The 72,089-nt window shown below is 41.5% G+C and overlaps 2 protein-coding genes across 2 annotated transcripts; one reads left to right on the plus strand and one right to left on the minus strand.

Annotated features, from left to right (window-relative positions):
* Window positions 1-44,007: 44,007 nt before the first annotated feature.
* Window positions 44,008-45,202, minus strand: LOC122041761 (probable carboxylesterase 15). The gene has a single exon (XM_042601548.1). The coding sequence runs from the start codon at window positions 45,104-45,106 to the stop codon at window positions 44,099-44,101; it is 1,008 nt and encodes a 335-aa protein (XP_042457482.1). The 5' UTR covers window positions 45,107-45,202; the 3' UTR covers window positions 44,008-44,098.
* A 1,782-nt stretch (window positions 45,203-46,984) lies between these two features.
* Window positions 46,985-48,306, plus strand: LOC122041760 (probable carboxylesterase 15). Its single transcript, XM_042601547.1, has one exon. It carries the CDS (start codon window positions 47,135-47,137, stop codon window positions 48,164-48,166), a length of 1,032 nt encoding a protein of 343 aa, XP_042457481.1. The 5' UTR covers window positions 46,985-47,134; the 3' UTR covers window positions 48,167-48,306.
* Window positions 48,307-72,089: the final 23,783 nt, after the last annotated feature.

Here is a 72,089-nt window from a genome sequence, read left to right on the forward strand (position 1 = left end):
CGGATGTACACTGCCTTCGACCTTGCTATGACCGCCACGACGACATATTTGAAGTCCAAGGGGCAACTTCCCGAGTCCGCCGTCATCCCGGCCGCAGATCAAGTGGCGCTCCTCGATAACATCCCGAAGGATCTTTACGATTATTTAGAGTAGAAGCTTAAATGTAATCTAGCCGCTCGGCGATAAACTATCACCTTTTGTAATTCGGCCGCTCGACCTTAGTTTCTTTAATATAATTTCCTTTTGCTTGCTTTGTCCTTTTGCTAATCAATATGTGTGTTGTCCGCTCGCCTCTTATCATACCTCTCGTGTTCGGAAGGAATTTTTACGAAGTATTTTGAGTAAGTATTCCGCTCGGCTGAATATGTCCTGCTATGCCAGAAGATGTTGTTCGCGGATAGTGAAGTACCTTTGGGTACTGGGCCGAGCGGAACATAGAGGCGGTCGAACGATTATCGATGGAGAATACCTTTGGGTATTTGTTCGCAAGTCTTTTTTATTGCCTTCTTCCGCTCGGAGGATTTATAGTCGCCGGCTCGACTCTCGCTAACGGCTATATTAGCCAGTCCTAATTTAGGTGCGTACATTGCTTCGAAGCCATTTTAGCGTACCCAAACGCTGATTGCTTTCTTGATGCCGGAATAACGAGGGGCCAATGTGAATGTTTTAGTGGGTAAGTTTATAATTAGGCGGTTAGTAACTCGGGAAACGAACGGAGAAGAGCGTTTCTGGGAGGGAAGACTGACGCCTCGTCCTCTCGATTTATGGGCCGGATCGGGCTTTTAAATAGACCCTCGAAGAAGTTACGCCGTCAACATGGATGGATGCAGTCGACACATATATTTTCTATTTTACAAAATCCTTTTTTATTATATTTAATTAATTAAATAGCAAAGTATATTTTATATAAGACAACTTATTCTAACAAATAATTAATAAAAAAGCAGTAACCAACCCAACACGCGATGGCTAACCATTGCTTACGTGTTTCTATCTTACGCATGTAATTAAGGACATGGACGACCAAAACATATATAAAATTACATTTAGCGCACCTCTCACCCAGCTCGATACGGCTGGAGATGATTCGCGCTCCATGGTCGATCCAGCCGCCGTCCGTCTTCATCCTCCAAATAATAAGCACCCGAGCGGAGCTTTTCGATGATTTTGAAGGGGCCTGCCCAGAGAGCCTCCAGCTTGCCGACGTCACCGACCGGCTTTACTTTCTTCCAGACAAGGTCGCCAACTTGGAATGCTCTAAGGATCACACGCCAGTTGTAATTCTGCTTCGTTCTCTGCCAGTACGCCATCAGCCGGACGGACGCCTTGGCTTGCTCCTCGTCAACCAAATCTAGCTCCATGTTCTCCGCTCGGCGTTGCCATCATCATAGTTCTGGATCCGGACGGACTCGACACCCACTTCAACTGGAATCACTGCTTCACCCCCATATACTAAGTGGAATGGCGTCACGCCCGTGCCCTCCTTCGGGGTCGTTCGGATGGCCCATAGGACGCCCGACACTTCATCCACCCAGCTTCCTCCCAAATGGTCGAGTCGAGCACGCAAAATGCGAAGAATTTCCCGGTTGGCTACTTCGGCTTGACCATTGCTTTGGGGATATGCCACGGACGTGAAGTGTTGCTCGATGCCATAGCTTTTGCACCAATCTTCGAGCAACTTTCCCGCGAATTGCCGCCCGTTGTCGGAAACAAGTCGACGGGGGATGCCGAATTGGCAGATGATATGTTGCCAGATAAATTTCTTGACCATTTGCTCGGTGATCTTTGCTAGCGGCTCGGCCTCCACCCATTTGGAAAAATAATCGACCGCTACTAGTAGAAATTTCCGATGCCCGGTCGCCATAGGAAACGGACCCACAATATCCATTCCCCATTGGTCGAACGGACAGGACACGGTAGCTGCTTTCATTTCCTCCGTCGGCCGGTGGGAGAAGTTATGGTACTTTTGGCAAGAAAGGCACGTCGCAACGGTCCGAGCGGCGTCTGCTTGCAGGGTTGGCCAAAAGTATCCAGCCAGCAGGATCTTCTTAGCCAGCGATCGTCCGCCCGGATGTCCTCCGCACAATCCTTGATGCACTTCTTGGAGGATGTACCGTCTTCTGAGCTCACACATTTCAACAGCGGGCGGGAGAAAGCCTTCTTGTAGAGTTGATCTCCAATAAGTGTGAACTGACCGACTCTCCTTCTTAACAGCTGGGCTTCATCCCGATCAGACGGCGTATACCCCGAGAGGAGAAACTCCATGATGGGTGTCCTCCAATCGCTCGAAAACGCGAGGCCTTCCATCCGGTCGACGTGCGCCACCAAAGATACTTGTTCAATTGGCTGCTGGATGACGACTGACGTTATTGAACTTGCGAGTTTGGCTAACTCATATGCCGCCTAATTTTCCGTGCGGGGCATCTTCTGGATAATAACTTCTCTGAAATTGGCTTTAAGCTTTTTGAAGGCTTCAGCGTAGAGTTTGAGCCGAGCGTTGTTAATCTCAAAAGTACCAGAGAGCTGCTGAGTGGCCAACTGAGAATCTGAATGCAGCGTCACCCGTCTGGCCCCCATATGTCGAGCGGCCTGTAAGCCGGCTATAAGGGCTTCATACTCTGCTTCGTTATTTGTAGCTCTATAATCCAGCCGGACGGATAGATGCATCTTTTCTTCTTGGGGAGAGAGCAATAATACACCAATCCCGCTCCCAAGCCGAGTGGACGATCCGTCCACAAATAATTTCCACATAGCTTCGGGCTCTGGCCTTTGCACTTCGGTGATAAAATCCGCCAAGGACTGCGCCTTTATTGCCGAACGGGGCTGGTATTGAATGTCAAATTCGCTCATCTCAGTTGTCCATTTGATGAGCCGCCCGGACGCTTTGGGATTCAACAGCACTCTTCCCAATGGGCTATTCGTCCGGACGATGATAGTATGAGCCAAGAAATAGGGACGTAGGCGCCGAGCGACGAGGACCAAAGCGAAAGCCAACTTCTCGAGCCCAGTGTAGCGAGATTCAGCATCTTTTAAAATATGGCTTAGAAAATATACAGGTTCTTCTCCGCTCGCCCTTACTAGTGCCGAGCCGACTGCTTGCTCAGTTGAAGATAAATAGATACAAAGTGGCTCACCCATAGCTGGCTTGGCTAGCACAGGCAGAGAGTTCAAGTATGTTTTCAGATCTTCAAACGCCCGATCGCATTCTTTGTCCCAGTGAAACTTAGTGGCTTTGTGCAAGATTTTGAAAAAAGGTAGGCTCCGGTCGGCAGTCTTGGAGATGAATCTGGACAAAGCAGTTATCCGACCGTTCAAGCGCTGCACTTCCCTCAGATTTCTTGGGGGCGGCATATCTTGCAGTGCTTTCACCTTACTGGGATTTGCCTCGATGCCCCGCTCGGTCACTATGTATCCCAAGAAACGCCCACCTTTTGCTCCGAACAGATACTTCTGAGGGTTCAGCTTAACTCCATACCTCCTCAGCGTTCGGAAGGTCTCCTCCATGTCTTTAAAAATATCGGTCGCTCGGAACGACTTGATGAGAATGTCATCCACATATACTTCCAGATTTCGCCCGATCTGCTCCTTGAACACTTTGTTCATCAAGCGCTAGTAAGTTGCTCCCGCATTCTTCAGTCCGAACGGCATCACATTGTAGCAGTAAGTGTCATCGGCTATAACGAAGCTGACCTTCTCTTGATCTTCTCGGGCGAGCGGCACTTGATGGAAGCCCTGATAAGCGTCGAGCATGCATATCAACTTGCAGCCGGCTGTGGAGTCCACCAGTTGATCGATCCGGGGCAGGGGATAAAAATCCTTTGGGCACGCCTTGTTAAGATCCCGGAAATCGATGCACACTCTCCACTTGTTGCCCGGCTTGGAGACTAGTACCACGTTCGCCAACCAGCTCAGGAACTGGACCTCGCGTATGTGGTCGGCCTCCAGGAGTTTCTCGACCTCCGCTCTTTGTTTGCTTCACCGGCCGAGCATCCGGTCGGACGTGGAGCTCGTGCTGTGCTATACTCGGTGAAATTCCGGGCAGCTCATGCGTCAACCAGACGAAGACATCACAGTTTCTCTGGAGGCATTTGACCACTTCCTCTTTTTGGCTTGCCTCCAGATCGGCCGCAATGAATGTGGTGGCCTCCGATCGGGTCGGATGGATCTGTACTTCCTCTTTTTCTTCATACACCAAAGAGGGAGGTTTTTCAGTTATGGCGTTTACCTCAATCCGGGGCGCCTTCCGAGCAGAATTGGCTTCTGCTCGTACCATCTCGACGTAGCATCGCCGAGCTGTCAGTTGATCTCCTCGTACTTCTCCCACTTTGTCTTCGACCGGGAACTTGATCTTCTGGTGGAAAGTGGAGACGGTCGCTCTGAATTCACTGAGAGCCGGTCGTCCCAATATTACGTTGTATGCCGACGGAGAGTCCACCACGATGAAGTTTGCAGTCCGCGTCCTTCTGAGCGGCTCCTCTCCCAGCGAAATGACCAGCCGGATCTGTCCGACCGGCAGAACTTCGTTGCCCGTAAACCCATAGAGGGGGGTTGTTATGGGCAGCAGCTCAGCTCGATCAATTTACAATTGGTCGAAGGCCTTTTTGAATATAATATTGACCGAGCTTCCTGTGTCAATGAAAATACGGTAAATAGTGTAGTTGGCTATTACCGCTTTGATGAGGAGAGCGTCGTCGTGTGGCACTTCGACTCCCTCCAAGTCCTTGGGCCCGAAATTGATTTCGGGTCCGCTCGCCCTTTCTTGGTTGCAGCCGACCACATGGATCTGGAGCTGCCTGACGCTACCCTTTCTTGCTCGGTTAGAGTCTCCTCCGGTCGGACCACCAGCTATAATGTTGATTTCGCCTCGGGAAGTGTTATTTCTATTTTCTTCTTCCCGAGCGGACGGTCTAGGCCGCTCCCTAGACATCCGGGGATTGTCTTCATGCCTCGGAGTATGATGCCGCTCGGGAGTCTGTCTTTGCCGCCTGTCGGGTATTGTCTGATCGGCTTCACGAGGTCTCTGTCGCCTGTCGGATGATGGCGATCGACGACCGCCACTCCGGGGAACGAGGTGGGCAATTAGAGGAAGACTCCGGCAATCTCTGGTGTTATGCGTGTCCGTCCGGTGGAATGAGCAGAACATTGGTGTCCATTTCTTCTTTGGCTTGGGCCGCTCGATAGCTACCTCTTGCACATGGGACCTCGCATGGGGACAGCGGATTACTTCGGCCCTCGGTCCTCTGGGCGGGTGATGAGCAGTGTGAGGCTTCCGCTCGGCAGGGGGAGCCCGCTCGGTTGGAATTTCCTTTCTTTGGGTCGCTTGGGCTTCCTCCACATTGATGTATTCATTGGCCCGGTGTAGCATATGATCGTAGTCTCGGGGTGGCTTCCGAACGAGTGAGCGGAAGAAGTCCCCGTCCATGAGGCCTTGCGTAAATGCGTTCATCATCGTCTCGGAGGTGGCCGTTGGAATTGTTAGGATCGACGGTCGCGGCTAGAGAGGGGGGGTGTGAATAGCCGACCCCAAATTCGCGTTTCTTTCTACAAATCAAGTTAGCGCAGCGGAAAAATAACAACAGAAACGTAAATGGAGAAATCAAACCTCAAGCACAGCTATGTAACGAGGTTCGGAGATGAAACTCCTACTCCTCGGCGTGTCCGTAAGGTGGACGAATCCTCTCAATCCGTCGGTGGATGAGACCCCGGAAAACCGGCTAATAGAAACTCCTTCTGGGTGGAGAAACCTCGCCACAAACCTCTTGCAACAGTAAGATAGGAGTACAAAGATACAGCACAATACAAAGGCAGTAAGAATGTAAAAACACAGCTTGCCTTCTCGTCGACTGGATGAAGCAGCAACACCTACAACAATAGGAACCAGCCGAAGGAAGCTTCCACGAAGCTTCGGAAAATGAGAGCTCGAAAGCTCGATTGCAGATGATCAGCAAGAAAGAGAGGCGACCGCCGGGCAGAGGCACTCGACCCCTTTATATCCCGAACCCGCGAACCTATAAAGAGGGCGAAGACAAGAGAAATCAGCTGGCGGACTCAATCGGCAGAGCTGACCGATCATGCTCCACCCCGATCGGTCAGGACTCCGATCGGTCTTGGGACCGATCAGATATACCGATCGGTCCCGCACCGATCAGACGCTCACGAGAGTTGCCCAACTCTCGACGGTCTCAGACCGATCAGACTCAGTGGATCGTCCATAGACCGATCCCTCTTCTTCTCCCAATCTTCTTCGCTCAGAGGATTACCGATCGGTCACCGCACCGATCACCAACAACAGCGTATCCTTGGATCGGTCACACGGACCGATCCGGTTAGAGCTCCCCTAAACCCTACCTAGTCCGGAGAACGAGCTCTGAGCCCTCTCCGACTTCTCGTCCGGGTCAGAGAACGAGCTACCGAGCCCTCTCGACCTAGTCCGAGAACGAGCTACCGAGCCCTCTCGACTCCATCCGGTCCGAGAACGAGCTACCGAGCCCTCTTTGACCTAGTCCGAGAACGAGCACCGAGCCCTCTCCGACTTAGTCAGGAGGAGCCACCGAGCCCTCTCCAACTTCATCCGTCCGAGAGCTACAGCCCTCTCGACCTAGTCCGGAGAACTCACCGAGCCCTTTCCGACTTCACATGCCAAGCTTCCATAATTGGACTTTTCCCGTGCCAAGCTCCCTGCTTGGACTTTTCACCAGATGTCTGGTCAATCTTGACCTATCTGGATTTCCCTTGCCTGGCTTCACTCACCAGGACTTTCCAACTGCCTGGCTTCACTCACCAGGACTTTCACCTGGCTTCACTCACCAGGATTTCCCGAATCAGGTCGACTCACCTCGGGTCAACCAGGTCAACCTTGACCAAAGATTGCACCCACAATCTTCCAAGTTTGTATTCTGTCAAACATCAGAATACAACTTTTCTACTCTCGTCAAACATCAGAATACAACTTTTCTATTATCGTCAAACATCAAAATACAACTCGAGTCAGGTCAACCAGGTCAACCTTGACCTAAGGTTGCACCAACAATCTCCCCCTTTTTGATGTTTGACAAAAACCATAATCAAGTTAGGTTAACCCGATAACCTAACTTAGGTTTTCCAATGTTCTTCCTTGAACATTCTCCCCACACTCTAATGTTCTTCCATGAACATTCTTTGGACATTCTCCCATTCTCCCCCTTTTTGATACACATCAAAAAGAGTGACTCAAGGTCAAGAGTTTCTTCCTAATGAAAGTCTCATACCTTTCATTGAAACCCTTAATTTCCCCCTTATACTAAGGTCAACAATTAACTTAGTGATAATCCCATATCACTCAAGTCTTTAGAAGTAAAAACTCCCCCTAAAGGTCAACTCCCCCTTGACCAATAGTAAAACCCCCCCCTAAAGGTCAACTCCCCCTTGACCATTGCACCAACAATGTCGTGGAGAGTTTCAAACCTTTAGAAATCTAAACCACCAACTTCCATAGCTGAAATTTCAGTCAACAGGCGAAAAATTAGCATTTGGCACGCTCTGATCGGTCACCAGACCGATCAGCCTTCACTGGATCGGTCACCAGACCGATCCACACTCTCTTGGATCGGTCCTAGTGACCGATCCACACTTTCCTGGACCGATCAGAATCCTCTCTGATCGGTCCACAAGACTGATATCAGAATTTCTGATTTTCCTCCCGAAATTCAGAAACTCCTAGAAAATTCCAGAAAATTCAAAAAATTGTAAAACTTTGAGGATACATTCCTCATAACATATACTATCAAGAAAAAATAGCTTTCTATGAAAATAACTTCCATTTTCAAATCTTGATACAAAGTTTAAAAGATTTTGAAATAACTCAAAGTTAATCAATCTTTGTATTAACTTACTCAATGATGAATGCTATCACTAGAAAAGCTTCATCAAGGCTTTTCAAATCAACTTTGAAATGATTTTAAACCATTTAATTTAGGACCACAATCTTAGGGCTAAATGTACATGACTTGTACACAAGCTTTCCCTATGATCCTCAATTTCGAATTATGCTCATCTAGGTACAAGAACTATGCACCTTGATCCTAACTCATGATCCTAATATCTCACACACATCTAAGGTGTATCAAACACATCCAAGTCAATTTTGATGTGAGATATGAGTTTAGGTCATCTTAGGCTAAGTTCTCATGCATTTTCTAAACAACAATTTGATCTCCATATCAAATTGTGTTTTTGTCCTTAAATCAAATTAATTGATTATAAATGCAAAAGATGATGACATGGCATATAATGATATCATAAGTAAAAACATGTGCCAAAGTCATGATGTCATGGCATAAAGTATGAAACTTAAATAGAGCATGACATTTAACTAACCTAAGCATTATCATGACATTTCAAATGATAATAAATTAAATATGATGTCATGACATGGCATATGGCAAACAATATATGGCAAATAACATGTAAAGGTATAGAAGATACCTAATTCTAGCCTTAATTGCCATTTTTGATAGTTTTGATCATTTTGCCATAGGTTCTATATTCCTAAGTGTAATAGACCTAGCATCTTATACCAAAGATTTTTAGATCACTATGTGCCAATTAGATTGACTCTAGACAACTCCTCAAATATGATTGGCACATCCTAATCACCTTAGGAATAACTTTTCATTTCATTTTCAAGGCTTGATTACACCTTGAAAATTCCTAAAGTGTCACCTTTTGCCATGATTAGGTTAACTACCTATTCAAGTAAGGTTGGCACACCCTAAACCATCTAGCGTGATGAAATCACGCTCCTAGGAACCCAAAACCTATTTGAGCTCATTGGGTTCACTAAATATTCACTAGGGATGACTTCCCTAGCAACCCTCCTAATGACCCTCCTAGGCTTTAAAGCCTTGGTCATTTGGGACTCATCAAGATCAACTCTAGGGGTGACTCCCCTTGTGACCTTGGTGATGGTCTTTCTAGCCCTAGGTCTTGTTCCATAATCAAATGGAACATTATGATAAGTGGGATTTGATTTTTGACCCTTAGACCCTTGAGTTGACTTCTCTAAATTCTTAAGGGCCTTTTCTAAATTGTCAAGTCTTAACCTCAAGACTTGATTTTCCTTTTCTAATACCTCAAGTTTTAATTTGTCATTTTTCTTTGAGGTATACCTAGGCATATGTCTAGTTGTTTTGGGATTCCTACCTAGGTTTTCCTTAACCTTAGATGAGTCAATTCTAGGGTTGGTTTTTCTAGTATTGTCCTTATCTAGACTAACATGTTTGGCACCTAAGCACGTGTATCGGTTACTATAGTTATCATACTTATCATCATTGGCAATTGCAATAAAGCTACTAGCATGTTTCTTATTAGAATTGCAATAATGTGCCTTAAAGGGTACCTTAGGGTTTGCCTTAGCTCCCCCTATAGACGTGCTCGGTCTCTTGTCCTTGTGAGATTGCCTCCCCCTCGGACATTGGCTCCTATAGTGTCCCCTTCACTTGCATTGGAAGCACACCACGTGCTCCTTACCCTTGCGTATCGGGACTCCGGCTCTCTTGACCTTTGGCGCCGGTGGAGTCTTCCTAATCCTCCTTGGACACTTACTCTTGTAATGTCCATATTCCCTACACTCAAAGCACATTATATGTAATTTACAAGAAATTAAATTGCTTGAGTTACCTAGTGTTGAGGGTGGATATGAGCTTTCTCCTTCATCCCTTCCGGAGATAGAAGCTTCTTCTTCTTGCTCCAATCTTGAAGAAGAACTCTCCTCCTCTTCTTCCTTAGATGTTGAGTAGCCCTCAACTTCTAATTCCTTACATCCATGAAGTGAGCTACTTGACTCACTTGATTCCTCTTCATGGCTTGAATTGGAGCTTCCCTCATGGAACTTGGCCAAGTTGTTCCACAATTTCTTGGCATTGTTGTAACCACCTATCTTACACAAGATATTGTTAGGTAATGAGAATTTAAAAATTTTCATTACCTCGTCGTTGATTACGGATTGGTGGATTTGTTCCTTCGCCCACCTCTTCTTCTCAAGAATTTCTCCTTCTTCATCTCTTAGAGGAACAAAACCTACTTGTACACAATTCCAATTAACTAAGTTAGTCATAAGAAAGTACTTCATTCTTACCTTCCAAAACGCGAAGTCGTCACGATCGTAGAAGGGTGGAATCGTGATGTCTTCTCCAAGTTGATCCATTCTCTAGCTTGTGCTCTCCCGGGTGTTAATCCGATGAAGAGCGACCTTGCTCTGATACCACTTGTTAGGATCGACGGTCGCGGCTAGAGAGGGGGGGTGTGAATAGCCGACCCCAAATTCGCGTTTCTTTCTACAAATCAAGTTAGCGCAGCGGAAAAATAACAACAGAAACATAAATGGAGAAATCAAACCTCAAGCACAGCGATGTAACGAGGTTCGGAGATGAAACTCCTACTCCTCGGCGTGTCCGTAAGGTGGACGAATCCTCTCAATCCATCGGTGGATGAGACCCCGGAAAATCGGCTAATAGAAACTCCTTCTGGGTGGAGAAACCTCGCCACAAACCTCTTGTAACAGCAAGATAGGAGTACAAAGATACAGCACAATACAAAGGCAGTAAGAATGTAAAAACACAGCTTGCCTTCTCGTCGACTGGATGAAGAAGCAACTTCACGAAACACCTACAACAGCAGGAACCAGCCGAAGGAAGCTTCCACGAAGCTTCAGGAAAATGAGGGCTCAGCAAAGCTCTGATTGCAGTAAGATCAGCAAGAAAAGAGAGGCGACCGCCAGACTATAGAGGCACTCGACCCCTTTATATCCCTGAACCTGCGAACCTGTGAAGAGGGCAGAAGACACAGCAGAAATCTAGCCGTTGTGACTCAACGGCTAGAGCTGGACCGATCAGGCTCCACCTTGATCGGTCCAGACCTTCTCTGATCGGTCTTGGGGACCGATCAGGACCTATACTGATCGGTCCCCAGACCAATCAGCACGCTTCACAAAGAGTTGCCCAACTCTCTGATCGGTCTGTAGACCGATCAGGACTCAGGTGGATCGGTCCACAGACCGATCCCCCTCTTTCTTCTCCCAATCTTCTTCGCTTCTGTATGATTACTGATCGGTCACCAGACCGATCAGGTAATTTACAGAAACACACTGTTTGGTTACTGATCGGTCACCAGACCAATCAGTCAACCAGCGTATCACTGGATCGGTCACCAGACCGATCCAGGTTTAGAGCTCCCAGCCCTAAACCCTACCTAGTCCGGAGAACGAGCTACCGAGCCCTCTCCGACTTCGTCCGGTCCAGAGAACGAGCTACCGAGCCCTCTCTGACCTAGTCCGGAGAACGAGCTACCGAGCCCTCTCCGACTCCATCCGGTCCAGAGAACGAGCTACCGAGCCCTCTCTAACCTAGTCCGGAGAACGAGCTACCGAGCCCTCTCCGACTTAGTTCGGAGAACGAGCTACCGAGCCCTCTCCGACTTCATCCGGACCAGAGAACGAGCTACCGAGCCCTCTCTGACCTAGTCCGAAGAATGAGCTACCGAGCCCTTCCCGACTTCACATGCCAAGCTTCCATAATTGGACTTTTCCCGTGCCAAGCTCCCTGCTTGGACTTTTCACCAGATGTCTGGTCAATCTTGACCTATCTGGATTTCCCTTGCCTGGCTTCACTCACCAGGACTTTCCAACTGCCTGGCTTCACTCACCAGGACTTTCCCTTGCCTGGCTTCACTCACCAGGACTTTCACCTGGCTTCACTCACCAGGATTTCCCGAATCAGGTCGACTCACCTCGGGTCAACCAGGTCAACCTTGACCAAAGATTGCACCCACAATCTTCCAAGTTTGTATTCTGTCAAACATCAGAATACAACTTTTCTACTCTTGTCAAACATCAGAATAGAACTTTTCTATTCTCGTCAAACATCAAAATACAACTCGAGTCAGGTCAACCAGGTAAACCTTGACCTAAGGTTGCACCAACAGGAATGTCCATGGCCACCCGGTTGAATCGCTGGATATAAGCTCTGAGCGGCTCTCTGGGATCTTGCTTGATAGCGAATAAGCTCAAACTAGTCTTCTGGTAGCGCCGACTGCTTGCAAAATGGTGGAGGAAGGCCGTGCGGAAGTCTTTAAAACTTGAGATAGATCCGTCCGGTAGTCTCCGAAACCACCGTTGAGCCGATCCAGAGAGGGTGGTTAGAAAAACTCGACACTTCACCCCATCTGTGTATTGATGAAGGGTAGCCGTGTTGTCGAACTTACCCAAATGATCATCCGGGTCGGTGGTTCCATTGTATTCACCGATCGCCGGGGGCACATAGTGCTTTGGTAGAGGGTCTCGTAGAATGGCATCTGAGAACTGCCGGTTGATCCGCTCGGGAGAAGCGTCCGCTCGGGGGGCTTTGCCTTTTCTGCTGTCTCATATTGGTACTTCGTCTGATGAAGACCCTCGATCACGATTAACTGCCGCGGCTTCCGGAGGCGTGCGGAATAGGGCCCGATGAAACGGAACCGTGGCCTGAGGTGCTTCCACTCGGCCCCCTGATACTGATGTCGCTTGCTGCTCAATCCGCTCGGCTTGTGCCTTCTGTTTTTGTTCCACAAGCTTAGCTGCCCTCGACTCGATCAGAGTGTCGAGTTCCTCCATGGAGAGCGTCACCGTATGCAGTCGTCCAGCTTCGTCCATTGCTTCCGATCGGATGCAGGAGCGTTTCCCACAGACGTCGCCAAATTGATCTCGTCCGAACGCTGAATCAACGGACGCTGGGCACGTGGCGCTCTCCGCGTTGCTGACGTAGATCCCCGACCGGTCGTATGGACCTCCGGCGAACCTGCAAAGAAATCGGGCCGAGAAGGGGTTCTCAGCGATGATCCTCTGACGCTCAAGTTAGGCAAGTGGACAACAAAGGGGTGGCTCCAAGTATTGTAGAATGCGTACCTCTGGTGATGTGTGAGGCCCTTTATATAGATCTGGAAAGGGGTTCACGCACACATATCGAGGTGAATACGTGTCCTCAGCCCATACCTCAATATGGGCTTGTCAGAAAAGCTTACTTGACCCCTTACTGCTATAGTCCGAGCACGTCTCTGATGGGACAGCGGAACCCTGTCATAAGATCCTGCGTATGGCTCGCTCGTTGGCCATATCCGCTGTCAGAGGATGTTTCCTTTTCCTGTTGTCTCTTCTTACTCCATGCCGAGTGTCTGGCCGGTCGGCACCCCTTGCGTCCGGCCGGTCATATGTGCTGGTCCACTTAGGATATTCCCGGTAGCGTGCTCTGTGGAGACTGTTCGCAGTATTGCTACCTTATGCCTTCGGTCGAGTGGGCTACCCGCTCGGCCGTACAATCCTGTTCAACGAGCGTCGGAACCCTGACTCCTCGCCGGGTGCCTTTGACTCCGATGAGACCCCGTTCGGCCGACTGGTCTCCCCCTTCTCCGGTCGGCCGTTCGGCCCTTTGACTTCCACGTGGCGTTGACTTCCCTCAAAGGGGGTCCCTGTTCTTACCGCCGGATCAGGGTCAATTAAGTTTATTTATAATTTAATGATTATTAATTAGATTAAGAATTAATTGTAATCGTTATGGTTATAGGTTGAATTTTTAGATTAGATCCAGTTAAACTTAATTTGTAATAATTCAAAGTTAGTTTCAATTGAGTTTAATTAAGGATTAAAAATTTGATTTATAATTGTTAGATTGATTATTACTTATTTCTATTAAGGTTGATTATAAGTTTCATAATTATAGATTAATTGATTATGAATTACTAATTAATTTCTTAGGAATTAATTAGGTAAAAATTTAGAATTAGTTTTAATTAATTTTGTTTAAGATTAAAGTACTTTATTTGATGATTAAAGTTAAGATTTCAGGTTGAAATTCATTAAAATCAATTAAGTGTATTAAGTTAAGTTATTGATTAATTTAATTAAGTTAAAGTTATTAATTATTAATTAATTAAAGTCATTAAAGATTAATTATGTGTATTAAGGTAAATAGTTATTGATTAATGATTAATTTAGTTTTAATTTAAAGTTGATTTAGTTTTTTTTTAAATTACACTTGAGTTAATTTAAGTGTAAGTTTAGTTTAATTTTAATTTAAATTAATTTGAGTTATAATGAAGTTTTAATTAATTTAAAGTTGCAATTAATTTTGGATTTAATGAAGTTTGAATTAAATTTTAATTAATTTAAAGTTGCAATTAATTTTAGTTTTAATGAAGTTTGAATTAAATTTTAATTAATTGCAATTAATTTTGCATTTTAACAAATTTTAGGTGTTTTTAATTTTACATTTAAATTTTATTAGGTTATTATAATTAGGTTTAATATTTGAATTAAATTTGAATTAGAGTTTTTTTTAAAAAATTATTAAGTTTTAAGTTAAATTTGAAAAAGGTTATTAAACCCATGTTAGATTCAAATTAGCTTTGGGTTAATCAAGCAGCCTTCCTATAGATAAGTTTTCAGTTCAGTGGCGAGGCATATGACCTTCTTGTATATCAACGGTTGACCACTTGCTGAACACTTTCCAAACTGTTTCCGCTCAAAAAACTTAATACTAAATTTTGGTCTAACTATCTCATGTTTGACTGGGATAGCTTCGGTCATATCCATTAAGTCTAGTGCACCAGGTAGAATACACAAGATTCAGTCTAGACATACCTTCGACAAAGTTTCCTTGACGTACTATCATCCCAATCCATTCCAATGCTATATTGTTAGGGTTTGGTAAACCTTTTTAACTAACCGTCCTAAATTAGTAGTATAAAGAAAGGATGCATGATATGATATATATCAGATAAGTATGCATGATAAGTCAAACAAGTCATATTATTATTATTGTTTTTATTTATTATTGTTTAGTATTGTTTTGTTATTATTATTTATTATTGTTATAGTTGTTTTATTTTATTGTTGTTATATTATTATTTATTATTATTGTTATTATAGTTGTTTTGTTATATTATTATTTATTAATTAGTTTTATAATTAAAGAGTACATGATTATAATTAGGTTTGTGGAAATTTGGTTTTAATTTATAGCTTAAATCTAGATTTTGTGAGTTAATAAAATTATTAATAATGTTTTCTAATTTATCAATTTTATTTTTTAAAACATTATTTAGTTTTTCTAGTTTTCTAAAATTTGATTTTGTATTTAATTTATGGTTTAGTTTCTTATTTTTACTTTCTAAATTTTTAGTTAACTTCTGTTTATTGTTAGCTAATTTTAGATTATTATTATTTTGATTTAAAATTAAATTATCTTGAATAAATGAATTTTGATTAACTAGATCTTGATTAAGGTTTGGGTTGATTTGATCCATTTTAGTTTTATTTTTGTTAAGTAATGTTAATGTAGGATTTTCATGCATTTTTAATTTCATAGTACAATTCAAACAAGAAGGATCTAAAGCATACAATTTTTCATGTAACATAAATTGTTTTACCTTAATTGCTCCCCCTGGATCCTTGAATCTTGTTTCTAGGCATTGAGATTTGTAGTGTCCCGTCTTTTTGCACTTGAAACATTCGATGTGGTCTTTCTTTTTCTGGACTTTAGACATCGATTCTTCCTTTGCCTCCGATTGTGCAGATCGATTCATCAGGCATTTACTTTTATATATAGTGTCCTTTTTCACTGCATTTAAAACATGTTATATGAACCTTAAATTTAGAATTGATAATTTTACCTTCTGAATCTTCATTAGGATTCTCCCCCTTGACCATTGTCATTTCAGATTCAAGCTTATGCATTTGGTCGAAACCAGGTTCGGGTTTGGACACTTGTTCTGACTTGAGTTCGGATCCATCAGCCTCCTCCTCGATCAGCGACTAGAGTGATGAAGTTGATTTGGTCTTGTTCTTCTAGATTTGGCTCTGAGGATAGCTCTTCGGATTCGGACTCGAATTCGAACTCACTTTCGTCTTGATCTTCTAGCCTCAACGAAGTCTCGTGAAGCTCGATCAATTTGGTCCACATCTCAAATGCATTCTTGTAACCTTCTAATTGACACAGGACTTCATTAGGCAAAATATTTATCAACATATTTATTACCTTTGTGTTCGACTCTGAGTTTCGAGAAGGTTGTCTTAGCGCAATCCAGTTGTTAAAATTGTTGCTTCCAACGAAGCATTTCATCACTTGCCTCCAATAATTGAAGTAGACTTGATCGTACGGTGGAGGATCGTAGATACTTCGCCCTTCTTGATATGGCATTGACATTCTTGCAATCAAAGAATTAAAAGAAAAATATTTCCAAGACTTTTATCTTGGGATTAGTAGTGCGGGAAAAAGGGAAAATAAATTCAAAAAAATAACTAAATAAATGAAAGAAAAGTTTTTAAAAGTGCTTTGAAAAACGGTTAAGTAATTTCAAAGCTAACGAGGCTCTAATACCAATTGATAGATCGAATGAGTGTGATAGGGGGAGGTGAATATCGCACAAACTTTTCTTTTCTTTTTGAAAGCAGAGTCATGCACAGCGGAAAGTAAAAAGACACAAATTCGTTTACTTCGTTCAGAGCCTAGATCGACTCCTACTCGAAGGCTCGCGATCCTTGATCACACCGATGGGCAAATCACTATAACTCTTCTTTCCGAGATCTTCGGAAAGAAGCCGATCATACAAATGAGCAAGATAGTAACAACCTACTATCTTGCTTAAGTGAATTACAATGCAAGCTTATATAAAAATATATCGACAAGTAAATGCAGTTGAAGCTTTGGTCGGCACTTCTGGATGGTATGGCTTGCTGAGCTAATGAAGACTTGTAGCACGGGTTGCTTGCAAAACAGTACTTGAGTTGATCAGAGAGTATATCCGAGCCTCAGTCCTCGAGCTCCTTTTTATAAGTGCTAGTATCATTCGGTCGACCGATCCCTCTGTTCGGTCAACCGAACCCGCTCCCTTCCTTCTTGGATGGAGTCTGACACTGGCTCGATCTTTTGTATTTACTGATAATTAAGGGTTCGGTCGACCGATCCCTCTTTTCAGTCGACCGAACAGGCTCCTTCCCTATTCGTCAAGATTTGCCGAGATCCACATTTACTGTGCATTAATCGTTGATTGGCTTGGTCGACCGATCCTACGGTTCAGTCGATCGATCAGCTCAATTTCCTTCTTCTTTTGATAAGTGCTGATTCTGTACTGAGCCAACTTGGTTCGGCAGACCGATCCTCCGGTTCGGTCGACTAATCCGGCCAAACCTACAAAACACTGTTAGACAGTAATTCTGCAAAACAGATGTTAGCACAATAATATAATAATGCATGAGTAATGTAAGACAGTAGAACTGTCTTGATCTCAACTTGGAAACCTTCCTGGTTTCTTCAGTTGGATCAGCGACCTTAGGTTGTTCCCTTCAGGAACCGACCTCACTGTCGCTCCTCCAGTTGCATACCTCAACTTACCTGCCAAACATTGATCCTCCATACCTGTTTAGACTTTGTCTGCTCAGTGTCTGATCACCTGATCCACTAAGGCCTTTCCTGCAATACTACATTAGCCAGCAACAATAATAGTAATACAAAAAATAATGGTAAACCTAATCCTAGATTTACTGAGATCCGCTAGTCCAGTCGACCGCGCGGCTTCCACGATATACCGAGATTTCTCTTGCCTAGCCTCCAACTAGGACTTCCCTTACCTAGCCTACAACTAGGACTTCCCTAGATCAAGCTCCATACTTAAACATATTTGTCTGACATTAAAACCTTGGAGGTCGATTGCACCAACAATTATCTCTCCCCTCGCTCCATGGGTATTCGGGAGTTGAGGGATCAAGACAGATCCTCAGCCGGTCGACACCACTTTGCGATCAGGTATGACAAAGGCTCTACTCCCTCATATTACTATAGGCACTGTTTCTATGGACTTTAGGGCTTAACCTCCCCCGTTCGAGGTCGAGCGGTCTTCACTGGTCTCAGATCAGCTTATCGGATCCCTTATCTCCCTCATTTGGGGTCGAGCGGTCTTCACTGGTCTCAGACCAACTTATCGGATCCCTTATCTCCCCCGTTCAGGGTCGAGCAATCTGCACTGGTCTCGGACCAACTTATCGGATTCCTTATCTCCCCCGTTCAGGGTCGGGCGATCTTCACTGGTCTCGGACTAGCTTATCGAATTTCTTATCCCCCCCGTTCGGGGTCGAGCAGTCTGCACTGTTCTCAATCAGCTTATCGGATCTCTTATCTCTCCCATTCGAGGTCGAGCTATCGCCGCCGGTCTCGGATCGGAGTATCGGCACTGGTCTCGGGCCAGAGTATCGCCACCGATCTCGGACCGAAGTATTGCCACTAGTCTCGGACCGGAGTATCGCCACTGGTCTCGGACCGGAGTATTGCCACTAATCTCAGTCAGAGTATCGCCACCGGTCTTGGACCGAAGTATCGCCACCGGTCTCGGACCGGAGTATCGCCACCGGTCTCGGATCGGAGTATCGCCACCGGTCTCGGACCGGAGTATCGCCACCGGTCTCAGACCGGAGTATTGCCACTAGTCTCAGACCAGAGTATTGCTACCGGTCTCGGACCGGAGTATCGCCACCGGTCTCGGACCGGAGTATCGCCACCGGTCTCGGACCGGAATATCACCAACGACCTCCCGGTCGGGCTCCAGACTCTCACTCCAGCGCGAGTTATAAGCAAGTATGCTCTTGCGAATAACGACCTCCCGGTCGAGCTCCAGACTCTCGCCCCAGTGTGAGTTATAAGCAAGCATGGTCTCGCGACCAACGACCTCCCGGTCGGGCTCCAGACTTTTTCCCCTGTGCGAGTTATAAGTGAGCATGCTCTCACGCCTCTAGACTCTCACCCCAGCACGAGTTATAAGTGAGCATGCTCTCACGCCTCCAGACTCTCACCTCAGTGCGAGTTATAAGTGAGCATTCTCTCACGCCCAACGACCTCTCAGTCGAGAATCTAGACTCTCGCCCCAACGTGAGTTATAAGTGAGCATGCTCTTATGACCAACAATCTCCCGGTCGGGATTAGAGACTTTCGCCCCAGCGCGAGTTAAAAGTGAGCATGTTCTCATGACCAATGATCTCCCGGTCGGGATTCCAGATTCTCGCCCTAGCACGAGTTATAAGTGAGCATGCTCTCACGACCAATGACCTACCGGTCGGTGTTTTAAACTCTTGCCCCAGTGCAAGTTATAAGAGAGCAGGGCTCTCATGCACAACTAGTCGGTCAAGTTTCCCTCCTAGTTGGTGTCAGGCACTCGCTTCACTCGCCGCTCTACTCGACACTCACCATTCACGTTTCGCTCACCGTTGTTGCTCGGTCAGCACTCATCGCTCACTCACCGCTCTTCCTGGCACTCATCACACTTGCTTCATTCATCACTCTGCCCAGCAATCACTATTCGCATTTCGATCACCGCTGTTGCTCGGTCGGCACTCACCGCTCACTCGCCACTCTGCCTGACACTCATCACATTCGCTTCACTCATTGCTCTGTCCAGCTCTTACCATTCACGTTTTGATCACCGTTGTTGCTCGGTCAACACTCACCGCTCACTCACCGCTCTGCCCAGCACTCATCACACTTGCTTCACTCGTTGTTCTGCCCCGACACTCACCATTTACATTTCGCTCATCGTTGTTGCTTGGTCGGCACTGATCTCACTCGCCGCATTGCTTAACACTCGCGGCTCACTTGGTTCTCAGCTCACGGACTTTGTGCCCACTCGGATCCCCCTCTTGCATTCACATTCAATGAGCTTCACGCCCACTTGGGATATCGACGTTGTGCCTTTTGATCTCTTGGGATCCGCTCCTGCTCAATTCACGAGCTCTGCACCTGCTCGGCTCTAGGGCTCTGCTCCTATTCGCCTTCTATTTCATAGGATTTATGCTCGCTCCACTCATTGGATCCGCTCCGCTCACGGGATCCGCTTCCGTTTGCCATCGACCTCTTGGCTCGACCTGCTCAGCATTCTATTCCCCTATCAACATTTTTTTATCGCTCGATAGCAGTTATTGTCGCTCGGTCGATATTTTCTCCGTCGCACTCTTGACACCACTCACCCATCGTCTTTCGACCCGCTCTGCATTCTCTCAATTAACCAGTCGACATTTTTTGATTGCCTAATCGTGATTACTATCGTTCGATCGAAATTTTCTCGGTCACGCGCTTAACACCACTAGCCCATTGACTTTCAACCCGCACGGCCCGGTCGACATTTTTCGGTCACCCGGTCATGATTATTGTCGCTCAATTGACATTTTCTTGGTCACGCGCTTGACATCGCCTGCCTGTCGTGTTTCAACCCGCTTGGCATTCTCCCGTGGGCTCGGTCATCATTTCTTCGATCTCTCTCTCGTCATCTTCATAGCCACTCGATCAATATCGCTCAACCATCCGTTCGGCCACTCATTTGTGTCTCTTGACATTCTTATGACTACCTGCTATGTGTTCTCCCGATTGCCTAGTCGGCATTTTCTCGGTCGCGCGCTCGACGCCGCTCCCATCGTCTCTCCACCTGCTCGGTATGCTCCCGTTTGCCCGGTTGACATTCTCTCGATCGCTTGCTTGGCAGTCACCCTATCGCCCTCTCAGCATTTGCTTGATCGCCTGCATGGCACTCGCTCAACATTGTTTTTGCCGCTCGGTTGGCACCCATTTTACATCTTGCTTAGCATTCGCATAATCGCCCGATCACTCTGCTTAACATCACTTGACCGTCTGCTCGATATCGCTCAATCTCCCGCACGACATTCGATCGATCGCTTGCTTAGCATGCGTTCGACATTATTTTTTTCGTTGCTCACTCGATATTATTTTAATCACTTGCTCGACATTGCCACAGCTACTCGTTCGACGTAATACGATAGGCACAATGTGTTGAAATCCCAAGGTTATTTTGGTGTGATCAACAAGTTAAGTTAGGTCCTGTGTTTTTCTAACCTTGTGTCTAAGTATGCAGGAGCTTAGGAGCACAGGTAGTCAAGCGGAAGACACAGCTAGCGAGAAGGATAAGACGTGGTGCGTCCGAGGGACGAGGCGCTGCGGAAGAGTACACCGGCGGACGAGAAGGAAGCGTGCGGTGGTTCTAAGGGACGAGAAGACGGAGCAAAAGACTGCTCGAGGAGCAAGAGACACAGCTAGCGAGAAGGTCGGTACCGGGTGCAACCGAAGGACGAAGACTGCAGATGAGTATGCTGGCAGACGAGAAGGAATCACACGGCGATTCTGAGGGGCGAGAAGCTGGAGCGGAATCCTGCTCGAGAAGACCGAAAGTTGGGTTCGGGTGAGCCCTATTCCGGATGGCAGAGATCACCCAAGCGAGCGGAAGACTCGGTTTGAGGCAAACGGAGCCGGAGCAAAAGACCCGGGTTGAAAAAAGTCAACGGGGTTGACTTTTCCCTCCAGGGCGCCCGGAGCAGTCCGGGGGGCCCGGAACCCTTCCGGGCGCCCAGAGTTGACTGTTTGATCGGATCAAGTTTTGACTCGATCTGAATGTTGAGGGATAAAGTTTATCCCCCCCCAGTGCACCCGAAACCCTCAGGGCGCCCCGACCAAGGCTATAAATATAGCCTTGGTCAAAAAGCTTTAGAACGAACTCAAGAATTGTAATTTCAACGCTTGTGTGCTTTAAGTTTAGAGTTGAGCTTCTGTTTTTGTGCTTAAATGTTGTAAGAGGCTTCTCCGCCTAAAGGAGATATTCTAGTGCGCTTCATCTTCTTTGGATTAACAACCTCCTCGGTTGTAACCAAGTAAATCTCTTTTGTCTCTTACTTTTAGTTTATTTATTTAATTTATTTATGCAAGTGTTCTGTTGAGAGTTCGAGAAGGGTTGGTTTTTGTTTTTGTGTTTGTAGGCTATCCAAACCCCCCCCTTCTAGTCGACCGCCAATGGTCCAACAAGTGGTATCAGAGCCGAGGCGCTTTAGAAGGACTAACCGCCGACTGAAGCAACAAAACGATGGTCGGAGCTAGCATCTACCCACCAGCATTCGAGGGGGAGTTTGCTTTATGGAAGCAACGCATGAAGGTATATCTAAACACAGATTTTGGTATTTCATTAATTATGAAATTTGGTTATGAAGCACCAAAGACAACGAATGGAGAAGAAATCAATAAATATCTCTGGAACGAGAAGCAACGTAATGAATCGATGGCAAATGGTCGGGCTGAATTTCATCTTCTAAGCATAATACCAGATGAAGATATCGACAGAGTCAGAGAATACAAAAGCGCAAAAGAACTTTGGGAAAAGTTCTTAAAGATCTACGAAGAACCAGCTGAAGTCGAATCCAACTCTTTGATGGACACCAAGTCACCATCAGAACAGTCCGAGAATGAGGAAACTACCAAGATAGCCGAACTCCATCCCGAGGATGCAGAAAGTTCATCTCAGATGAGCATCGATGAAGGGGGAGAGACTTCGGAAGAAAGCAACATAACAGGGGGAGAATCAACAATTGACAAGGTAAGTTAAGTATGGTCTCTACCTTCTAAACAATTGGTTAAATCAATTGAAAAGTTGATTGAAGATTTTTGCAAATTCGAAATTGAATCGTCGAAAGAGTTTTTCAGATTAAAAAATCTTTTGTTGAAAGACTTTAGCAAATTATAAGAATTGCTAAAAGATTTTTGTGAGTTACAAAATATTTTGTCGAACGAATCTTGCAAATCAGAAACATTGCCAAAAGATTCTTTTCCAATTATTTTGTTGAAATAATTTTGCAAAATAAAACCTAAAAAATTATTAACTAATAGTGAGTTAAAAGAAACTCAAGCAATAGATTGTCAACTAAAGAATCTTGACAAACTAAAAATAGCAAATAACATAATACAATTTTTTACATGTTTAATATTGTTTGCTTCAAATCTGAAAAATTATGATTTGAGAAATTATGATAAACCAAAATGGAAATTTAAATATCATAATGATATTAAAGAAATGACAATAACTTGAGAACGAATTCTTTTTAAAGTAAAAAAAAATATATTATTTTTTTGTCTAAGTTGAAAGGTTTTTTTGAAATTGGAAATTTTTGCAAAGTTGCCTAAGTCAGATTGTTTTAATTTCTCTTACTTAAAGCTTTACTTAGAAATTTTTTTTGGGACTGCATTTGCTGAAAATTATTCTAAATTCTCTAACTTAGAATTTATTCAACTTAAAATTTTTTTAAGAAAGTTAGAAATTTTTTTAAACCCTTAGATTTTTTTTGGAACCCCAATTTTTTTATGTGATCAAAAGGGGAGAAGGAAAAGTATAAATCTAGGGGGAGGTAGACAAATTTTTTTTATCTTTTTACACTTTATTGCAAAGTTAGTTAGTTTATTTTTATGTCTATTTTACCCTAACTTAACTTGGGTTGCTCACATCAAAAAGGGGGAGATTGTTGGAACCCCAAGGTTATTTTGTTGTGATCAACAAATTAAGTTAGGTCCTGTGTTTTTCTAACCTTGTGTCTAAGTGTGCAGGAGCATAGGTAGTCGAGTGGAAGATGCAGCTAGCAAGAAGGACGACATGCGGTGTGTCCGAGGGATGAGGCACTGCGGAAGAGTACACCGGCAGACAAGAAGGAAGCGTGCGGTGGTTCCGAGGGACGAGAAGACAGAGCGGAAGACTGCTCAAGGAGCAAGAGAGGCAGCTAGCGAGAAGGTCAGCACGGGGTGCGACCGAGGGACGAAGACTGCGGATGAGTACGCTGGCGGACGAGAAGGAAGCACGCGGCGATTCTGAGGGACGAGAAGCCGGAGCGGAAGCCTGCTCGAGTATTCCGGATGGTAGAGATCACCCAAGCGAGCGGAATACTCGGTCTGAGGCGAACGGAGCCAGAGCAGAAAACCCGGGCTGAAAAAAGTCAACGGGGTTGACTTTTCCCTTCGGGGCGCCCGGACCCCTCCGGGGCGCTTGGAACCCTTCCAGGCGCCCGGACCCCTCCGGGGCGCTCAGAACCCTTCCGGGCGCCCGAAGTTGACTTTTTGACCGGATCGAGTTTTGACTCGATCTGAACGTTGGAGGATAAAGTTTATCCCCCCCAGGGTGCTCGAAACCCTCAGGACCCCCGACCAAGGCTATAAATATAGCCTTGGTCCAGAAGCTTTAGAACGAACTCAAGAATTGTAATTCCAACGCTTGTGTGCTTTAAGTTTAGAGTTGAGCTTCTGTTTCTGTGCTTAAACGCTGTAAGAGGCTTCTCCGCCTGAAGGAGATATTCTAGTGCGCTTCATCTTCCTTGGATTAACAACCTCCCCGGTTGTAACCAAGTAAATCACTTTTGTCTCTTACTTTTAGTTTATTTATTTAATTTATTTATGCAAGTGTTCTGTTGAGAGTTTGAGAAGGGTTGGTTTTTGTTTTTGTGTTTGCAGGCTATCCAAACCCCCCTTCTAGCCGACCGCCAATGGTCCAATACAACGATTTGACTCTACATTTAGGAGTGATTTCGCTTTACGTTAGGCTTGGTCTAGTCAGTCGGACTTGTGCCTTTTTTGACTAGACTTGAAAGGGATGCTTGTGATATGGATATAACTTACGGGAACATAGGATGAATTAGGGAGAAAGGGAGGGGTAATTTGGTCATATCAATATTAGGGCTTTAAGGAGAGGGAGACAATGTTGTAAAGGGGGCGGCTTCGTGTTCGTGTCTTTTGTGCTTGGGATCGCCGCCACCACCAGGAAGAGAGAGGGGACGCCTCTCCCTCACACTCACTGTCGCTGCCTTTTCCCTCATCGTCGGTGAACCACCGATCCCCCATCTCTCTCTCGCTCCATCTTCTCTTCACGCAGCGTCGTGGCACTAGGAATGCATGCCTCTACCAGGACGCATGCCTCTTCTTCTTTACACCAGCGGCCTTGTCTCCTCTGGCTAGGCCTTCGCCGTCAGCCATGATGAACCATGGCAGCTCGTGCAGCCGCTCTCCTTCTTTCTCCACGTGCACGCACCGCCGCTACCACGAGATTCGGTTCTTCTTCTTCTCCGTCGTGCCGCTCACCACGTGGGCGCAGAAGGGGGCGCAGGCCGCCGGCCTTGCCTTCACTCATGTTGTAACCCGCATTGTCTCCCTCTCCACACCATCAATCCCCTCTTCCCTTACTTGAGACGCACAACAGCCCTCCCGCGATGGCAGCCACTACGTGCTGGTAGCCCACACGTGGGCAATCCATGCACCGACTCCACCCCTATTCCAACGTTACAGTCCGCTGCCACAGCCGCTCTTCCCCCTTCTTCGCACGCCTCCTTCATCTCTTCTCCATAGCCGCAGCTATCATCACCCGTCAGGCACGCCACCGGCCATCTCTTCGTCTTCCAGGGTCGTCATTCGCTCCACAGCCCACGGCGAGCAGTCCCCCGCCGTCGGCACCGCTGTCGGCATCTTAGAGCCAGTGATCTAGCACTCCGGCTCTCGATTCGTAGTGTCGTATGCCTCCAATGTTGATCGAGCCCTCGAGGCCTCGCTGTCATTATGTTCTGACCTGACTTGTGTGATGTTCTTATGTTCTGGCCGTCGTGCAGCCATTGTATCTAGGTCTACGTGCTGATGTCTTATCCCGGCCTGTGTGTCGAGTTCGCATCCAGTTTCATGCCATCGCGTCCGGCTCCACGTCGTTAGATCTAGCTCTCTAGCTTGTTCAGAGTCATCTATCCTTTTGGGTCAGGGCAACACGAGCAGTATCCCGACTAGCTCATCGATCCACCCGAGGGCGCCTCCCTAGGCCAGGGTATGTTCTCCGTACTCCCTCTACATTTATTTCATTATTATGTGTCTTAGTCTGTTACTTATATACTCGCTAGATCTGCCTCGAGCATCGAGGTACTAGAGACTGGGGTGACTCGGTCGCTGGTTGCAGGTAGTGTTGACCAGAGGACTTTTGACGACTTAGTCAATATAGAAGTCATCTCAGCATACCTCACCCCCCTCTCGGAACGTTGCGATTTGCTCAACATCCTATCCACCTCACCCGATGGTCCGTTTGACTCAGATTTCGAACATAATCATATATATATATATATATATATATATATATATAAATTCCTAAACCCTAAACGCCAAATTCTCTCGCCATATCTTTTTTACCATCCTGTTGTCACCTAATGCTCTGTTTACTTCGAAGAGCGGAAAATAAAACTAAGGAAAAGTTTCTGTAGTGGAAAAGTTTTCACCGTTTACTTCATTGAAATTTTCAGATGGAAGAGCAACGCAATCCATCCACAGATGATTTTGGAGCCAAAATCGATCACCTCAAAATCGGACGGAAAGCAGCGTATGGAAAAAAAATGACGCATGTATCCCTTTTTATTCACAAAATTATACCATATACCAAAAAATAATGATGCATGTACCCTTTTTAACTTACAAAATTACACCATGTACCAAAAAAATGACGTATGTACCCTTTTTATTTATAAAATTACGTCGCATGTATCTATCTTCCTCAATGAAGATAAATAAGAATACAAAGGAAGAAATTTCTTTACCCTTTCTCTTCTTTTCCTCCGAAAATAATTTTCCACCATAGATTCCTTTCCTTTGTTTATCCGCGCTTGAGAGTAAACATAGCATAAATATATGGACAAGAAAGACCTAAATGCTCAACATTAGAAGTAGATTATTAAGCATATATAGCATAAAGTGCTACGGGTAAAGAAGAAGCTTTTGCAGCAACAAGAAGTAAGTATCCTTTTACGACATTTTACTGAACTGCGTATTGTATTACCTAAATTAGGTACCTAAGTTTTTAAAACAAACTCAATTGGCTCGATTTGGGTCGTTTACCATCCTACCAAAACTGAGACTTGGCAACACTAGATCCTACAAAGTAAAAACATACCAGCAACAAACCGCGGTCGTTGTAGCGACGCTCCATAGATAGAAGGATCATAATTTGCAGGGTCATATTAGTATTTCAAGATTAACCCTTTCAAGAACTTGTAGTAGAGAGGCGACTACTCGAGGTCGTCCTCCACCACGAATGTGAACTCATCGTCGGAGCTAGGCCACCGGGCCTCTGCCTGAAGCTCAACTCGGTTCCGGTCCAATTTGCTCTACGTTCTGCAGCCGAAGATGATGTACTTCTCCTTCTCTTCGTAATCTCGCTCTCCATCGTCATCCTCCTCTTCTCCTACCACTCTGCCTCCTCTCCTCGTCCGCACAGGCGTTGCTGAGTTGATAAGTGACAAGTTGATTGGGTCTTAGGATCGAATCTCAGGATTGACGGGGCGTAAATCCTGCAATCCGTGTAAACTCTATTAGTGCTGGAGAGGACTGACAGGGCAGTGTATTCGCCACACTCTGCCTCCTCTCCTCTCGATCTACAATCCTCCTTTCCTCTACCCAGAATCCTAATCCCCGTTTCACCTTCATCATCAAGGTCCTCACCTACTAATCTATCGATCGAATTAACTCCCTCTGTCGCTGTCGCCGACCGCATCCACCTCCACGTCCTCGTCGATCACTTCCGCACGACCAATGTTTCCTCCGGGTCGCTTCGTCTATGCTAGGGAGTCACCTTCCATCTCGTCGCTACCTGTTTATCACTGCCACAGTCGCCTATCGCCGTTGCCATCGATTGCAGTCGCCTCCGCAGCTCGAAACAAAACTCCCTGCCAACTCTATCTCCCTCGTGCAGTATCTTAGCTAGCAGTGCCGAAGCCCCTAGAGACTAAAGAGCATAAAAGTGGCCTTTTCGTGCACATTAGATGTTCGGCGAATGTTATCACCGAACTACCAGGTAAATTTTTTATTCTTTACTTTGTCTTACTTAATCGATTTGGAATAGTTTATTCTGTTAGAGAAAATTAGGAGGAGGATAAGAGGACAAAGATGGACAAGTGGAACACAATAATCTCTCACGCTTTTTCATTAAATCATAAAATATGTAGTTTATTTATAAGCTACCTACATAACTCACTAACTCCACAATTCACCCCACTAACTCAACTACTCTACCCCACTACTACCACTACTACCACTCATTGTCATCACTAATTCAATTGTTAATTTTAAGTCATTTATCAACACTCCCCCTTGATTCAAAATTATAAACACTAAGACACGATCTAAAATAAATAAACTTCTCTCTTGGAAGTGACTTTGTTAAGATATCCACTACTTGTTCATGTGTGGTGCAGTGCTCCAACATAATTTCTTTATTTGCAACTAAGTCTCGAATGAAAAGGAGACGAATATCAATATGTTTAGTCCTCACATGGAAAGCTGGATTTTTTGTCATTGCAATTGTCGCCTTATTATCACAAAAAATAGTAGTTGCATCATTTTGTTGTTGGTGAAGATCTGCAAGTAATCTTCTAACCCAAATTGCTTGACATGCTGCTGAAGTTGCTGCTACATATTCTGCTTTTGAAGATGATAAGGCTGTAGTAGCTTGTTTCTTTAAACTCCATGAAATTGCTCCTGATCCAATATTAAAAACACTAGCTAAGGTGCTCTTCTGATCATCCACTGAACTTGCCCAATCACTACAGTGAACCCGCAAAGATCAAATTTTGAAACTTTAGCATAATAAATTCCATAATCCACGGTTCTAACAATATAGCGTAAAATCATTTTAGCTGCTCCAAGATGATGCTTCATAGGATTTTTCATAAACCTGGAGATTACACCAACAGAAAAAACAATATCGGGTCTAGTATTAGTTAGATAAATTAAACCTCCAGTCAAACTTCTGAAATTTCTTGCATTAGCTTTTTCTGAATCATATTCTAGTTGTAATTTCTCATTTATATTCATAGGTGTAGTAGCTAAATTGCAATTGAATAAGTTGAACTTTTTCAGAAGATCTGTCGCATATTTTTTTTTGTGAGATAAAAATCCCATCAACTCCTTGCTTTACTTCAAGACCAAGAAAATAATGTAGTATTCTCATATCTAACATCTCAAATCTCTTCATCATATTAGATTTAAAATCAGTCAATAGAGAATCAGAAGAACTCATAAAAATTATATCATCGACATAAAGGCACACAAGAATATTGTTGGTGCGGTTAGCACTAACGGTCTAACTCAGGTTTTGATGAGTGACAAATTAGGTTAAGTTAGGTTTGTCGTTATCTAACACTCTGATCGAGTGTGCAGGCGAAGTCCAGACAGGTCGACGGGTTGACCGGATGTCTGACACGAAGTCCAAGCGGGTTGACGGGCTGACCAGACGCTTAGCACGAAGTCCAAATGGGTCGACGGGCTGACCGGACATTTAGTACAAAGTCCAAGCGGGTCGACAGGCTGACTGGACGCTTGGCACGAAGTCCAGATAGGTCAACGGGCTAACCGGATAGCTGGCGAGAAGTCCAGACGGGTCGAAGGGCTGATCGGAAGTCTGGCAGGTGAGTAAAGGTAAGTCACTCGAAGGGAGTGACTGTGAAGACGCGTTCCCGGGAAGGGAACATTAGGTGTCGATCCGGCTTAGATCCATTTCGGATATCTAAGTCGAGATCATAACTAGATTCCGGTCTTGGAAAGACGGAATCTAAGTCATACTCTTTATGTTGAACTTATAAACTGTGCTAACACTTTGTTTTGCAGGATACACATTATATATTTGCCTCAGACTAACCATGTCTTGCAGGAGAAGGACTTTCTGGAGAAAGGAGGTCTGGGCGCCCGGAAGGGATCCGGGCGCCCGGAGGCAAATGTTATCCAGGACGCGGCGTCGACACGTGGAGCTCGCTGGTTGGGACTACCACGTCACACCAAGGTGCTCGGATGGGATCCAGGGCACCCCGAGCCTCCTATATAAGGAGGGTCAAAGGCGGAGCTCAAAAAGACAACTCTGAACTGAAAACCTGCTCTCTTGTGCTCTTGCAACGTTGCGAAAGATCTCCGACAAATCTCTATCCGCTTCTTCTTATTTTCTATTGTCGGTATTTCTTGTTCTAGCTTTTCTGTACTTAAACTTTGTAATTGAATATTTGAATTGCTAATGATTGCCCAACGAAAGTACTCAACGAGTACGAGCCTTGGAGTAGGAGTCGACACAGGCTCCGAACCAAGTAAAAAGGTTCTGTGTTAGCATTGTTTTACTTTTCCGCTGCGCTTACTCTCAACGAATTTTTGTAATCGATATTCACCCCCCCCTATCGAACGATCACGATCCAACAAGTGGTATCAGAGCAGGTACCGCTCTGATTTGGTGCAAAAGGGGTGTTTTTTTAAAAGAAAATTTGATATTGTTTGTCTTTAAAATAAAACCTTACGTCTTTCATTTTTTCCCTCCAAAACTGTTTTTGAAAAATACATCGCCATCTCTTCACCATTGTTTAGTATTGACAAAATATTACATTTTCAAAATTTTGAAATAATATTTTATTATTTTCGAAAATAGTGAAATATTATTTTTTTCCAGCACCGCTAATCCAAGACCAAGTCTTGGGTTTTTTGTTTGTTTCTCTGTGTGCAAGAATTATGCCTCTTCAAGAAGGATGGAACCGCAACGAACCACCACCGTACGATCAAGATTTCAACTACTAGAGGCGAAGAATGGAATGTTTCTTAGGAAGTCTAAACTTTGACTATTGGTTGATATTGAGAAAATCGTCTCAGAACTCAGAACTAAACACAAATGTAAGTAAAATTATTTGTAATGTTTTACCTCTGTTTTATGCAGACTAGAAAAGTACAAAGATGTACATGAGCTTTGGACCCAGTTGATCAAACTTTACGAGGAGCCGATGGAACTCGAGGATCAAGTAAAAATCAAATCCGAACTCGGGTCAGATCCAATCGAAAAGCCTACTGAATTAGGGGATGCGGTTAAGGTGAGTAATATTTACCAAAATACCCTTGCTAATAGTAGTTTAAAGAATATACATGTTAATTTGGATATTTCTGAAAATATCTGTGAAAATAATGTAGCTGGCAATACTTGCAAAAATACCCCTAGGATATTTTCTGATAAAATAAATCTACTTAATTTAGAAAATTCAGAAAATCTGAAAATAATTAATAATCCAAAAAATTCAAATTTAAACCTAGACAAATCCAAAAGTTCAAATAATAATAATGATGATGAGGTCAATATTAATCTAGACACAATTAATAAATTGTTTAATAATATAGACAATATCAATCTGGGAAATCCTATCCAAACCCAAGATAATTTAATTAACAAAAAATTAAATTTAAAGATAAGACTTATTTAATAAATTCAATTAATTATATCAACTTAAAAGGTAAAGAAAATATAAGGATAAAATCAAACACTTTGATAAAATCAAAACGGAAGTTAACAAACTTAAAATTAAATGTTAAAGATAACATATTAAATAAAAATAATCTAGAAAATTAAAAATTAACAATTAATAAAAAGCTAAAAGATAAACCTTTAAAGAAATATAATTCAAACAATTTAATTAACTCAAATTCAAAAATAAATAGAATCATAAACTTTAAAAATAAGCTATTAAAGAAAGATAATTCAATTAACCCAATAAAATTGAACTTTAAAAATAAGCTATTAAAGAAAGATAATTCAATTAACCCAATAAAATTGAAATTGAAAGAAAATTTAAATATTAAATATACTCTTTTTAAAGAAAGATAATTTGACCAATTTAATTAATTCAAAATTAAAAACTTAAATTTAAATTACTAATTAAACATTAAAACTTAACTAAAACCAACTCTAATTATACAAGAAATCTTAAAAAGAAAAATCAACAATTTAGAGGAGGCTCCAGAATAGCTGGCACCTCCAAAACTAACCTACCCGACAGGGTAACCCTAACCAACCTACCCGACAAGGTAACCCTAACCAACCTACCCGATAGGGTAATTAGGACTAGTTAAAAAGGGTTCAAGTTTAACTTGAAAAATGGTACTAGTGAAATTTTGGATGATAGTACGTTAGGGAAGCTTAGTCTATGCATGTCTAGGAAGATATGGCTTCGACCTGGTGCATTTGGCTAAGTGAAACTGACCGAATCTATCCTTTATGGATCCTAACCAGTTAAACCAAGGTTTTATACTAAGTCCAGTGGATAGGACTATTTGAAAAACCTCGAAGACATGGTTACTTTAATGATGTCCAAGTTACTCACCATAGCCTAGAAGTTTATCCAGAGAACGTCTATTTGTTGAACCCAAAGCTAAACCTGAATCTAACACAAGTTAAAAACAAACCCTAAAATTGAACCTAATTCATCTCACAAAATTATATGATTCCCTGATTGAAAACATAGATCAGGTGAGATGACTAAGTACCTGAATGAAATTAATTAAATTAATTAAACTAAAGTAAACTAAATTTAATTTAATTTAATTTAAATTAAATTAAATTAAATTAATATTTTAAAATTAAAACTAAAATTTTTTTTAACTTAAATTTTTTTTTACTTTAAAATTAATTTAACTTAAATTTTTTACTTCAAAACTAATTTTTTTAATTTTAAAAATTATTTTAAAAATTAAACATAAATTAATTTTTTTACTTAAAAATTTATTTTATTTTGACTTAAAAATTATTTTAACTTAAAAAAATATTTTAAAAATTACTTTAACTTAATAAATTATTTTAAAAATTATTTTAACTTACAAATTATTTTAACCTAAAAAATTTAAAAATTATTTTAACTTAATAAATTATTTTTAAAAAAATTATTTTAACCTAAAAATTATTTTAACTTAAAAAAATATATTTTAAAAATTATTTTAACTTAATAAATTATTTTAACCTAAAAATTATTTTAACTTAATAAATTATATTAACCTAAAAATTATTTTAACTTAATAAATTAATTTAAAAATTATTTTAACCTAAAAATTATTTTAAAAATTATTTTAAACAAAAAACATTATTTTAAAAATTATTTAAATTTAATAAATTATTTTAAAAATTATTTTCACTAAAAAATTCTTTTAAAAATTCTTTTAACTTAATAAATTATTTTAAAAATTATTTTAACTTAATAAATTATTTTACCTAAACAAAATCTTTTAAAAATTATTTTGACCTAATAAATTATTTTAAACTAAAAATTATGTTAAAAATTATTTTAACTTAAAAAAATATTTTAACCTAAAAATTATTTTAACTTATAAATTATTTTAACTAAAAACACTTTTAAAAATTATTTTAACTCAAAAATTATTATAAAAATTAGTTTCAAAATTCTTTTAAAAATCATTTCAAAAATTCTATCAAAAATAATTTTAAAAATTAGTTTAAAAACTCTTTTAAAAATCATTTTAAAAATTCTTTCAAAAATTATTTTAAAAACTTTTTTTAAAAAAATCATTTTAAAAATTCTTTCAAATTGTTTTTTAAAAATTAGTTTAAAAACTCTTTTAAAAATAATTTTAAAAATTCTTTCAAAAATTATTTTAACTTAAAAAAAATTTAAAGTTATTTTAAATAAACTTTTAAAAATTATTTTAAAAATCCTTTTTAAAAACTATTTTAAAAATCTTTTAAAAATTCTTTTAAAAATAATTTTAAAAATCCTTTTAATAATAATTTTAAAAATCCTTTTTAAAAAATATTTTAAAAATCTTTTAAAAAATCTTTTAAAAATCTTTTAAAAAATCTTTTAAAAATAATTTTAAAAATCCTTTTAAAAATTATTTAAAAATCCTTTTTTAAAAACTATTTGAAAAAATCTTTTAAAAAATACTTTAAAAATCCTTTTAAAAGTTATTTTAAAATCCTTTATTTTAAAAATCCTGTTTTAAAACTATTTTAAAATTTCTTTTAAAAATTATTTTAAAAATCCTTTAAAAAATTATTTTAATAATCCTTTTTAAAAAATTATTTTAAAAATCCATTTAAAAATTATTTTAGAAAACATTTTTAGAAAACTATTTTAAAAATTATTTTAAAAATCCTTTTAAAAATTATTTTAAAAATCTTTTTAAAAATTATTTTTCCTTTTAAAAACTATTTTGAAAATTCTTTAAAAACTATTTTTAAAATTCTTTAAAAATTAGTTTAAAAATTCTTTAAAAATTAGTTTAAAAATTCTTTTTAAAACTATTTTACAAATTCTTTTAAAAACTATTTTAAAAATTCTTTTAAAAACTATTTTAAAAATTCTTTAAAAACTATTTTAAAAAAAATCTTTAAAAACTAATTTAAAAACTCTTTAAAAATTATTTTAAAAATTCTTTTAAAAACTATTTTAAAAATCCTTTAAAAAAAACTTTTAAAAACTCATTTTAAAAATTCTTTTAAAATTATTTTAAAAACCTCAAAAAAAATACAATTTAAAAATCCTTTAAATTTTTTTATTTTTACTTTAAAAATTCATTTAAAAAATATTTTAAAAATTATTTAAAAACTCTTTTTTTAAAAAAAATAAAAAGCATTAAAAGTCATTATAAAACTAAGACACTTAAGTTAATTAAAACTTTAAAACTTAAATTATAACTTAAAATTAAAACTTAAATTAACTTAAAATAAAATTTAAAGTTTAAATTAAAAATGAAACTTAAAACTGAAATTTTAACAATTAAAAAGTAAATAATTAAAGTGAAAACATTAACTGTATCAATTGTACTTTAAAGTAGATATGATCTTATATTAAAATAAATAATTAAACCTTAATTTAACTCAATCTTAATTTTGACATTAGTCAAAATAAACCTAACTTAAGTAATCCTAATTAAACGTAACCTAGGTTACTTAATGAAAACTTAAAGACTAAGTAAATGAAAACAAAAGATAAATTATAATTATTACCCATTAATATTAAGACAATTAATACAAAATTTAATGAAATAAGTCAAGTAAAATAAAAGTTAATCAATAAACTATTGATAATGATTAACTATTATTAAGTTTGTAATAAATTACTTATTACTTATTATTAAGAATAATTGATTATTCATTAATTTCAATAATCTTATTCTTATCAAAAAACTATACCAAGTATATAAAAATACTTATATAAATAATATACTCGATAAACATAAGTGTTACTGACACCGCATCCACCAAAACACTGAGGTACAAAAACGTATTAAGGTGTAAAATTTAATATAACCAAACCGTAGTATTAACTTAAGGGGAAGATATTAAATTAAGGGGAGGTTCAAATCTTTCTTTTTATCAAATTTCTATTTAAATCTCTTTAGAAAATCCTACCTCAATTTTAAAAAAAAATTATATATAAAAAATCTCACTTTAAATACTTTTCTGTGAATATTTTTAAAAATTTTATTTTAAATTATGTCAAGTTTAGGAGGAGGATTAAATCAGCTTATTTTCACACTTAGCACCAAAATTATTTTCTCTTTGAATACCTAATATATCCATTTTTGAAAACTAGCTTTTATAAAACTAAGCTTTTAAATTGGATTTTATAAACTAAGTTCTTAAAAACTGAATCTTTTGCAAACTTAGTCTTAATTAGTTTTGAAAAGTAGATTTTTCAACCTTGATTTTGAAATTTTGGTTTTGAAAACTCAGGTTTGAAAAGCATTTCAAAGTTGAAACTTATTTTAAAAAATCTACACCTTGATCTTGAAACTTTGTTTTTGAAAACTCATGTTTGTAAAGCGTTCCAAGTTGAAACTTATTTTGAAAATTAGCTTTTAAAAACCTTCTCTTTGAGTTTGCAAATTCATCTAATTTTGCAAAAATTATCTTTAAAAATTACTCAAAATATACTAAGTTATGTTGCTAAATTAGTTATTTTTCAAAACTTAGTTATGTTACAAAAGTTAAATTACTATGTGGTGAAATTTAAAACTCCCCCAAGTTAAATTGACTTATATCCTTATTTGATGAATGCCAAAGAGGGAGGGATACATGGTTAAGTTAGAGCAACAAAATGTCAAATTTAAAAAAAAAAACTAACTTAAACCTCAAAAATCATGCTTGGTTTTTACATATATTTTTCACTAACTTAACCAGGTTGTCATTCCATCAAAAAGGGGGAGATTGTTGGTGTGGTTAGCACTAACAGTCTAACTCAGGTTTTGATGAATGACAAATTAGGTTAAGTTAGGTTTGTCGTTATCTAACACTCTGATCGAGTGTGCAGGCGAAGTCCAGACAGGTCGACGGGTTGACCGGATGTCTGGCACGAAGTCCAAGCGGGTCGACGGGCTGACTAGACGCTTAGCACGAAGTCCAAATGGGTCGATGGGCTAACCAGACATTTGACACAAAGTCCAAGCGAGTCGACGGGCTGACCGTACGCTTGGCACGAAGTCCAGTTAGGTCGACGGGCTGACCGGATAGCTGGCGACATGTCCAGACGGGTCGAAGGGCTGAACGGACGTCTGGCAGGTGAGTAAAGGTAAGTCACTGGAAGGGAGTGACTGTGAGGACGCGTTCCCAGGAAGGGAACATTAGGCGTCGATCCGGTTTAGATCCATTTCGGATATCTAAGTCGAGATCGTGACTAGATTCCGGTCTTGGAAAGACGGAATCTAAGTCATACTCTTTATGTTGAACTTATAAACTGTGCTAACACTTTGTTTTACATGATACACATTATATATTTGCCTCGGACTAACCTTGTCTTGCAAGAGAAGGACTTTCTGAAGAAAGGAGGTCTGGGCGCCCGGAAGGGATCCGGGCGCCCGGAGGCAAATGTTATCCAGGACGCGACGTCGACACGTGGAACTCGCTGGTTGGGACTACCACATCACACCAGGCGCCCGGAAGGAATCCGGGGCGCCCCGAGCCTCCTATATAAGGAGGGTCAAAGGCGGAGCTCAAAATGACAACTCTGAACTGAAAACCTTCTCTCCTATGCTCTTGCAACGCTGCGAAAGATCTCCGACAAAGCTCTGTCCGCTTCTTCTTATTTTCTATTGTCGGTATTTCTTGTTCTAGCTTTTCTGTACTTAAAATTTGTAATTGAATATTCGAATTGCTAGTGATTGCCCAACGAAAGTACTCAACGAGTACGGGCCTTGGAGTAGGAGTTGATACAGGCTCCAAACCAAGTAAAAAGGTTCTGTGTTAGCATTGTTTTACTTTTCCGCTGCGCTTACTCTCGACTAATTTTTGTAATTGATATTCACCCCCCCCCTCTATCGAACGATCACGATCCAACAAATATAATCATCTCTACCTTGTTTTTTCACATAGAGAGTGGCTTCATTTTCACTTCTTGTGAAACCATGTTGATGAAAACTTCTAGCCATAGAATACCATGTTCAATTTTTACAACAGTTCAATTTTTAGCCATTTCTACAACAGTTCAATTTTTTTCGTTCGGCAACACCATTTTGCTCCGGTGTATAAGGCGTTGTTAATTCCCTGTGAATACCATGTTCTTCACAAAATTTACTAAATTCTTTAGATAAGAACTCACCTCCTCGATCTTTACGAAGAGTCTTTATTAAAGTATCATTCTGCTTTTCCACAAGCACCTTGAATTTTCTGAAATTTTTAAAAGTCTTTGACTTGTTTGCTAGAAAATATACCCAACTCATCCGACTAAAATCATCAGTAAACATTAAAAAATATTTACTCCCACTAAATGATGTAGTTCTCATAGGACCACATAAATCAGCGTGAATTAGCTCAAGGCATTCTGAAGCTCTCCATGATTGCCCACTTGGAAAAGACTTGTTTGTTTTCCATAAATACATCCTTCGCATAAATCAAGAGAACTAATTTAAGGTAATCTAAAAACCATACTTTTCTGATTTAAAAGTTGCATTCCTTTGATGTTGAGATGCTCATATCTCAAGTGCCACATCTTGGATTCATTATCTTCGCTAGCAATAAAAGCTTGGTTTCCCACATTAGATATCTTCAGTGGAAACATCTTATTTTCTGTCATTTGCACGCTAACAATAGACTTTCTAGAATCTTTATGTCACACCCCGGAGGAGTCCCTGTCCGAAGAAATTTCGACAGCATCTCCCCTGTACGGCGGACAATCTGAAACTTTCTACATCGCCCTCTGGGCCACATATACCTCGGCCAACATGGCCGGAACAATAACAATAATATAAACAATCACCCACGCAGTTAATAATTTAACAAACTGTAACAGTGATAATATGACTCAAAAATAACCCTACTCAACTACACCCATAAAGCACAAAACTGATGTCCTACTCCACTACACTCATAAAGCTCAAATCCGACGATAAAATCAACTTACCTCTTCTACTGTCTAGGCAGGCGTGTAGTAAAACAAATCCAATAAAACTCATAGGCAATAAGAATCCATACAAGATCCAAATGTATCAACACAAACATGTCCAAACATAGTCTAAAACAAGAAAACCACAAGATCATCACACGTCCTCGTGGACTGCAAGGGACTAGCGACTGGAACTCTCTCCGGACAACATCAACCTGAAAATAACAACGGAGGAGGGTGTGAGTCCAATACTCAGCGGGTATCAACTGATATGCATAATAAAGAAAATAACAGGCAGCACTAATCATGTGTACAGTCTCCTGATACAATAAGGATAAATGCAACTGAAACAAGCAGGAGAAAACTGTACTAACCGGGACTAGGGTATAAGTACAACAGGGTCGTCAGACCGAGAGTGTCATAAATCCTGTATGCATGTCAATCATATGCATCCATATAAATGCAGCAAGTAAATGCAGCAAACACAAGCAATAAATGCATCATGCATATGATACAAATGACATGGTCACCCCTGACGCCAGTCAGTAATCTCACACACAATGGTGAGACTGAGTGGGTAGGGCTGTGACAACCGTGCACTCTGCCATCACTACCCCTGATGAGTGACCGAGTGGACGGGATGCTGTCGGAGTACACACATACTCCTACCCTAAATCATAAATGGGGGAGCGCAATGCTCTCATCTCCCGGTACACGATGACGGGGAGGAATCTCTGTCGGCTACCACGCTGCGTCACACTACCCATGAGCGGACTAACGGAGCCAAACAGAGTTCAACCGCCTGCCGGCTACCACGCTGCTACACTAAACCAGCGGAGCCAAACAGAGCAGAACCGTCTGCCGGCTACCACGCTGAGTCACCAGACCAACGGAGCCAAACAGCAGATCTGTCACATACCTGTCTGATCTACCACTAACCCATGAGTGGTGGTGTGTACGGATACATGTAACTGGCGATGTGCTCTACAATAATGGAGCAGACTATCGCACAGCATGCAATCATGCAAGATGATGCATAACACTAAACATGGCAATATCATGAACAGCATATCAAGATCCATATATAAATATAAAATGTATACCACAGGACAATGTATCAAATGAAAGGTACACAGATTAGATAGGATATCAAATAAACCCTAGGTCCTGAACATAATGTATAACATGGTTGTGTCACTACCTCTATAAGCATGTATGATCAGGTAATACTAACATGATGTGCATAAAAAAAAATAAACAAACAAGCATATAACAGGTCGGGTAGTGATTAACCGAAGCAAATGAGAAACATAATCATTGTTATATGTTAAAAACATTATTATGCATATCAAAAAACATAAAGTCAAAGTACCCGCCTCCAATAGGAAAAGTCCAATCAGTCCAAATCCGACGTCGAGATACTCGTCTCGCGTCAAAGTCCTGTGTCAACCGATATACATACATTTATTTAGCTAGAACTCAACGAATAGCTAAATAAAATCTCAATGACCAATAGGATAAGATCCTAATCAACCTACATAAACATCTCTTTCTAACACAACTAACAATCCAAATCTACAAAACAAAAATTCACTGGCCGAAAACACTTACACTGATCTAATCAAAATGGTGATCAAGAAAATAACCAGCTATTCTGTGCTGTGGTGGCTGGAATCCAACAACTTCGGACCGATCGTTCACTGCTATCCAGAATAAAACAATCCCAAAATCAATCAATCAGGAGTTCTTACAGTAAGAAACCAAATTCTACATCGTGGTACAAGTGAACAAGAATTATTACCTAATTCCCCTTTCCTTCTGTGCTGGCAGAAACCCAAAACAGAGACTGGTGGTGATGTGATACCGCAGAGCAGGCCATTCGAGAGGCACAACCGGCTGAGGTGGAAGCACGACTGGCCGGAGTCGGTTGCAAACAGGCGACACCCTATGTTGGTATCCACCAAGGCTGTTGAGTGCACTCAAGTGCTGGCGAATGAACGCTCTGTGACGCAAACAAGGGAAAACAGCGCTAGGGCACGACTCAAGGAAGGAAGTGCTGAAATGGTGCCGACGCTTGGGCACAGGGGAGGCGAGAGGAAAGCTAGGGCACGGGTAGGAGTGGTCGGTGGCAAGCAACAAGGCAGCGCACAGTGGGGTCGGCTAGGACTGAGGAGGAGCGGCGGTGAACACAAACTAGGGCAAATTCGCCATGAGGGCTCGGGCGGCATCGTCAGGCAGAGACGAGAAGGAAGGAGGATGGCGCTAGAGCAGAGAGAAGGGCTCTGCTCGACGATCGAAGGAAAGGCTCGGCCGGCGGTGCTCACGCGTCGCCGGTGCTTGGGACAGGGAGGAAGAAGGGAGGCGGCGTCGGCACACAAGAGGAGAATCGGCTCGCGGCTCACTAGGGCACAAGGAAGGTCGCTCGGCTGCGGAGAGGGAGAAAAGAAATGTCGGCTTCTCTTGGTCCCGAGCTTATGCACGCGTGGGAGAGGCGGAACCGCCGACGGTTAGGGCTCGAGAGAGCTTCGGCGGGGAAAGGAAGAGAGACGCGTGGGGGAGGGGGTTCGGCGAGGAAAAGGAAATAAAGAAAAGAAAGAAACAATAAAAATAAAAAGGAAAAGAAAACTTTTCCTCGTTTAAATGGGGTAACCCAAACAGGCTTTCCTGGGCCCCGTTATTATCCCTGTTAACTTGTCCATACGAGCTCCAAAAAATTCTCGAAAATTTTCTAAAAATTTCAAAAAATTCCCTTATTATTATTCATCATTTTTCGGTATTTTACACTTTATCAGAAATAGCACAAGCTCCGTTATCAAATACAATAGCATAGCCACTCATCATCAATTGTCCAACACTTAATAAACTATGTGTCAAACTAGGAACAAAATAGACATTGTAAAGTAATTTTACTTTACCATCGCTAGTCTCCACAGCAATTGTGCGCAATTTTACTTTACCATCGCTAGTCTCTACAGCAATTGTGCCTTTGTCTTCGACTTGTATCTGCTTATTATCTCCAAGTCTTACTAGCATCTTCTGTAATTCATCAAGCTCTTTAAATAATGATTTTCTAGTCATGTGATTTGAATATCCACTATCCAAAAACTAAATATCTTTTTGAACTTCGTTAGAATGAGAATGAATCATAAATAACTTACTTTCCTCATTTTCTTCTTTCACATAGTTTGCGTGTGAGTCATTTCTGCAATTTGCCTTTATATGCCCAAATCTTTTGTAGTCATAACACTGAATGAAATTTTTATTCCATTTTTTATCCCCATTAAATTATTTTTCTTGTCCATTAAAATGGTTTCTTCCTCTACCACGAAAATCACCTCTTCCACGACCTCTGCCAGCGAAGTCTTCCTTTTTTTTCTATCTCCCCCTTCACATGAGAAGCATGAAATATCTTTTCTTCATTCTTCTCAGCGGATCCATTTCGCCTTGCCTCATGAGCTTGCACAGAACCCATTAGTTCATCAAAAGATAAAATTGAGAGATCTCTTGCCTCCATGATCGCAGTTACTATGTAATCATATTCAGGAGTCAAACTTCGCAAAACTTTCGAAACAATAATATCATCAGTGATCTTTTCTCCATAAGATCTCATTTGACTGATAATCGAAATTACTCTAGATAGAAAGTCTTGTAAAGTTTCATTACCCTTCATAAGCAAGACATCAAACTCACTTCTGAGAGTCTGGAGTTTCATTGCTATCACCTTGGAATTCTTTCTGCAATATTTCCCATGCTTCTTTGGAAAATGAGGCAGTTGCAATTCTTGAGAAAATCGTCTCATGTACTGCTTGTTGAAGAATGAACAGTGCCTTCAAATCTTTCTTTCTATTCTCCTTCAATCGACCTTCATCGGCATCCTCGTCGTCAAAGCCTTTCTCTACTAAATCCCAAAGATCTTGAAATTTAAATAGAATCTTCATTTTGATACTCTAAAATTCATAGCACTTTCCTTTGAAAACAGGGATGAGGGGTTGAGAAACTCCGTTGATTGTCATTGCGAACAAACTAGGACATGTCAAACTCGGCTCTCTGATACCACTGTTAGAGAAAATTAGGAAGAGGATAAGAAGACAAAGATGGACAAGTGGAATACAATAATCTCTCACGCTTTTTCATTAAATCATAAAACATGTATATAAGCTACCTACATAACCCACTAACTCCACAATTCACCCCACTAACTCAACTATTCTTCCCCACTACTATCACTACTACCACTCATTACCACCACTAATTCAATTGTTAATTTTAAATCATTTATCAACATATTCTTCGCTGCAAGATTTATCCTTCGGCTGCAAGTATGAGTATTTGATGAAGTTGGAAGCTGAGTCAGAATTGATGGATGTCATTTCCGCAGGTGAGAAGATTTCTTTCATCTGTAAAAACAGTGAAGATCAAAGAAAAACTGTGGTCTATTATCGGTTAAAACGATCCGGCATCCCTTTCAGATAACGTCAGGTGTGGACCTTTTTTTCCTTAAAAAAATATATTTTTTTTAAAAAAACAAAGGTGTCAAAGCGTACACATATGGTAGGCTCTGAATGGAATGCGGACACTGACCGTATCCGTAGGATCGAATTAACCTGGCTATCATGTTGCGAAATTAATTGTCACCAACCACATGTGCTCTAAGTATTAAGAGTGGACGTTGCATGAGAACAAATTAAATAAAGGGAAACTAATTTTTTCTTATACATGTTTATTTACCTTGATTAAGAAAGGTATATATATACGATCTAATTTTTATAATTAGAAACAAGTATATGTGTCATATTTTTTTATATAAGATGTAATTTTATAAGTTAAAAAAAATATATGATGTAATTTTATAAATAAAAAAGGGTATATGAGTTATTTTTTTCTATCCATTGTTTCCATTCGATTTTAAGGTGATCAATTTTGGCTCTAAAACTATCCACGAGATAGATTGTGTTTCTTTTCCCTTTTAAAATTTTAATGAAGTAAACTTTTTCACCGTAAAAATTTTTCCTTAGTTTTTCTTTCTGCTCTCCCAAATAAACAGAATATTAATCTTAGCTAAAAGACCATCCATAAATTATATAAGGTGCGTCAAATACTACACTTAATCTTAGTCAAAAGGTTGCCTATAGTTTAAGTAAGGATGGTAATAATATAATGTAAGAATGACGTTTGAGAATCTCAGCAACAAGCAACTGCAACGGACTCAACCTTATAAAAAAAATTAATTTAATATATCATACTTGATCTTAGCAAAACAAAAGTCAAGAAAAGTATGCTTTATAATATCGCAGACCTAAGGTATTTATAAAAATTTATTTGTCTATAGTGTTGTCAATCCTAAAATGTGATACCAAAGAGTTCTAAATTCCTAATTGATTATCAATGAGAAAAATTCTCAATAATACGTAATAGCTAAGTCTTAAACTCTAGATCCGTGATTCATTAATAAGAAAAATTCTTAATAATACGTCGCATAATTGTCTTGAATTTAAAATTTTTGATTAATTAATAAGGAATTTATTTTAATAATATATTGTAACTTCTTCAACTCTAGATTTCTCAATGTTGTTAGAAAAAAAATATTAATATAATTTTAATTTGGAATCCATCAATCAATAGTAAAGAATTTTCATGTTTAATAAAATAATAAGATATACTAAGCGTGTCTTATCTTGCAAAATGGATTGCATTTCTTAATACATTTACGTATTGACTTCAAAATCAAGTTGGCTTTCGCATTGTTTAGCAGGTCACATCAATAACCAATACATGTTGTTTTTGTTGAAGTCTGGAAAGACGAAAAAGAAAGAACAAGATTATCTCAAGGTATGGCAAATAACCCTTTAAATTGTCATCCATCTTTTTGTAAATTATTTTCCTGATTTTGGTTACTTTGATCAACGCGGACCTTCTTTCTTGTATTCTGTGTGATGATCGGAATCAAAGTTCTTCAAAAGGAATTGCATACTTATTTTGCGAATAAACAATGACTTCAGTAGATAGAAGGAGTGATATTTTATTCAATTATGGTCACGATAATCGATTTTATTGAAAATGAAAATGAAAGCGGCGGGCTATCGATCGTCCTCAGTGTCGCGCAACGAAGTGTTTGATGGCGAGGAGGAGCTCGTCGGTGCGTTGGCCGGTGATGGGGTCGTTGTCGACGGCGAACTTGTTAAGGTAGAAGGAGTGGCTCACTTCCCGGCTCACCACCACCTCCACTTCCTTACCGGCCTTCTTCATCGCCTCGCAGTACTCCAAATTGGTGTCGCTAATCAGGTCCTTCTCCGCCACGCCCACCAGGAAGGGAGGCAGCGCCACCTTCTCCAGAGGCGGCGCCGCCTCCCCCATCGGGCAGGTGTAGGGGTGGTCCTTCGTGGCGCCCTCCGGAAGACCCAGCTCCAGGAACTTGTCCAGCATGTCCAGCGTGAAGAAGACAGAGTCGGACTGCTGCTCCAACTCCGACCGGCTCCGGCTAGACCTCACGAACCCCGGGTGGAGCGGAACGCCGCCCGCCACCCGGAGCGGCGCCCAGAACTCCGGCGACTCTGCCGAAGCGCGCGCCGCCACCTGGTGCACCAGGTTCCCGCCGGAGCTGTCGCCGATGAGGAACACCCGGGAGAAGTCCGCCGCGGAACCGAGTAGCGTGTCGCCCGGTCCGGCCGCGGCGCCGCGGGCGAGGTCGCGGAGGCGGAGCAGGGCCGCGTACCCGGCGTCGATGGCGGCAGGGAGGCGGTGCTCGGGCGCGAGGGGGAGCTCGACGGAGACGACGACTGCGGGGAGAGAAGCGGCGAGGCGGGCGTAAAACTGGTAGTACATGAACCACGAACAGTGGCTGATGCAGAAGCCGCCGCCTTGGAAATGAAGGAAAACAGGGAGCTTCTCAGGCCGCGGCTGGCCACCTGCCGGGAGGTAGAGTCGGAGCGAGGGGCTACCAGGGAGGTCGTGGAGGGTAACGCCGTCTCGTGGGGCGATGAAGGGAGCGACCGGAGTCATGAGGAAGAGAGCCTCCGGCATGCCGGTCCAAGTCCGGTCGACGGAGCCGTCGTCGAAGATCCGGAGCCAGCCGGAGACATCGTCCACAACCACCTTCATGTCGATCGGCAACCACGAATTCGTACGGCCCTTGGCTCCGATCGATCAATTTTCGATTGATGGAATCGATGTGAGCAATGAACAAGTTCAAAGGATGAAAGAATTCTTATAGATTTATCTGACAGGTGGGTTTGTGACTGAAAGGCGTTTTTTCCATGCTTCTTCATCCAAATTCAAGTGTAATTTCTTCCCTTTTTTTTTTTTTTTTTAAGTCTCCCCATTTTTTGGGAAAAATGAGTCAATGCTTTTTAAGTATATATATATATATATATATATATATATATATATATATATATATATATATATATATACACGATTCTGATATCCTGCGCGTCCGTGTAATATATGACTGTGTACACACGCAGGATATCAGGTTTTAATTTAAAATATTAAAAAAATCAAAAAAAATGAAAAAAAAAAAAATAAAGCTGTTGATATCCTGCGCGACGTGGACAATCGTGCACTGTGCACATCGCGCAAGATATCACTTATCACTGTTCTATATATATATAGAGGTATTTAGGTCATCCAATCCAATTAATCCTAAACGTAACGTTAACGACCCTATAAAAAAAAAAGTTTATGAACATTAAGATAACTTCAAAAATATAAATGACAATCCATAGCGATCCTAATGGTTCAAATATGGGAGGTAAATTTGTTAAGGACGATTTTTAAATTTTAAATTCTAAGGCTCCGCTTAATTTCTGGGATAGAATTAAATGGTGTTAAGGATTATTGGTGTGATAGAAAATGTTTGGTAGATGATATATGATTAATAGTATAGGGATTAATGGTATGATAAATAATGGCGGAGCCAACCCCGATGAACTACCCAGGTTGATATCAGGATGTGGACCACAAGTTTTGACGCTGATGTCGTCAACAACACATCATTACCTCGGGCTAGCTGTACATTTTTTTTATTTTTTCCCCTTTCTTCCATTGTATTTTTCTTTATCACGTCGTTGGCTACTCGAGTTGTGGCCCGGGTAGCTATGAACGTGGCTCCGCTACTGGTGATAAATAATCATTAGCTCTTCCAAAATTATTTATCACACCATTAATCCTTATCCTACCTACACAATTAATGCTATCCCATAAATCAAATATCATTAATCATATCCCAAATCAAATAGAACCTAAGTGCACGAGGAATCTTAAGATATACTTTCTATTAAAAAAATAATAATCTCAATTCATTACATTGACCATACTTGATATACTTTCCATTGCACCGTACTTCAGTGGCAATTCTCAAAAAATTAAAAATACCTAACCTTCACAGTTGCGTAATCAATGAGCTCATTTCTTCTATATATCATTATCTCATAACTATGTCACCGATAGTTACAGATCCTGCCAAGCGGGATCTACAATGAGCGGCATCACCAAGTCATGCTCAACACCTTCATGTTCCACTTAGTCCATGGGTGCCCCGTGGTCCGTGGACCATTCTAAGCTCAGGATGACTCACTTCTGCTCCGACCGGTTTAGCCGTGTCGGCAGTCCGAGTCAACAATGTGAATCAAATTCCGTGAGAACGGAGGACTCGCTTTCTGGACTTTGACGAAGTCAAGTGCTTTCATATTATGTGAATCACCAAATACTCTTCTTTAACATTTCATTCACCAATTTCAATGGAAACCGTCTTGTAACTTCCTAGTAACCTCCACACTTTTGTTCTTGGGATTATTTAACTATCGCTTTGAGCACTTATGAATTAATTGTTCGAACTTGTTAGTGTGCAATTATGACTTCAAACTTCAAAATGTATGATTTTATCAAATCAAAAATCCCTCTCACACAACTTTCCAAAAAAAAGAGGAGACTTAAAAAAGGAGGAAATTGCACTTGAACTTGGATGAAGAAGCATGGAAATTAAGAGGCCTTTCAGCTCCACCAACCCACCTTTCATATTGTTCTATAAGAATCCTCTGGTCTTCTTCATTGCTCATATCGATTCCATCCATCGCAAATTGATCGATCGGAGCTGAGGGCGTTGCTAATTTGTTGTTGCCGATCAACATGGCTGCCGTCGAGGAGTACAGAGGAACGGTGGTGCTGGACGAGGTCTCCGGCTGGCTCCGGATCCTCGACGACGGCTCCGTCGACCGGACGTGGACTGGCATGCCGGAGGCTCTCTTCCTCATGACCCCAGTCGCTCCCTTCCTCACCCCACGAGATGGCGTCACCCTCCACGACCTCCCCGGCAGCCCCTCGCTCCGACTCTACCTCCCGGCAGGCGGTCGGCCGCGGCCTGAGAAGCTCCCTGTTTTTCTCCATTTCCATGGCGGAGGCTTCTGCATCAGCCACAGCTCGTGGTTCATGTACTACCAGTTTTACGCCCGCCTGGCCGCTTCTCTCCCCGCCGTCGTCGTCTCCGTCGAGCTCCCCCTCGCGCCCGAGCACCGCCTCCCTGCCGCCATCGACGCCGGGTACGCGGCCCTGCTCCGCCTCCGCGACCTCGCCCGCGGCGCCGCGGCCGGACCGGGCGACACGCTACTCGGTTCCGCGGCGGACTTCTCCCGGGTGTTCCTCATCGGCGACAGCTCCGGCGGGAACCTGGTGCACCAGGTGGCGGCGCGTGCTTCGGCAGAGTCGCCGGAGTTCTGGGCGCCGCTCCGGGTGGCGGGCGGCGTTCCGCTCCACCCCGGGTTCGTGAGGTCTAGCCGGAGCCGGTCGGAGTTGGAGCAGCAGTCCGACTCGGTCTTCTTCACGCTGGACATGCTGGACAAGTTCCTGGAGCTGGGGCTTCCGGAGGGCGCCACGAAGGACCACCCCTACACCTGCCCGATGGGGGAGGCGGCGCCGCCTCTGGAGAAGGTGGCGCTGCCTCCCTTCCTGGTGGGCGTGGCGGAGAAGGACCTGATTCGCGACACCAATTTGGAGTACTGCGAGGCGATGAAGAAGGCCGGTAAGGAAGTGGAGGTGGTGATGAGCCGGGAAGTGAGCCACTCCTTCTACCTCAACAAGTTCGCCGTCGACAACGACCCCATCACCGGCCAGCGCACCGACGAGCTCCTCCTCGCCATCAAACGCTTCGTTGCGCGACACTGATCACCACCGCCGTCAATCGCCGCCGTTCTCATTTTTATTTTCAATAAATCGATTATTGCAATCATAAGTGATATTTACTATTGTTATTATTATTATTTATTATCTTGTATTATTATTTATGCAATTTGGTCAACGCTCAACACAGAGACCCTTGTCTTTTGACATTATATAACGCATAATATTATAAATAGTCTAGTCACCTTAGTTTAATTTTATTTGACTCTTTATATATTTTTTTTTTCTTTGTAAAATGAAAAAAAAGTTGAATATAAAAAAACAAATGATCATGACTCCAAATTTGAGGTTTTTATTAAAACAGCAGTGGAATTTTGAATCTATTTTTTTTTTCTTTCAAAATTAATTATATGGATGGGATTATACGAAATAGAGATGTATAATTTAATAAAAAAAATTATAAGGAGACTTTTTGATAATGAGAAAAATAATAAGTTTTTATATTTTTGATATAGTATATTGAAAAAAAATCCTCTATAACTTACGATTAGAGATGCCCTCCTAATAATTCATTTGACTTACTCAAGTCAACTAGTCCCTTCGACTGTCATAAATAAAACTAATATGGTTAGCCTCACAATTATTTACATCGTCTGGATTTTTTTAAAAATAAATTTACAAAAACTAATTTAGTTTTTACAATTAATTACAGAATGTTATAAAATTATATCAACAATTACATATGAAAAAAAAGTATTATTGATTTTTTTTTCTTTTCTCATTTTTAGAAAGAATACATACATTAATATTTATCGATATATAATTAATCATATCTTAAGGCTAGGAAGATGAGACATTCACTCAAGTGGATGATTTATTGATTGGTGGAAGACTTATTTAATTGGTGATAAAACTCCTCAACGATGTTGCGCATAATCAGATAATCCAACAAAATATTAGTGACCAAAGACCAAGGATAGGGTCTCTAGCAGGTCCCTCTGATGCTCAAGTCAGTATGTTTTTCAGCAAGTAAATGAAGAAGGACAGTAGAAGATACATGTGAGAGAAAGGTGTAGATGATGCTAATTGCGTACCTTGTCAATGGAGAGGATCTCTCTTTATATATCATCTCTTACAACCTCTATGATCATGAGGTGACCCCTTGCGTCGGAGTTTATTAGGTGATGGAAAGAGTATAGTCTGGGTAATCTGCAATGATAGTTCGAATAATCTTTTTTCTATCCACAGATGTACCTATTTTATCGCTTATGGCTTAGGCCTTTGGTGAGGTTGTTGGAGTATGTTATTATAACGGATCAATTAATCAGGAAATATCCAAAGAATATTCCTCGACAACTTTCACAAGCTGTTAGAATGTTGTCTGTTATTTGTTTGATAAATATATCTCAGCCAATCCTTAAGTCGGCTGCTTAACTAGAATGTCTTTCATTGAATATATTTCGGTCGATCTTTCATTTGGCTGGGCATTTATAGTAAGCCCTATGAAATGCAGAACCTTTAACCCGTATTGGTATCAATATGCTCTGTTGTGTGCTAAATACTACGAAGATTTGTTCAAAGACTAGTATGGCGTCCATAATATGTCAAAGATCTATTCAAGGAGCCATATGATAAATTATGTATGTTAGAGTCTTTATTTTTAGGGACAATATGACCTTAGGTAATTTTGAACCCGGTCGACCTCTGCCCAACCAACTACATATGTAGAGTCTCCTAAAGATAAATATCTTTAAGCCCGTCTGATCTTTGCTCGACTAGGCATACACAGAGAGTCTTATGTTTGATCGGCCTTTATTTGCCCGATTATATATTAACAGATTTGTGAGGCTAAGTGTCTTTAAGCCCGCCTGATCTTTGCCTGACCGGGCGTATACAGAGAGCCTTATGTTTGACCGACCTTTATCTGCCCCATTACATATTAACAGCTTTGTGAGGCTAAGTATCTTTAAGCCCGCCCAATCTTTGCCCGGCCGAACGTACACAGAGAGCTTATATTTGACCAACCTTTATCTGCTCGATCATATATTAACATCTTTGTGAGGCTAAGTGTTTTTAAGTCCGTCCGGTCTATGCCCAGCTGGTCATACACAGAGAGTTTTATTTTTGATTGACCTTTATCTACCTGATCATATATTAGCAGCTTTGTGAAACTAAGTGTCTTTAAGTCTGCCCAATCTTTGTCTGGCGGGGCGTACACAGAGAACCTTATGTTTGACCCACCTTTTTCTGCCCGATTATATATTAACAGCTTTGTGAGGCTAAGTGTCTTTAAGCCCGCCCGATCTATGCCCAGCTGAGCATACACAAGAACCTTATGTTTGACCGGCCTTTATCTGCTCAATCATATATTAACAGCTTTGGGATGCTAAGTGTATTTAAGCCCACCTAATCTTTATCCGACCGGATGTACACACAGAGCTTATGTTTGACTGGCCTTCTGTTAGAGTGTATACTAAAAATTTAGCTTTTTGTAAACATTTATTTTGAAATAAAGAATCACATTGGTCAAATGTCTATATTTATATGCTAAGTGTAGATGTTCAATTAATTTATATTGTAGATAATATGGTGTGTGGTGTCACACATAGAAGATCATGTTATCAGTTCCTTATAAGTTATAAATAGTAGCTCACGACTAAAATGGAAAGGAACAAACCATTGGAATAGTCGTAGTGTAATTTGGTATTAGTTTATCTTGACTATAAAATTACACTAGTACACTCTGAGTGTATTGAACAGGACCATTTGAGGTAGTATATTTTATACTGACTATATAAAAGAATAATACCTCTGTTATTATGGAAGTGTGTACTCTTAATCATGATATAATAACAAGCACATATATTTAATATTTATTTCTTTAATTTATCAAAGAGTGTGATTTAGCTCGTTAAATCAATAGGTCTGATAAGTTAGGAAATAATATTATTTATATGGTGTGTTGTTGATTATATAATGAAACTGTATCCTAGTAATCTAGGATGATGATGTCCCCTTGAGGAGCTCATAAGGATTGTCATGTAAACCCTGCAGGTGGACTTAGTCCGACATGACGATAAGGTTGACTGGTACTACTCTTGGAGCTAGATATTAATTAAGTGAGTTGTCAGTAACTCATTTAATTAGTGGACATTCGATATCTTAAACACAGGAAGACTAACACACTCATGATAAGAAGAAGCCCATATAGTAATATGGGATTGATGTCGTAGTGCAATAATAACTTTTTAGTGGAATGAGATATTATTGATGAACTTGAGTTGGGTGTTCCGGGCGAACACGGAAAGCTCAAGCTCATCGGGCGGCCAAAATCAATTCCTCCTCTCGGACCCTATTGTAACCTCTTATTTATAAAGTCTTATACTCATCTAAACTCAACTTATTACCCACCTTAAGGTGGTCAGCCAAGCCTAGCTTGGAGCCTAAGTTAGGGTCATCCAAACCAAGGATAGATGGGTTCAAGTTGTTGGTGCAATTGACCTCCAAAGTTTTAATGTCAGACAAATATGTTTAAGTATGCTTAAGTATGTTTAAGTATGGAGTTTGATCTAGGGAAGTCCTAGTTGTAGGCTAGGCAAGGGAAGTCCTAGTTGGAGGCTAGGCAAGGAGAGAAATCTCGGTATATCGTGGAAGCCAGGTGGATAGGTCTGGAGGACTTGATCCCTGGGTAGCCGAATACTGAGTCCTAATTGTAGGCTAAGTAAGGGAAATCTCAGTATGTCGTGGAAGCCACGTGGATAGGTCTGGAGGACTTGATCCCTGGGTAGCCGAATACTGAATCCTGGTGAGTGAAGCCAGGTTGAGAAAACCCTAGGGGTGGTAACCTTAGGTAACGAGAAGTCTTGGAGGAGTGAACTCCAAGCAAAGTTAATTGGATGATTTCCGGTCGACCGGACCAGCGGATCTCGGTAAATCTAAGTTTAGGTTTATCGTTGTTTTCTGTATTACTATTATTATTGTTGGCTAATATGGTATTGTAGGAAAAGTCTTAGTGGATCAGGCGATCAGACACTGAGCAGACAAAAGACCAAACATGTCTGGAGGATCATGTTTGGCAAGTAAGTTGAGGTATGCAACTGGAAGAGCGACAGTGAGGTCGGGTTCCTAAAGGGAACAACCTAAGGTCGCTGATCCAACTAAAGAAATCCGGAAGGTTACCAAGTTGAGATCAAGATAGTCCTAACTGTCATACTCATGCATTATATATTACTGTGCTAACGTTTGTGTTGCAGGGATACTCTGCTTAATACTGTGTTGCAGGTTTGGCCGGATCGGTCGACCAAACCAGAGGATCGGTCGACCGAACCAAGATGACTCAGCACAGATCAGTTTAATCAGCAACGATCAGATGCAGAAGGAAAATACACTGATCGGTCGACCGAACCCGAGGATCGGTCGACCGAACCATCAATATTAAAGGCGCAGTAAATGCAGATCACGACAAATCTCGACGAACAGGGAAGGATCCTGTTCGGTCGACCGAACAGAGGGATCGGTCGACCGAACCATTGAAGTCCAGTTAATGCAGAATATCGAGCCAACGTCAGACTCTAGCTGGAAGGGATCGGAGCTGGTTCGGTCGACCAAACAGAGGGATCGGTCGACCGAACATCCATCATACCTATAAATTGAGGCTTGAAGTCAAAGGCCAGTGTGAACTAACTGATCAATTCTTGTGCTACTCTACAAGCTGCTCACGCTACTCATCTCTGTCAACTCAGCAAGCAACATCGTCCGGAGTACCGACCTAAGCTTCATCTGCAATACATTGTCGGTATAATTTAATTAAAGCTTGCTTTGTACTTTTATTTAAGCAAGATAGTAGGGTGTTACTATCTTGCTCCATTGTACGATTCACTTCTTTCCGAGGATTTCGGAAAGAAGGATTATAGTGCTTTGCCCATCGGTGCGGTCAAGGACCGCGGGCCTTCGAGTAGGAGTCGAGCTAGGCTCCGAACGAAGTAACCGAATTGTGTCTCTTTCTTATTTCCGCTGCACGACTTTGATTTGAAAGAAAAGAATAGTTTTAAAAGCGCAATATTCACCCCCCCTCTATCGCTTCAAACGATCTATCACAATTGGTGGCTGGCCCTAGCTTGGAGCCCAAGTAGGTGGCCGACCATAATAAAAATAAAAGGGAGTTTATTTTAAAATCTTTCCTAATGTGGAAGACATGATTTTAAAAGAGAGTTTTAAAATTAAATCTTTCCTTTTATAGTTTCTACAAAGGATTAAGAGAAAGGTTTGATATCTTTCCTTATTTGTAGTTAAAAGGAATATTTTAATTTTGGAGAAAACTTTCCTTTTTTATAATCATCCACATGTTGTATAAGAGAGATTTTAATTTATAAAAGTTTCCTTTTATAACCAACCATGAAGGGAATTTAAAGAGAGAAATTTTTATTTTAAAAATTTTCGGAAACAAATAAGGAAGTTTTAATTTTGTGTTTAAAACTTTCCTTATTTGGAGGACTTGTAGGGGTCGGCCATAAGATGGATTAAGAGGAAATTTTAATTAAATTTTCCTTATTAGCCATAGGCAAGGAAAATAAGGAAGTTTTAATTATGTTTAAAACTTTCCTTATTTGCCAAGACCAAGGAATATAAAAGAGAGGGTAGAGGTGCCTCACCTCACAACACATCTATTATTCCTCTCTTCTCTTCCTTGGTGGTGGCCGGCCCTCATCCTTCCTCTTCTCCTTTTCTTCTTCTTTGGTGGCCGGTGGCATCAACTCTTGGGGAGATTTTGGTGGCCGGATTTAGCTTAGAGAAGAAGTAGAGAAAGGAGGCTTTGTTTCTTAGCATCCCTTGGAGCTTGGTTGGTGGCCGAAGTTCTTCATCTCTGGGAGATTGTTGGTGGCCGAAACTTGCAAGGAGAAGAAGGAGACTTGGGTGGATTCTCATCTTGGTAGATCGTCGCTCACACGATGTTCGAGATAAGAAGAGGAATATGACAGAAGATCGTGAGGTCTATAAGCTACAAAGAAAGGTATAACTAATTTTCTTGTTCCGCATCATACTAGTTTTCTTTGTATGGATTTTGAAATATCAAACACAAGAGGCTAACGATTCTAGGTTTCAAATTTATGATTCAATTTTGTGTTTCTTTTGTTTTTCGATCTTGTGATTCGATTATTCTTAATGGTTAAACCTAGGGTTACTGTAAGGAGATTAAATATTGAATTTCGTTGAAAGACTTTGTCTAGGAAGTGGTGGATGATCTCATATCCAAGAAGGCCTTATGCCTCACCATGTTTAACATAGAAGCCGATCTCTGAAATAAATATTTAATCGAATTTGTAATATGGATGGATTTGGATTAATAATATTAAGCATCGTTTGCGATCCAAGTCTAAACCTCTAAGAACAGATAAGTTAAATTTGGAATCAATAATGTTAAGTTTTGTTTGCTATTCCAAATTTAATTTCTAAAGAACACAATAGGTTGTTAGGAATGGTTCGGGACTTGTACAAAATTTTTGTACAGGAGAATCAGTACGATATTCCGAATAACAACCAACACCTTCATCTAACTGATCATATACTAACAACTTTGTGAGGCTAAGTGTCTTTAAGTCCACCCGATCTTTGCCTAGTCGGGCATACACAAAGAGCCTCATATTTGACCGGCTTTTATCTACCCAATCATATATTAACAACTTTTAGGCTAAGTGTCTTTAAGCCCACCCGGTATATGCCCAGCCGGGCGTACACAAGGGCCTTATGTTTGACTGACCTTTATCTGACTGATCATATATTAACAGCTTTGTGAGGCTAAGTGTCTTTAAACCCGCCAGGTCTTTGCCCGGTCGGGCATACACAGAGAGTCTTATATTTGACCGACCTTTATCTACCCAATCATATATTAACAGCTTTGGGAGGCTAAATGTCTTTAAGCCCACCAATCTTTGTTCGGCCGGGCGTATATAGAGAGTCTTATGCTTGACCGACCTTCATCTGACCAATCATATATTAACAGTTTTGTGAGGTCAAGTGTCTTTAAGCCTGTTTGATCTTTGCTCGGCCGGGTGTACATAGAGAGCCTAATATTTGACCGACCTTTATGCGGTCGATCAAGTATAAAGAGGTTTAGAAGGCTTGAGTGTTTAGAGCCTGATCATCCTTTCATCCGGCCAGGCTATCCTGAGCTCGACCGACTATTTGACCAACCAGGTACATTACTTCTTGAATTCTAGAGCAAAATACTAAAATCCTTTTGTCCGGTCGATTTCATGGCGTCGACCCTATCCGAGCATCCGACTTTGGAGCCACTTGGACAGGACCCGAGAACTTTAACGTTGGGTGATCAACATAATCATATGAGAAAATGCTCCTCTATTCTGACTTTCACCATCACATCACATTGACTTTGATCGTCATGTCATCTTCTAGGTTCACTCGCTGTAACCTGCATCAATAATCATCTTGAAACTCACATGTTCATGTATTTTCATAAATTAGGAGGTTATGGGAGATGATGGGTTATGGAATAATGAGGGAGTTTAAGGAGTATTGGGGTTTTATGGGCATCCACATACATATGTTATTTTACAACACTCCCCCTTAGATATCCATCATTAAAGAATATGTCTCATTAAAACCTTACTAGAAAAAAATTCGATGGAAAAAAAATCAAGGAAAAAGAGTATATCATTCTATAAGAGTATCACTATAAATTTATCAGACAACATAATATAACATAGTAAGAATTTACTCCCCTATATGAAATATCATTTAAGATCTCTATACCACCACATTCCAATACCATATATTAATTTCTTAAATGTTGTTGTAGGTAATACTTTGATGAATAAATCTGTCAAGTTATCGCTAGAATAAATCTATTGAACTTTAATACCATCATTCTTTTATAGATCATGAGTGAAAAAGAACTTTGACAAAATATGTTTAATTATATCCTCTTTAATATACTCTTCCTATAATTGAGTTATACATGCTGCATTGTCTTCATGTAATATTGTTGGAATTTTCTTGTTAGCAACTAAACCACATTTTTCCTTGATATTTTAAATCATTAGTCTCAACCAAACACATTTCCGACTTGTTTCATGTATTGCAAGTATTTCTGAATGATTTAATGATGCATCAACTATAGTTGGTTTCGTAGATTGTCAATATATAGTTGTTCCACCATATGTAAATAAATAACCAGTCTAAGATCAACCTTATGTGGATCAAATAAATATCCTCCATTTGTATAACTAATTAACTCTGAAGTTGACATATTAGAATAAAGTAAACCCAAATCGATGGCACCTTGAAGATACCTAAATATCTATTTAATTCCATTCAATGCCTACGTGTTAGAGAAGAACTATATCTTGTTAATAAATTTATAGCAAATACTATATTTGGTCTTGTATTATTAGCAAGATACATTAATGCACCAATTGTACTTAAATACGGTACTTCAGGACCAAGCAATTCTTCACCATTTTCACTAGATTGAAAAGGGGTCTTTGTTCACATCAAGCGAGCGAACAACCATCAGGGAACTTAATGGATGAGTTTTATCCATATAGGTCTTTCCTCGAATTCCCTTTTCAAGATATCAACTATATTTAGAAGTTTTTTGAGACTTCTAATGTTATTCAAATCATCAACATATACAATTGATCCTGTCTAAAATCTGCAGAGATGGAACGCTGGGCATGGTAGATTGATAGTTGACCGAGAGAAGACCTTTCACTCCATAAAAGAACCTCCTTTTGACCCTGCACACATGGAGATAAGCCAAGAAAATGTCAGCGCCTTGGAACTAGGGGAGTCTCTGGTGAAGGCTCTTCGACACTCAAGTCAGTCTAATTTTGGCTGGATGAATGAAGAACAGTAAGAATGTGCGCAAGAGTGAGTTATAGATGTTCAAAAAACGTACCTTACCCACAAAGAGGACTCTCCTTTTATGTACCACCTCTCATAACCTCCGCAATCATGAGGTGACCATGTGTGTCAAAGGTTGTTAGGGAAAGAAAAGTGCATACCCTGGATAATATGCAATAATTATCCAAGGAATCTTTCACTTACTCACATGTATACCTTTTTTGTCATTTGTAGTTTATGCTATTGTTGAGGCTGTTGAAAGAATATGCTCTTATAAGTGGTCGGCTGATGGGAGATACAATAATCCTTGAAGAACGTTCTAGAAGAATATTCTTTAACATATGGTTGTTATTCTCGCATGTTGTTAGGATGTTGTCTGCTGAGTATATCTCGGTTGGCTAATAAGGTCGACCGCCTTTATATCTGTCTTTGCTTTAAGTGGCTCCATTACATCCTGTGTAGTCTGCTTTATTATATCTGATGTATATGTCGATCGGCCAGTAAGGCCGACCACCTTTATATTTGTCTATACTTTAAGCTGTTCAACCACATTTTGTATAACATTGGAGATTTGCTCGAAGAATGATATAATGTCTTGGTTATGTAAGAAATTTATTTGAGAAATAATACGATAACCCGTGCATCCTAGAAATTGGTCCGAGTAGCAATATGAGGCTAAATGCCTTAAGCTCGACCAACCTTTTAGTGAGTCGGGCATGCGTAGAGAGATTTGTGCACCTGGAGTACCTTAAGCCCAGCCGACCTTTCCTCTGGCATGGGTTTCATAGAGAGATCTATGAGCCTCAGGTGCCTTAAGCCCGACTGACCTTTTATCTGGCTGGGCAAGCCTAGAGAGATTTGTGAGCTTCAAGGAGGTTGACCTTTTCTCTGATCACACCTATGGTAGGTTGATTGAGAGATGGGTTGACCATCCCTGCCAGCCTATAAGGCTGGCCGAACTTAAACTCGATCGGGCGTGTTACCTTTTCTATAAAGTACTAGGCTCCTTATGCTCGATCAGCTTAAGGGCCAGCCGACCTCTATTCGCCCAGCTTGTAATTCGGTTGGGATGGAGCCTAGAGCCCTAGTGCTAGGGTGAGCACCAAAGCTAGGTTGGGCATGTCCTCTTCCCTTGCCCTTAATATCCACATCATTTTGACTTTGACCACCATATCACTGTGACTTTAACTGCCACATTATCTCCTAGGTCCGCACGTTACATCCCACATCACTAGCCTCCCTCTCAAGTTTAGTTAAAGGAAGTGTAGCCGATTGACTAGACCCAAATTTAATTCTCGCCCACTCCCCCCTTTTTCTAAGACCGTTTGAATATTTGTGCTCTCCTTTACACTTTAGACACTTAGTAAAATTTAAAAAGGAATACCGAGAGCGCGCTGAGAGGCGCTTTGACAAAGGAATGATTTAGATATCATCTCGATCATAAATATCCATTTATGGGTGGATGCCACATGACACCCCTTCTCTTTTTCTGAAACGACCCCTGACACACACCTTTTTGTATGGCTTAAAGGCACATCTCTTCATGCAGATCAACGATCCGGTGCATGCCATTTTGATCCAACGACCGCAATTAAATTATACTTTATAAAAGCCCTAACTGACTCCTATTCTCAATACTTTGCTTTTCATCTTCTCCTCTTCTTTCTGGTGACCTTTTGTTCACAATCTTCTTCTTTCTCATACCTTGGGCAATTATTAAGTTGTTTGTCCTTCATTTTATGTGCATTTTCTCATGGATGAAGAATATTTTGCCCCTAGTATACCTTAACCCATTAGGATTTTGATGTTGCTGATAAAGTTTACATCTGTTCTCAATACGAAATCCCTAAAACTTACCATATTGTTATTCCTTCTCCTAGCGCCCATCCTCATCACTCACCTGCTAACCATATCACCTTCTTTAAGGATCAGTTAGCAGCCGATCTTCATTTTTCCATCCCTCCATTCTCGTCAGAGGTGAGTCATTACTTCAATGTCCCTTTGCAATAATTCCCCCTAAATGTAATCTGTGCCTTATGCAACACGTTCATGTTGTTTCATTTATACAGCATTCCCCCAACCCCTAAAATTTCTTTCTATTTTCTTATCCCAAAAATCAGAACCAGGGGTCATTCTTTTCCAATCCCGTCCAAAGTCGATTTTCTTTGAAGACACGTCCTCTTTGAACAAGGATTGGAAGTCTCGTTTCTTTTTTTTGGAGATGTATGAGCCCACCACTTGGCCTACTGAATGTCAATCTTCTCTTCCTCCTCTTCATAACATAGAGAAATATAAGTGTGATCCTTCCTTTCTCTCCTACTTTACCAAGTTGAGCGGTCGACGCTTCAAGATTCACCAATGGGTACACAAGGGCCTCCTTCATTTGTTTGGCTTGAGCCCCATTCGGAAGAAGCTTCCTGGTTCTTTTAGTAAGCTTCGATAGCTAGGTCACTGCATTATCACTAACTAACATATTTTTTATTTTGTGCAATGAACGTCATTTCTAAGTCGTTGGTCAACAATGAGATTGACTTGGAAAAGGAGGAAATCCATGCCAAAGAATAGGAGTTGTTGGCCGAGCGAGGTTTATAGTCAGTTGCCCCTTCTAGTAGGGCGTTTAACAGCCCTACGGTTGAGTCCAGCACAACCGCTACTTCTGGAAAATTGCCTTCCGCTTCACTCCCAGTGTCTGAGGGTTCTCCTTCAGAGGGGGAGGCTACCCCTCAAAAGAGACACAAAAGGCACAAACTTGTCCATGCCTCTATCCCTGAAGGACAAGCACCCTTCGTTGAAATACCTTCTAGTGAGGTGCCCTCCGCTCAAGCATCCCCCACCCAGGAAGAACCCGTCCGAGAGGAGACGCAAGAACAATCTTCTGAGTGAACCTTGTCCACCCTTCCTGTTAGGATCGATGGTCCTCGGCTAGAGAGGGGGTGTGAATAGCCGCCCCAAATCGTTCGTTTCTTTCTACAAACCAGGTTAGCGCAGCGGAAAATAAACCAATAGAAACGAAAATAAGGAAGAGCAAACCTCAAACTTGAACTCGACGATGTAACGAGGTTCGGAGATGAAACTCCTACTCCTCGGCGTGTCCGTAAGGTGGACGAGCCCTATCAATCCGTCGGTGGATGAGTCCCCGGAAAACCGGCTAAAACAAACTCCTTCTGGGTGGAGAAACCTCGCCACAATACTTTCTTGCAACAGCAAGATCAGAGTGTACAAGAATACAGCAAGAAACTAAGTACAATACAAAAGTAATAACCCTAGCTTGCCTTCTTGTCGACTGGATGAAGCAGCAACTTCACGAGACGCCTACAACAGCAGGAACCAGCCGATGAAGCTCACACAAAGCTTCAAGCAGAAGCGAGCTCAGCAAAGCTCAAATTACAGCAGTCAGAAGAACAGCAGCTCAAGGAGGAAGAAGAAGTGTTGTTCCTATAGAGGCCCTGGATCTCGATATATAACCTGCGAAGAAGAAGACACATAAACTAGCCGTTGTGTCGCAACGGCTAGGGCCTGGACCGATCAGGCACACTCCTGATCGGTCAAGGAGTGTTCTGATCGGTCTTGGGGACTGATCAGGCTAAGCCTGGACCGATCAGGCTATGTCCTGATCGGTCCAGGAGGAGTCTGATCGGTCCCTGGACTGATCAGCCTTTCTCCTTCTTCTTCTTCTTATGTTTGCTTTCTGATCGGTCTCCAGACCGATTAGATAATCCACAGAAGCATTCTGTTTGATTACTGATCGGTCACCAGACCGATCAGCCGAGCTACCGAGCTACCGAGCCCTCTCTGACCTAGTCCGGAGAACGAGCTGCCGAGCCCTCTCTGACTTCGTCCGGTCCAGAGAATGAGCTACCGAGCTACCGAGCTACCGAGCTACGAGCTACCGAGCCCTCTCCGACACCATCCGGTCTAGAGAACGAGCTACCGAGCCCTCTCTGACCTAGTCCGGAGAGCGAGCTGCCGAGCTACGAGCTACCGAGCTACCGAGCTACCGAGCTACCGAGCTACCGGGCTACCGAGCTACCGAGCTACCGAGCCCTCTCCGACTCCATCCGGTCCAGAGAACGAGCTACCGAGCCCTCTCTGACCTAGTCCGGAGAGCGAGCTGGCGAGCTACGAGATACCGAGCTACCGAGCTACCTCTGACTTCCCATGCCAAGGTTCCATACTTGGACTTCTCCCGTGCCAAGCTCCCTGCTTGGACTTTTCCGTGCCAAGTCTCCATACTTGGACTTTTCTCGTGCCAAGCTCCCTGCTTGGACTTTTCACCAGATGTCTGGTCAACCTTGACTTATCTGGATTTCCCTTGCCTGGCTTCACTCACCAGGACTTTCCAACTGCCTGGCTTCACTCACCAGGACTTTCTAACTGCCTGGCTTCACTCACCAGGACTTTCTAACTGCCTGGCTTCACTCACCAGGACTTCCAAACTGCCTAGCTTCACTCACTAGGTCTTTCCCCTGCCTGGCTTCACTCACCAGGACTTTCACTTTCACCTAGCTTCACTCACTAGGATTTTCACCTGGCTTTACTCACCAGGATTTCCCGACTGCCTGGCTTCACTCACCAGGACTTTCCGAACTGCCTGACTTCACTCACCGGGACTTTCCGAACTGCCTAACATCCCAGTTAGGACTTCCCAGTCAAGTATCCGGTCAACCTTGACCTACTTGACTCTTCTTCATCCAACCTGATCAGACCCTGATCAGTATCTCTCCGCATGGACAACTGCACCTGCATTGTCCATGTCTACATGTCTTTCTGTATTGTCAAACATCGAAACCATGACCAAGGTTTACGCTTGGTCAACTAGGTCAACCTTGACCTACTGGAAATTGCACCAACAATCTCCCCCTTTTTGATGTTTGACAATACCTTTAAGTTAGGCTAATCCAATAGCCTCAACTTTCTTCATGCCACTAGGTAATGAAACATAAGTTACAAGCTTACATTCTCCTTCTAAGAAGACAACCTCCTTCTTAGATAATGAAGGTCTAACTTAAACCCTTCATTCTCCCCCTATTGGCACACATCAACAAACTCTCCCCCTGAAGAGTAAGTTATCGTTGTTCACAACTTCACTCGTCGTGATCAACAAACTCTCCCACTAATTCCAATGTTCTTCCTTGAACATTCTCTAGACATTCTTCTCCTTTTTGACACACATCAAAAGGAGTGAATCAAGGTCAAGAGTTTCTTCCTAATGAAAGTCCCATACCTTTCATTGAAACCCTTAATTTCCCCCTTGATACTAAATTCAACAATCAACTTAGTGATAATCCCATATCACTCAAGTCTTTAGGAGTAAAAACTCCCCTTGACTAATACGTAAAACTCCCCCTAAAGATCAACTCCCCCTTGAACATTGCACCAACAATGTCTTGGAGAGTTTCAAACCTTTAGAACTCTAAAACACCACTTCCACAGCTGCAATTTCAGACAAACAGTCGAAATTCAGCAGGTTGGCACGCCCTGATCGGTCACCAGACCGATCAGGGATTCCCTGGATCGGTCACGGTGACCGATCCAGGCTCCCCTGGACCGATCAGAATCCCCTCTGATCGGTCCACAACTCTGATTTCTGATTTCTGATTTCTTCTCCCGAAATTCAGAAACCTCTGGAAAATCTCAAAAAATTCTAAAAATTGTAAAATTTTGAGGATACACTCCTCATAACATATACTATCATGGAAAAATAGTTTTCTATGAAAATAAGTTCCATTTTCAAATCTTGATACAAAGTTCAAAAGGTTTTTGAAATAGCTCAAAGTTACTTATCTTTGTATCAACTTGTTCAATGATGAATGCTATCACTAGAAAAGCTTCATCAAGGTTTTTCAAATAAATTTTGAAATGATTTTAAACCCTTCAATTTAGGATCATAATCTTAGGGCTAAATGTACATAACTTGTACATAAGCTTTCCCTATGATCCCCAATTAGAATTAGGCTCATCTAGGTACAAGAACTATGTACCTTGATCCTAACTCACAATCCTAATATCTCACACACATCTAAGGTGTATCAAACGCATCCAAGTCAATTCTGATGTGAGATATGGGTTTAGGTTATCTTAGGCTAAGGTCTCATGCATTTTCTAAACATCAATTTGATCTCCATATCAAATTGTGTTTTTAACCTTAAATCAATTTCATTGATTATTAATGCAAGAAATGATGACATGAAATAAAATGATATCATACATAATAACATGTGCCAATGTCATGATGTCATGACATAAAGTATGAAACTTAAATAAAGCATGACATATAAATAACCTAAGCATTATCATGACGTTTTAAAAGATCATAAAATAAATATGATGTCATGACATGGCATATGGCAAACAATATATGGCAAATAGCACATAAAGGTATAGAAAATACCTAATTCTAGCCTTAGTTGCCATTTTTGATAATTTTGATCATTTTGCCATAGGTTCTATATTCCTAAGTGTAATAGACCTAGCATCTTATACCAAAGATTTTTAGATCACTATGTGCCAATTAGATTGACTCTAGAAAACTCCTCAAATTTGATTGGCACATTCTAATCACCTTAGGAATAATTCTTAATTTCATTTTCAAGGCTTGATTATACCTTGAAAAACCCTAAAGTGCCACCTTTTGCCATGATTAGGTTAACTACCTATTCAAGTAAGGTTGGCACACCCTAACTCATCTAGCGTGATGAAATCACGCTCCTAGGAACCCAATACCTATTGGAGCTCATTGGGTTCACTAAATATTCATTAGGGATGTCTTCCCTAGCAACCCTCCTAATGACCCTCCTAGGCTTTAAAGCCTTGGTCATTTGGGACTCATCAAGATCCACTCTAGGGGTGACTCCCCTTGTGACCTTGGTGATGGTCTTCCTAGCCCTAGATTTTGTTCCATAATCGAATGGAACATTGTGATAAGTGGGCTTGACCATTTGGGACTTAGGTTTGTGACCCAAACCTTTCTTGTCCTTGGACATTGGTTTTTGACCCTTAAACCCTAGAGATGACTTCTCCAAGTTCTTAAGAGCCTTTTCCAAAGTATCAAGTCTTGACCTCAAGACTTGATTCTCCTTCTCTAATACCTCAATTTTTAATTTTTCATTTTTCTTTGAGGTATTCCTAGGCATGTGTCTAGTTGATTTGGGATTTCTACCTAGGTTTTCCTTAGCCTTAGATGAATTAATCCTAGGGTTGGTATTTCTAGTGTTGTCCTTATCTAGGCTCACATGTTTGGCACCTAAGCATGTGTATCGATTTCTAATGTTATCATGCTTACCATTATTAACAATAGCAATAAGGCTACTAGCATGTGTCATATTATTATTGCAATAATGTGCCTTAGAGATTACCTTAGGGTTTGCCTTAGCTCCCCCTATCGATGTGCTCGTCTTCTTGTCCTTGTGAGGTTGTCTCCCCCTCGGACATTGACTCCTATAGTGTCCCCTTCGCTTGCATTGGAAGCACACCACGTGCTCCTTGCCCTTGCGTGTTGGGACTCCGGCTTCCTTGACCTTTGGCACCGGTGGAGTCTTTCTAACCCTCTTTGGACACTTACTCTTGTAATGCCCAAATTCCCTACACTCAAAGCACATTATATGTAATTTATTTGAAATTGAAATGCTTGAGTTACCTAGGGTTGAGGATGTATGAAGACTTTCTTCTTCATCCCTTGCGGAGGTAGAAGCTTCTTCCTCTTGCTCCAATCTTGAAGAAGAACTCTCCTCCTCTTCTTCCATAGATGTTGAGTAGCCCTCAACTTCTAATTCCTTACCTCCATGATGTGAGCTACTTGGCTCACTTGACTCCTCTTCATGACTTGAATTGGAGCTCTCCTCATGGAACTTAGCCAAGTTGTTCCACAACTCCTTGGCATTGTTGTATCTACCTATCTTACACAAGATATCACTAGGTAATGAAAATTCAAGGATTTTCGTTACCTCGTCGTTGATTGTGGATTGGTGGATTTGTTCTTTCGTCCACTTCTTTTCCTTGAGAAGTTCTCCCTTTCTATCTACCGGAGGAATAAAACCTACTTGTACACAATTCCAATTTGCTAGGTTAGTCATAAGAAAATACTTCATTCTTACCTTCCAATACGCGAAGTCGCAGCACTCGTAGAAGGGTGGAATCGTGATGTCTTCTCCGAGTCGATCCATTCTCTAGCTTGTGCTCCCCCGGGTGTTAATCCGACGAAGAGCAACCTTGCTCTGATACCACTTGTTAGGATCGATGGTCCTCGGCTAGAGAGGGGGGTGTGAATAGCCGCCCCAAATCGTTCGTTTCTTTCTACAAACCAGGTTAGCGCAGCGGAAAATAAACCAATAGAAATGAAAATAAGGAAGAGCAAACCTCAAACTCGAACTCGACGATGTAACGAGGTTCGGAGATGAAACTCCTACTCCTCGGCGTGTCCGTAAGGTGGACGAGCCCTATCAATCCGTCGGTGGATGAGTCCCCGGAAAACCGGCTAAAACAAACTCCTTCTGGGTGGAGAAATCTCGCCACAATACTTTCTTGCAACAGCAAGATCAGAGTGTACAAGAATACAGCAAGAAACTAAGTACAATACAAAAGTAATAACCCTAGCTTGCCTTCTTGTCGACTGGATGAAGCAGCAACTTCACGAGACGCCTACAACAGCAGGAACCAGCCGATGAAGCTCACACGAAGCTTCAAGCAGAAGCGAGCTCAGCAAAGCTCAAATTACAGCAGTCAGAAGAACAGCAGCTCAAGGAGGAAGAAGAAGTGTTGTTCCTATAGAGGCCCTCGATCTCGATATATAACCTGCGAAGAAGAAGACACATAAACTAGCCGTTGTGTCGCAACGGCTAGGCCTCGACTGAAGCACTGATCGGTCCAGGGACCTCTGATCGGTCCCTGGGGACCGATTAGGCCCCAGTCTGATCGGCCGGACTATATCCCATCGATCAGGAGTCTGATCGGTCCACGGACCGATCGCCTTTCTCCTTCTTCTTCTTCTTATGTTTGCTTGATCGGTCCCGCACGATTAGATAATCCACAGAAGCATTCTGTTTGGTTACTGATCGGTCACCAGACCGATCAGCCGAGCTACCGAGCTACCGAGCCCTCTCTGACCTAGTCCGGAGAACGAGCTGCCGAGCCCTCTCCGACTTCGTCCGGTCCAGAGAATGAGCTACCGAGCTATCGAGATACCGAGCTACGAGCTACCGAGCCCTCTCCGACTCCATCCGGTCTAGAGAACGAGCTACCGAGCCCTCTCTGACCTAGTCCGGAGAGCGAGCTGTCGAGCTACGAGCTACCGAGCTACCGAGCTACTGAGCTACCGGGCTACCGAGCTACCGAGCCCTCTCTGACCTAGTCCGGAGAGCGAGCTGCCGAGCTACGAGCTACCGAGCTACCGAGCTACCTCTGACTTCCCATGCCAAGCTTCCATACTTGGACTTCTCCCGTGCCAAGCTCCCTGCTTGGACTTTTCCGTGCCAAGTCTCCATACTTGGACTTTTCTCGTGCCAAGCTCCCTGCTTGGACTTTTCACCAGATGTCTGGTCAACCTTGACTTATCTGGATTTCCCTTGCCTGGCTTCACTCACCAGGACTTTCCAACTGCCTGGCTTCACTCACTTTCTAACCGCCTCGGCTTCACTCACCGGGACTTTCTACCTGCCTGGCTTCACTCACGGGACTTCCACCGCCTAGCTTCACTCACTAGGTCTTTCCCTGCCTGGCTTCACTCACGGACTTTCACTTTCACCTAGCTTCACTCACTAGGATTTTCACCGCTTTACTCACCGAGATTTCCATCGCTCGCTTCACTCACGGACTTTCAATTGCCCGACTTCACTCACGGACTTTCCGAACCGCCTAACATCCCGGTTAGGACTTCTCAGTCACCGGTTAACCTTGACCTACTTGACTCTTCTTCATTCAACTTGATCGGACTGATCGGTATCTCTCCGCATGGACAATCGCACCTGCATTGTCCATGTCTACATGTCTTTCTGTATTGTCAAACATCAAAACCATGACCAAGGTTTACGCTTGGTCAACTAGGTCAACCTTGACCTACTGGAAATTGCACCAACACTTCCTTCAACCAACCCAACGTCAGAGCCCACTCGAACACAGGAGGTTGTTTCTTTATTGGACAAGGTGATAGACTCGGCCTTCTTCGTGTCTCCTCGAGTGAAGACCCCTTCAACCTCCATTACATCGAGACAACCGCATTAATTTTCAACTGCTTTTGTTATACCATCCACCCAGGACATAGCTTCTCCTTCTACCACCCCTACCAGTCATATACTCTTAAGGGGTCATTCAATAAAGGCCTAGGAAAATGCTGGAAACTAACTCAGCGAGCTAACTTCGATGGAGTTAACAGATGAATACTCTTATGAACATACTAAGGTAATGTAATTTTAGTTTACTTCTTCCCCTTATTGAGCATTCCTAACACTATTTGCCTTTTCTTCTAGCGTTGGGTGATCGAGATGAGTGTTGCACAACAGTTTCATGCCTTGGCGCAGGAAAATGAATCGCTAAAGCAACAAGTTTTTGAGGCGACTTTGGTGCCTCCTCGTGATTAGCTGAGTGGGTTAGAAACTCAGCTTTAGGAGGCTCAATAGCTGAGGGAGCTTGAGCTCAAAAAGGTGGCTAACTTAAAGGCCTCCCTAGAGACTTCTGAAGCTAAAATCCAATCAGAGACAATTCTCGTGGCGAACCTAAAGCCCGAGTTGAATGAGAAAACTATAGAAGCATGCCACCTTTCCACTCAGCTAAAGGAGCAAAAGGCGCCATATGACACTGAGTTAGCTGCCAAGGCCTCTGAGCTGGTGGCCCGAGATGCTGAATGAAATGCCTATGCTCAGACCTGGTGACCATCCAGACTACCTTATCCACCAAGGAATATGAGTTAGCAGCTACCCAGGCAGAGTTAGTAGCTTATCAAGCGGGAGAAGATGAGCGCTTCAAAGCGAGGAAGACAGCTCTTCTCCAAACACCTAAGTTTAACATATCTATCACTCTATTAGCAATGCACATCTTCTCGGAGTGGAGGGTGCAGTGGAGCAATTAAAGGAAGGTGGTTATTTAACTTCGAATCCTCCTGCCCACTTTCTTGACCGCAAGAGGATAAACCTTAATGCTCCACCCGACCTGTTTCACAACTTGATATAATTTACTTTGTTATAAAAATCCCTGTTTATGTTGGCCACATATGTAATCAAGATTTTGTTAAATTTGTCATTTGACTTCACTCTAACGCTTGATTGCCTAATATCTTGTATTTTTTGTTTTTCTCAAGTATACATGATACACTGAGGATAACATAAATCCGTTCGGACTAAGTCCGGTCAACTATAGTTTCAGAGACCATTTGTCTGAACTTGGAGGTCGAGCGACTTTTATCAAATGATGTCTTTAATTGTCTAGTGTGGTTTTATTAAAAAAACCTTCCGGGACTAAAAATGCTTTAAAGTTATTTCCACTCAAGGTTGGCCTCATCCGAAGTTTAAGACTGGACTAATTGCAACAAATAATCCTTATTTAGGTAAAGGAATTTGAGATCGATCGAGCTCAAACCCGTTTGACATGAACTCCGCATGAGCTTAAAATCTAGTCCAATGCGCATCCGGCCAGACTTCACATTTATTATTTTACTAGACCTATTCGGTATGATCTCCTCTCGGGCTTAAAATCCAGTCCAACACACATCCAACCAGACTCCTCACTTAGGCCCAGCTGGGCTTTAAAATAATGTCACCAAAAATAAGGTGCTTACCTCAATAAAGGAAATAATGCTTCGAGATAACTAAATGTCAAATCAGTTGTTGATACAGACTTTTTGATGGTGACACGTCTGTGAGTGCTATTATGGGTGAATGCCCTTTCCTATACCCGTCGTTGCGTCTTATCATCCGTTGGTCCATAATTTAGCCCACCTATTTACTGTTATGATCCGACGATTCTGCTAAAAAATGGTTCCAAAAAATAATCTTTAAAGAGTTTCCATAAGAAATTCAAGAACTCTAATTCCTTCGCTTCTTCTTCTTCGTTGTGTCCACACCTTCTGTTTCCCTTGTTTTCTTTTTCTACATTTTCTTACTTTTCGCTATCTCTTCTTTCGTTCTTGAAATGGCTGATAACATCGAATGGTATACTCAGTGCTCCTCAAATTTCACCATTCTGGATGCTCATGACCTCAATTTCAACTACGAGACACCTACTTACATAGTTATACTAATTGATGAAGATCGCCCTCACCTTCTCCCAATAGAAAGTGTCACTATTTTGAGGGAACAGGATTATAGCGGGGCTACATTTTCCTATCCACCCTTTTTTTTTGCCGTAGTTAGCCATTACTTTCAAATTCCACTCTATCAACTCCTCTCGAATTCTATTCGCATCCTAAGCGGCACCACCATGATTTTCCGTCTATTCAATGTCCCTTTGTCTCCCGCATATTCCATTATTTCTTCTACCCCCAACTAGAGATAGATGAACTATTTCGCTTCCACGCCAGTCCTAAGACGGTTTTGTTTGACAGGATTCTAGCCCAGGTCAAGTGGAGAGATAAATACTTCTTTATTCAACTTTCGACCTCTTTGCCTTTCCCCACTGCCTGGCAACAACATCTTCCTCTCATCCCAAATTTAGGCAATATCAACACAGATCTAGTTTTACACAAGGATTTTGAGAGGCTAAGAGGCCTGAAGTTTAGTTTACTCGAATTGATCATAGAAGGCATGTTATACGTTTTTGGGCTTACTCTTGTTGACCTGAGACTAAACACCACTTTTGTTAAGGGGAGGCTAGTGATATGGGTTATGATAGGTCGGCCTGTCAGATGGCATAGAGGTCATGGTTGAGAAAGAAATGAGAGGTTCATAGCTGGGTGAATGTGTGACTAATAGGATAATGGCTGACTAAATAGAAGGTCTTCCACAGACACTCGGTCAGGCTATGCCCAACCAAGCATAAAGGCACTTAGTCTTATAAAGCTTTTAGTATATTACCGGTCAAGTGAAAGTCGAGCGAGCACCAATGTACTTATATGCGCTCGGCAGGACAAAGCCCAACCAAGCATAAAGGCACTTAGCCTTATAAAGCTTATAGTATACTACCGTCTGAGTAAAGGTCGAGCGAGCACCAATGTGCTTATATGTGCTCGACCGAACAAAGCCTGATCGAGCGTAAAGGCATTTAGCCTTATACAGCCTTTAGTATATTATCGGCCGAGTGAAGGCCGAGCGAACACCAATGTGCTTATATAAGATCGGTTGGACAAAGCCCGACCGAGCGTAAAGGCACTTAGCCTTATAAAATTTATAGTATACTATCGATCGAGTGAAGGCCGAGCGAGCACCAATGTGCTTATATGTGCTCGGCTGGACAGAGCCCAACCGATCGTAAAGGCACTTAGCCTTATACAACCTTTAGTATATTACCGGTCGAGCGAGCACCAATGTACTTATATGCGCTTGGCCGGACAAAGCCCGATCGAGCGTAAAGGCACTTAGCCTTATAAAGCTTATAGTATACTACCGACCGAGTGAAGGTCGAGCAAGCACCAATGTTCTTATATGTGCTTGATCGAACAAAGCCCGATCGAGCATAAAGGCGCTCATCCTTATAAAGCTTATAGTACATTCTCGACCAAAACATGCTTAGCAGAAGGTATTCTCAATATATACACGACCAGCTTAAATGACTAGCCGAAACATGTTCAATAGAAGGTATACTCAATATATACATGACCGGCTTAAATGACAGTCCGAAACATACTCAACAGAAGGTATTCTCAATATGTATATGACCAGCTTGAATGATCGGCTGAGACGTGTTCAATAGAAGATAGCATACAAATATAATAGCTTGGCAAATTTGGTGGGACATATTCTCTAGAGGCTTCTTTAGTTATAGGGACGTGTTCCTATGCATACTTCATCAGAAATATGAGTCATAAACGATAAAAAAAAGTACATCTAAGGTACAAAAAAGATTTCTTAAAGGATTATTGCATGAAGCCTAAAGTGTGACTTCATCTTCTAACAAACTCTAACAAACCGGGGACCACCTCATGACTACGGAAGTTATATAAGGTAGTATAAAAAGGGAAATCCTCTCCGTGGGCAAGGTATGCAAACTCTAGCATCTAAAACTCTGCTTCTAAGTACTTTCATTACTATACTTCTTCTTCTTCTTCTTCTTCCACCTTCGAGAGAGGAACTGACTTGAGCATCGGAGGATTTAGCTAGGGATCTACACCTCGATCTTAGGTCACTAACGCTTTGTTGGCTCGTCTCACTGTGCGCGGGATCGTTGAGGAGCTCTTCCAGATCTTCAGGAGTTCATCGTCTTTGAAACCCTCATTCATCGGAGCCAGTACATCTTCTCGCAGATTTCAGACAGGTTCAAACATGATAAAAGGTGTTTTGCAAGGATTTAAATCAACCTCTTCTTCTTTGCTCTTCGTCATCGGTGATTGAGTTGTGGAAGAGAAGTGTTGCTGCACTTTCCAATCTTCAAGAGGCATCTACAAGCAACAAGAGATTAAACAAGCAAGATTTTTATTTATATTGTATATTTACTTCTTGCTTTCATTGTATTCTTGTTGTGAACTTGTAAGAGGTTTTTCTTCCTCTAAATTATTTCCGAGAAGGAGTGTTTTTCATAGTGAAGTGTATGTACTATGTGGATCCTTGGATTAGTCATTTAAAGAAGGTGGATACCAAGTAAATCCTAGTATTAGTGATTGCTTCAAATTTTTCGGAGTAACAAATTATCAACGAAGCAATTGGAGCTAATCACCCCTAGCTCCCAAAGTGTCCTAACAACAAGAAGACATGTAATTAACTCAGAATATTTTCTTGAAATCTTTCTCTCTATACTGCTGCTGCTGCAGAAGCATGTTAGATGCATGAAAGGTAGAATATGTTTTTTTCAACATATTTTCATCTGTAATTTTTTCACCACATAATTTTAATTTTGAGCTAATTTTAAACATAGATGAGTTATATTCTCTTACATACATAAGCGTAAATGAATTCATTCATAATGAACATTTGGAAGAATCATGATTTTATAGTGGTTATATCGTTCCTTCAAATTATGTCATAGCTCA

This window comes from Zingiber officinale, chromosome 2A (assembly GCF_018446385.1).
Source record: "Zingiber officinale cultivar Zhangliang chromosome 2A, Zo_v1.1, whole genome shotgun sequence".
Lineage (NCBI taxonomy): Eukaryota > Viridiplantae > Streptophyta > Magnoliopsida > Zingiberales > Zingiberaceae > Zingiber > Zingiber officinale.

What these genes read in the sequence shown, in the direction of transcription:
- LOC122041760 (XM_042601547.1), top strand. Translation starts at nt 47,135, where the DNA reads ATGGCTGCCGTCGAGGAGTACAGAGGAACGGTGGTGCTGGACGAGGTC.
- LOC122041761 (XM_042601548.1), bottom strand. Translation starts at nt 45,106, where the DNA reads ATGAAGGTGGTTGTGGACGATGTCTCCGGCTGGCTCCGGATCTTCGAC.